The sequence below is a fragment of the Mobula birostris genome, chromosome 4, assembly GCF_030028105.1.
Source record: "Mobula birostris isolate sMobBir1 chromosome 4, sMobBir1.hap1, whole genome shotgun sequence".
In the NCBI taxonomy this organism is placed as follows: domain Eukaryota; kingdom Metazoa; phylum Chordata; class Chondrichthyes; order Myliobatiformes; family Myliobatidae; genus Mobula; species Mobula birostris.
The window spans coordinates 10,053,302-10,125,390 of record NC_092373.1 but is presented as its reverse complement, the minus strand read 5'-3'; the positions used below and the strand labels follow the sequence as shown (position 1 = coordinate 10,125,390).

The 72,089-nt window shown below is 42.7% G+C and overlaps 1 protein-coding gene and 1 pseudogene across 1 annotated transcript; both read left to right on the top strand.

The window, feature by feature from the left end:
• Window positions 1-18,069: 18,069 nt before the first annotated feature.
• On the top strand, window positions 18,070-29,378 carry LOC140196973 (extracellular calcium-sensing receptor-like; annotated as a pseudogene).
• Window positions 29,379-45,511: 16,133 nt separating this feature from the next.
• Window positions 45,512-52,101, top strand: LOC140195835 (extracellular calcium-sensing receptor-like). The gene is made up of 5 exons (XM_072254471.1): window positions 45,512-45,784; window positions 46,724-47,557; window positions 48,285-48,512; window positions 50,986-51,109; window positions 51,194-52,101. Exons 1-5 carry the CDS (start codon window positions 45,527-45,529, stop codon window positions 52,099-52,101), a joined length of 2,352 nt encoding a protein of 783 aa, XP_072110572.1. The 5' UTR covers window positions 45,512-45,526.
• The last annotated feature ends 19,988 nt before the right edge of the window (window positions 52,102-72,089 follow it).

The following is a 72,089-nucleotide window of genomic DNA, read 5'->3' as shown; positions in this document are numbered from 1 at the left end:
TGACCTCCAAACTCCAACGTCCTGAGCTGTAATAACTTCGCGCGTGACGCTACGCTATCCTAGCGTTAACTACAGGGCTTTTCGATTCGAAACTTTGCATAATACATTATATGAAATTTTAAACAATGCTACATTTGTCACAGTGTTTATTCTAATTTGTAAATTCAAAGCCCACATCACGATCACTGTATCGTTCTGGCAATTGCTATTATTTCCTTCTTTGTACGTTGTTGCCCTATATAGACTTCTTGGGACAACTAAAAGCTCACGAAAGTAATTTTATCTTTATAACTGTCCTTATCGATTTTTTTTACATCAAAAGGGAAATCTTTATTTTAGGATTTGCGATTGACTGATTATGCAACTATGCAATATCCATTCCTTATCACCCTTACAGATTTTGTTAGCTACATTCTTGAACGAGTAATTCCGGTCAGAGTGCTGTTCCGAAGATAATTCCATTACTTCGACCAAGCAATATTAAAGGACCCATTATTTCTATACCAGAAAGTCTTGCGCTCTGGAGAACTTCAGTTCGTAACGTTCACTCATGATGCTGCCCTTGATAATGAGGTAGTGGTTTTAACAGTTACAGAGAGAATAACTTGGGTGCATAACTGCCGGATATGCTGCAGTCAGTACACCCTGCAGGTATTGTTTGCTGACTTTGAATGATCGTACTCCATTGCTCTGAACCAACATAATTTACATTATATTCTCCACCATTCCTATCCGCCTTGCTCTCCTTAAATACAATGTGCCTTCAAACTTCTCTGTTATCATCTCTGCTTGTAATATACTGTTTTAATGTGGGAACGGCATAAAAGACATGTACATCACTGTACATCAGTCAGTATTACCGCTATAAATCAACTTATCAAGTTATTTACCAATTTACGAAAAGTGAACACTGCAACCGTAGAATTGGAATAAAATGTTTTTACTAACAGCAGTAGAGAAAATGTTGATATTTGTAATCAAGGATGTAGTAACATTATATCATGAAATGAATTGTGTCAACAGGGTTATAAATATGAACTAATATTTGACTCATTATATTTGACTAATTAAGCGTTCTCGTAGATTGTGACAAATACAATCGATGACGGTGATGTGGTAAGCTTAGATCTTCTGAAGGATTTCAGTATGGTTCCATAAGGAAGTTGTTCGACAAGACTACAACATACAGAATTGGGGATAATTCACCGTCACAGACTACATTCCAGAAAGAATGGGAATATAAGGATAAGTTGGTCTTTCATTGAAATTAGTATGTTGCAACATTTAGTTTGCAGCAGGGGTCAGAGTTTGGACTATAGCTGTTCTTGATCTATGTCAGTGATGTGGATAAGGGGAAGCAAATTCTATACTTCCAAATCTGATGGAGACACGAATGTTGGTTTGGTTGTTTGTATGTAGGAGCACGTTAATGGTGTTCAAGAGTAGTCAAGAAGCTGCCAGATGGAATCTAATGTAAAATAAGTGATTTTTCCATTTCATTGCAGAGGGAAGATTTGATTATAGGAATAATGATATATTACTGCAATTACAGAGAGTTTGAGTGAATATTGTGCTCTGTATTAGTCACTTTCCCAAAAAGTTATATTTCTTACAGAGAAAGTGTAGGAAGGATTCAACAGAATTATTCCAGAATGGCAGGTTAATGCAATCTCAGAGGAGACTGAATGGAGTAGGTCTATATTTTCTTGTGTTTAAGTGAAAGTGAGAAAATTTAATGGAAACTCAGAAAATAAGAGTGCAGACATATGAATATTTCACCTGACAGAGAACCATTCAGAACTAAGATGAGGAGAAATTTCTTCACGAATAGGATAAAGAATCTTTGGGATACTTTACGATTCAAAACAGAGTTGGCTGAAATTCTATATATTAATGAAATCAAGGAATACGGAGAGTGTAAGAAATTATCTAATAATAGGAATTACACATGATACCCATGAATGACAATTCTTAGGCCACATGTCGCATAGGTGCTGCATTTCTTTTTCCTATGTAGAAGCTTGTGCTATTAAACAAATATTTAATACCTACTTCTGGAGAATAAAATGCAAAAATAAATATAAAGAGCAAAGTAAGCAAACGCCAACAGACAGTGCGTAAATTAAAATTCTTGATATCACTAAAGATATATATTAGACAAAGATACGAGATGAAGTCTTGTTAAACACTTTGCCTCTTTGTATTTTCCTAGGGTTTTTAAACTGTCAACAATTACGTTGGTCGCAGTCTTGCACAATCCTGAAATAGTCTGAGGAAATTAGGAAGCAGTGAAAGCGAGAAAGGAACTAAGGAACAGCAGCTCAGTTTCTCAAATACTAGTTGTTGAGCTAATTTTGGAATATGTTTCATTTTAAATAATGACAACAGAGCTCTTATACATAATCAGGCATGAAAGAGGAATAACATTACAAATACATTTGGATATTTTCAGGAAGTAATCAAGAAATATTAATAAATGGGAGTCGACAGATATAAGGTATTGGGATTGGCTGTTTTACAAGTTAAGAACGAATATATTCAAAGAGCAGATCTTCGCATACGAATTAGATATTAAGTAAAATGCAGGGAAGTTATTAATGGGTTATTTTCCAGGGGGATTACTCGTATATAGGTGAGGGGGTTTCGCTGTTTGAAGTAACCGTGCATTTAATTTTATGGCTGATATAAAGTTATGTGGATAGCAAGTGGTTCCATAGCAAAGAAACTTAGAGGTGTTAAACCTGTCTAATGTACCATCCATACAAGTCATGTCTTTGCAACGTGCACCGAGGTAAAACGAGGAGAAGAATACATAAAGTGTTACAGTTACAAAGGAAGTTAACTGCGGGTAGACAGTAAAGTGTAAAGCTGTGACAGGGAATATTGTGAAGTCATGAATTCCACTTATTGCTCGAGGCAGCCATGCAACCGACTTACAACAGTGGAATAGCTGCCGCCCTGGAATCCGTTTGTATGTGTTTTCAGGCTTTTCTAAATTTTACCTGATGAGAGTGGCCAGGTGAGAATGCCCGACCTTTGCTGACTACAACCAATCATTGCATTCTGTGGGCAAGCCGGCCCCGGCTCCACAAAGCAAATTCCCCTTGGATCCCATGCTTCCTTACTTTCTCAATAAGCCTTGCATGTGATACCTTGGCCAATGCCTTGATGAAATCCAAATAAACTACCTCTACTGCTCTACCAACATCAATGTGTTTAGTCACATTCTCAAAAAATTCAATCAGACTTGTAAGACATAACCTGCCTTTCAGAATGCCCTGCTGACTATTCCTTATCATATTTATGTCTCTTTAAATGTTCATAAATCCTGCTTCTCAGTATAGGAGTTCTAGTCAATACACTTAAAGTTAAAGTCAACTGCTATCACAGCCTACTGTTTCTGGCAAGTGTCTACGATATATCTAAATTTTTGCTCTTCTAAATCCTGTGGATCATTGGGTGCTCGACAATATAACCCTGTTAATGTGTTCATCCCTAACTTAATCCCCAGTTCCATCCATATAACTTCAGTAGACGAGGTCTCCAGTCAGTCCCGTCTAAGCACTATCCAGCCATTTTTCGGGACTGGTAATGTTAGGCTTTCGTTAGTCCTTCCCTCTTTAATACTTCCCGATCTTTCACGCCTAAAACAACGGAATCCTGCAATATTAAACTGCCAAACCTGCAGATCCTGCAAGCAAATCTCACTATTGGCTACTATGTCATATTCCCATGTGCAGATCCATACTCTATAGACATCGCAAGTCCTACAAAACTCATTGCATTGAAATATACACAACTCAGAACATTAGACCCACCACACTCAAACTTCTGATTCCACACTTGGATTTTAGACTTAACCACATCGGTACCAACGACCAGTTTGCTATCTGCACCGGCCCATTGATTTCCATCACATTGCAACTCCAGCTTAAGCCTGCCCAATGCAACACCAGAAAACTTCCCCTCACGGATATTAGTCCGTTTCTATTTCTGGGGAAAACCGTACCTATTCTATGGGTCCTAGCTTCTCCGGAGCAGAGACCAATGATCCAAAAATATGAAGCAATCCTTCCTGCTAACTTCCATTGCTACGTGTTAAAAACTGCATAATCTCTCATTTCTGGTCTCATCAGCACTTGGAATCGTTAGCAATCCTGAGATCACAAATATGGAGGTCCCGGCATTTAACTTAGCACTTAACTCCCTGAATCAGTCTCCAGGACGTTGTCGCCATTGTGACCTATATTATTGGTATCGACGTGGATCACGACCACTGAATGTTCACCCTCCCACGTAAGAACGTTGGCACCAAAGAAACAACATACCTTTCAGAAATCTCATTCTGGTCCACAAGTGCACCGGTCTGTTCCCCTAAAAACTAGATCCCCTATAACTACAACTCGCTTCTTTACCCCACTCTTCCACCGACTGTGTGTCAAAGATCTGACAGTCGTGGTTTTCGTCAACTGTTTCTCCCGACACCCTCAATGCCTAAAGTGGTATACCTTTTGCTGAGTAGAACGGCCACAAGGGTGCTGTGCTATGGCTGGCTATTCATTTTTCCCATCTCGGTACTTACCCAGTTACGTGTGCCCTGCGCGCTAAGTATACCTACCTCCGTATATGACCTGGAGATCAACTCCTTATGCTCCCAAATGATCCGGATTTCAGGTATAAACAGTTGTACGGAATTAGAATGCAGTTTACGGTCTCTGCTTCTGATATGAGAGCTGTTTCGAGGGTGTTAGTTGAGCTGTAACCATTTACTGCTCCTTATTGAAGTACTTCGGGTGGACTATTCCTGATTTCCAACTCTAGAAATCATCTTCTTTGCTATGCGTCAAAACAATCCTGCTTCTCCAATTTTGCTAAGCAGCCATTTTAGCAACCGTTGTTAGTTGCTTCATATCCGTCAAAAAAAATATTGCCCAGAATTTACCTAGTCGAACGTTCCATGGACGTTTATTTTCCTTTTCCTTTTACCTAGTCAAGACTTTTTTTTGTTGTTTTGAAAACTATTCAGCATGCTTAATGGGTGCATTTACACATCCAATGGGTACCATCAGGATGTTTCCCGTCGTTTCAGATCCTGCAAGCAATTTGCTCAGAACCCTTTCTTCCTGGAACAAGAAAGATAAGCCGGAAAGGATAGCTGATATGTTGTTTTGACTGTGCAGAGTGCGCCGATCGTGACATCAGCGACACTACTGGTAAGTGTTGAGAAGAACAGCATGGTCTCTCAAATCCGCAATACCACGTTCCACGCAATTTCATATCAAATGATTATATTTCCAGAGTCCACGGAATGCATCAAGTGTCCTTCAGAATACTAGTCTAATCTGGCAAAAAGTCAATGTGTTCTGAAGATGGTTGACTTTATTTCCTTTACAGAAGTTCTGGGGTTTGTATTAGTGACGCTTGCTCTGGTGGGAGTGTGTTTTACACTGACTACCGCTGCCATTTTCTACTGGTATCGAGAAATACCCATAGTCAAAGCGAACAACTCGGAAATCAGTTACCTGCTCTTCTTCTCACTCCTGCTTTGCTTCATTTTCTCGCTCGCCTTCATTGGAGAACCATCCGGCTGGTCTTGCATGTTGCGTCGGACAGCATTCGGAGTTCTGTTCGTTCTTTGCATTTGCTGTATCTTGGGCAAAATCATCCTTGTCGTGGTTGCCTTTAAAGCAACTCTTCCCAACAGCAGCGTGATGAACTGGTTCGGATCCACGCAGAAACGACTGGATGTCTTTATCCTTTTTTGCAAGGTTTAGTTTTGTGTTTTCTGGCTCGGCTTGTCACCTCCCTACTCAATGAAAAACAAGATTTATTACAGAGACATCATTATTCTGCAATATAATGTTAGCTAATTGGCCGCTTTTAACTTAGTGTCGGCCTACATTGCTCTGTTGTCCATCGTGTGTTTAGTGCTTGCTTTTCTACCCCGAATACTCCCGAACAATTTTAACGACGCCCTCTACTTCACCTTGAGCATGGTGGTCTTCCGCGCAGTTTGGCAAACTTTTATTCCAGCTTACGTGTGGCTACAGTGGCTACAGAAGTGTTCGCTCTCTTGGCATTGAGCTTCGGTCTGCTTGTCTGCATTTTTGCACCAAAGTGTTACACTATTTTCATGAAACCGGAGAGTAATACAAAAAAACGTGATGGCGAAAGGTGCTTCACTTTAATTACCATCGTCAGTTTGTATCTTTGTCGCATCCATGTTTGTAATCCTCGTTCATTAGATGAATTAAATGAAGTTTTGAATTTTTTTGGTGAGATCAAAGTTCAAAGTTGTATGTGCTTAAACCAAATGTTTGGATTTTTGGGAGGTTTAACAGCGAATATGATCAAGAGGCACATTGATGTATGGTTTATTGTACAATTGTGGTTAATACATCATTAAATGTTACTGGTCGTAACTTCTCTGCGAGTACCGATCTCAAATTTGCTTAAAATGCTTCCCACCTGTCAGTCAACGCACATCAAAGTTGCTGGTGAACGCAGCAGGCCAGGCAGCATCTCTAGGAAGAGGTACAGTCGACGTTTGGGCCGAGACACTTCCTCACGATTTCGTCGTGACACTTCTCACGCTCTTAAACTTTTCGATGAGTTTAAGTTCCCTGGCCCCCACCGCTTTATTTTCACCATAATTTTTATTTTTTACCTCTTCCTAAAGATGCTGCCTGGCCTGCTGCGTTCACCAGCGACTTTGATGTGTGTTGCTTGAATTTCCAACATCTGCAGAATTCCTGTTGGTTGTCCACCTGTCAGTCAGTCCGATTAGAATTTGGGGGATTTCAAAGATTGCACCGTCTTTATATAATTTTATTGGACAATCGATTAATCCGAATAGCAGGGTCCCGTTAAAAATTGCTTCCGCCCTGTCCTTAAATTATTTCATCAACTTTTCCTCAAACTTCCACCCTGCCCTTAAAATGCTGGTCATTCTCGCAACGCTTTCTTTGCTGCATTGACGTCGTCCATATCGTTACCGCTTTATACACTCCTGCTGAGCTTGTGAATTTGCCTACAACTTCTGCCGGTTATGTTGACTATACCTCTTCCTAACCTGCCTCCTATAAAAATCCCCTTGTTTTATATATTCCAAATCGGTGCCTTCCACGGATGCATCAAGGTGCATGAATTCTGTGAGTAGCACAACTGCTGGCATCCGTATTGGTTGTTGCCTGGATTCCGTTGCCTTTTGGGAGCGAAGAGACTGAAAGAAACAGATCTTAAGTTGAACGTGCAAAAGAAGAAAAGCGGTGCAAATGAAAATACTACTGAGAACATGTCTTGAAAAAAGGACTTGCAAGTGGATCTATAGGTCGTGGAATCAGTTCAGAATAGTGATGCATGAAGTTGGCCACGCCAGTGCAGCAGTCAGCAGGGTAGTAGATGTACCTGAAGCCGGAGGTATTGGGCCTAATATTTCTATAGCTTCTATCCGGTGGTATCAGCGAAAATAGGACATGGTTTGGATGGAGAGTTTCTCTGATGACAGATGCTACTTTCTTGTGGCAGTACGCCATGTAAATGTACTCAGTGGTGGAGAGGGCTTTTGCTGTGATTGACTGTGGTGTATCCAGAGTATCATGATATCTTTTGCAATCCTATGCATTGATGTCTCCAGCTATAATTGTTTTTTTTGCAGTTGTTTTTAATTTAGAACTAATTCCACTTATTCATGATGGGATCATTTGTCTAGTGTCTAAATTACATATCAGGTGCCAATTATAAGAAGCATGAAATCTTTATACTCTCGGGGTTCCTTCTTAATTCATTGGAAAGGTTTTACATCCTGCTGGGAGTGCAGAGTTACCTGCATCTAATAAATGTAATTTCATATTTCTCTAATATTACCCAAGCTTTAGTCAGATGTACATAGAATAATACAAGTGTCCCTAAGGTACCACATTATCATGGGGAACATAATACATTACAGCAGTGGCTGCATTTTTAACCGTTCTGGGACTTCATTTAGAATTAGAGACAATATAAATATAGACTGTTCTGACCGTGACAGGTCGCTGTAACAGGACAATGTCTCAGTTTCTGCTTTTCGTGTTCCTCGCCGCTACGCCAGAAACGCATGGAATCCTCCAAGCGTCGATCAAAAGACACTTCACCGGACTTAGCCAAGGATGGTGATGTCATACTTGGCGGGATATTCACAATACATTTGGATCCGGTTCATGACTTCCATGCACTTACATTTAAACCGAAGAGTCCTGGGTGCAAAAGGTGAGCTTACCTCTTGTAGATCGACCTTTCGTCATCACACCATGTAAGAGAAATCGTTTTCACCCATCGACTCAATCTTTCAAACTGAGAGCTAATTATGAGCTGGTTATTTCGTGTACCGTTGATATTGTCCTTTATTGCTATTCGGAAGCGAGGTGGAATATTATTTTTTACCATGGTACCTCAACGGGAGATGGTTGAATTAAGGTATTCTTGTGTCTTACAAACAGACGCGTTGTTAATTAGTATTTCCACTGCCACTGTGAGATTAAAGCAAAATCATGGCACAGAAAATACAGCTTGGAAGGTAATAATATGCCTTACGTTTCTTCATCGTGCGGTTGTATTGAACAGCGCAATTGCGTCTGGCTTCCAGCTCAGAGATCCTAGTATAACACGGATGACGGTGCATCTTCACTGAGGAAGGTGCTTGATGAGGTATCGCTACGCCTCGTTTTGGAATTGAGTATTCATCTAAAAGAGTGCTCATTTAAACCGAACTATCATGGTCCGCTCTGCACCAGTTAATGGATTTCCACTGTGATGCTGCACACTGTAATGTTGCGAATTCTATGATAGATGTTAGGTAACCCATGAGGGCGATATAATCAATCGAGACGAAAGAGCGGGCTGATGGTGGAATCAGCAGTTAATGTAAATAGACAGCTGAAGGAACTCAGCGGGTCGGGCAGAATCCGTAGATAGAAATAGACAGGTAATGTTTCGACTCCACACGTTCACCAAGTCCGCAAACTGTCTTGACACGTTGAGTTTCTCTAGTAGTTCGTATATATTTCTCTTCCATCGCATTAGCACTGTCAGTCATCAAAGCATTAGACAGTAGTTTCAGAGCCTGGCTTCAATTTCACGACCACGATTGTACCAATTGTATTCAGGAATGCAAAATTTTAATGTAAAGGAAAGAATGATTTTAAATGCAATGCTGTGACGTTAAATCAAGTTGTCATAAGTCCATACAACCATACGACATGGAGGCAGAATTAGGCCTTTTGGCCCATCGAGTCTGTCCCGCCAAGCAATCATGACTGGTCCGGTTTTCCTCTTCTCGACACCATTCCCGGCCTTCACCCAATATTCTTTGATACCGTGTCCAATCAAGAAACTATCGATCCCTGCCTTAAATACATCCAGAGACCTAGTGAGAAATTCCATAAAATCACCTAAGTTTGCCTAAAAAAATTTCTTTCCACATGTTTGTTTGAAATGGAGACCACTCTATCCTGGGCTGAGACTACCCTACCATGGGAAACATTCTTTCCACATCTACTCCGTTTAGGCGTTTAAAAATTCCAGATGTTCCAGATCTCCCGTAATCCTTCTAACTTCCAGCGTATAATAACCCTTTCGTTCCCGAAATCATCCTTGTGAACCGACTATGGACTTCCTCCAATGCCACCATATCATTACTCAGATGAGAAGTCCAAAAGTATGCAAAATGCTCCAAGTGAGTCCTCACCGGTGCCTTATGAAGCCGCAGAATCACATCGTTTCTTTTTTGTACTTTAGACTTCTTGGAGGTCATGCTAACATTGTATTTGCCTTCCTCACCACAGACTCAATTTGCAAGTTAAACTTTAGGTTGTTCTGCACAAGGACTCCCAAGTCCCATTGCCTCTGAGTCTCATGGATTTTCTCTTATTTTGCACATTTATATCTACTACCAAAGTGCATGACGATGCATTTCCAACGTTGTATTTCATTTTCCACTTTCTTGCCCATTCTCCTAATTTATCTGTCCTTCTGCAGCCTACCTGTTTCCTTAACCCTGCCTGACCCTCCATCAAACTTCGTATCATCTGCAACTATAGAAACAAAGCCATCTATTTTTCACGCAAATCATAACATATACTGCATACAAAGAAGCAGCCCGACACCGACCCCTGCGGAATACCACAAGTCACTGGCAGACTGATAAACTGTCTTATGTTTGGCCCCTAGTCAAAGACTTTCCGAAACTCCAAATATACAACATCCACTGCATCCCCTTTATCTATCCTACTTGTAAGCTCCTCAAAGAATTCGAACAGCTTCAACAGGCAAGATTTTCCCTTAAGGAAATTACTCTGACGTTGTCCTATCTTGTCCTGTGTCCGCAATTACTCCATAACCTCATCCTTAACAATCGACACCAGCATTTTCCCAACCACTGAGGACGGGCTTGCTGGTTTACAATTTCCTTCTGCTGCCTTCCTCTTTCCTTGAAGAGTGAAGTAATATTTGCAACTTTTGTACTCCTCTGGCACTACGACAGAGTTGAATAATTTTTGAAAGGTATTTGCTAATGCCTCCACAATCTCTTTCAGAACACACAATTGCAGTTCATGTGGTCCAGGTGACTGATGTACCCTTAGGTCCTGCAGGTTTTTTAGCGCCTTCACCCTTGTAATGTTAACTGCACTCACTTCTCTTCCTTCACACATTACAAGAACTGGCACACATCTCGTGTTTTACACAGTGAAGAGTTATGCGAAATACCAAATTATTTCACTTGCCATATCCTTGTCTCCCGTTATTATCGCTCTATTTCTGCACCTACATTTTCTACCGGTCCTAGATCCACTCTTATTTCTGATTTTTTTTACACACTTGAAAAAGATTTTACTATCCATTTTGATACTGTTTGCTAGCTGGCTTTCATATTTCATTTTCCCCCTTCTAATGATTGTTTTCATTGATCTTTGCAGAACATTAATTTTTAAATCTTCCCAATCCCAATCCTCTGTCTTCCCGCTATTTTTGATTTGTTGTGTGCCCTCCCTTCTGTTTTTAAATCAGCTTTGACTTCCTTGCCTGCCACAGTTGTACTATATTACCATTTGAGTATTTCTTCGTTTTTGGAATACAACTTTCCTGCACTTGCCACATTTTCCCAGAATCTCGCGCCTTTGCTTTTCTACTGTCATCCCTGCCGGTAGCTCCTTGCAACTTACTTTGCCCAACTCCTCTCTCATACCACTGTAAATTCTTTTAATCCAATAATACTGCTACGTCAGACTTTGCTTTTCCCTATGATATTTCAAGTTGATTTCAGTCATACTGCGATTCCTGTCTCCTAAGTACTCTTTAACCTTAAACTCCCCAATTGTCTCCAGTTCGTTACCTAACAGCTAATGCCGTATAGCTGATCGCCGAGTGAGTTCAACGACACACTGCACTAAAAGCCATCTCTTAGGCATTCAGAAAGCTCACTCTCCTGAGATCCATTACCAACCTGATTTTCCCAATCGACCTCATATTAAAATCTCTCATGATCAGCATGACATTCTTCTTTAGAAGCACATTTTCTGCGTTTGTAATTCGTGTTGTAATCTGAGGTCTACATCCAAGCTTCTGTTGGGAGCCCTGTATGTAACTGCCATCACAGTCATCTTCGCCTTGCAGTTTCTTAATTCAGACCACAAGGATTCAACATTTTTCTACGAATTTGATGCCATTTTTTACCAGCACAGAACGATCACGTGCTTCTGCTGGAGTGACATTGAGTATGTGCCACAATCAGGTGAAACTCATAAGAATTTATCCCCGTTTGTTGATGTCAAAGTATCTGATATTCTCATCTCGTTACTCTGATACCTCTTGCAATTCTTTAAACATAAGAACGCACATACCTGTTCACACTTCGGCGTGAACATGCAGAGGGGAGGGTAGGTTCCGGTAAGTTTTGTTTTGTTTCTTTATACTAGAGAGAATGCCAGGCAGGATGTTGGAGTGCTCCTCTTGCAGGATGTGGGAAGTCCGGAGGTCTCCCTGACAACGACACCTGCAAGAAGTGCATCCAGCTGCAGCTCATAACAAACCGCGTTAGGGAACTGGAACAGGAGCTGGATGACCTCCGGATTATTCGGGAGAATGAGGTGTTTATAGATAGTAGCATCAGGGAGGTAGTTAGGCTAAAGAAGCAGCACACAGGTAATTGGGTTACCGTCAGGTAAGGGAAGGGGAAAGGGCAGGCAGAGCAGGGTTCTCCTGTGGCCATTCCCCTCAACAACAAGTATACTGATTTGGATACTGTTGCAGGGGAGGGGGGATGGCTTTCCTGGGACAAACTGCGGCAGCCAGATCTCTGACACTGAGTCTAGTTCTGCAGTGCAGAAGGGAGGGTGGAAGAAGAGGAGAGCTGTAGTGATGGGGGACTCGATAGTCAGAGGTACAGAAAGGAGATTCTGTGGTCGTGACAGAGACTGCCGGATAGTTTGTTATCACACGGGTGCCAGGGTCAGGGATGTCTCTGATCGCGTGCACTGCAATCTGAAGTGGGAGAGTGATCAGCCAGACCAATGACGTAGGAAGAAAGAGTGAGAAGGTCCTGAAGAGTGAGTATAGAAAGCGTGGTAGGAAGTTAAAAAGCAGGACCTCAAGGGTGATCATCTCAGGATTGCTACCTGTGCCACGTGCCAGTGAGAGTAAGAATCTGGCGGATGAACACGTGGCTGAGGAACTGGTGTAGTGGGCAGGGTTTCAGATTTCAGTATCATTGGGACCTCTTCTGGGGCAGATGGGACCTGTACAAAAGAGATGGGTTACACCTGAACTACAAGGGAGCAAACATCCTTGCAGGGATATTTGTTAGTGCTTTTGGGGAGGGTTTAAACTAGATTTTCAGGGGGATGCGAACCAGTGTACCAGAGAAGATAGTGGAGCGGGGGTGAAAATAATTGATGTTAAAAGTTCATACAAAGTCACAAATAGAAGGGTTGGGTGTTGTGGTAATAATATTCTGAGGTGCGTATATTTCAATGCAAGGAGTATTGTGGGGAAGGCTGACTAGCTGAGGGCGTGAATTGATACATGGAATTACGACATTATAGCCATTGGTGAAACTTGGCTGCAGGAGGGGCAGGACTGGCATCTTAATATTCCAGGGTTCCGATGTTTCAGACGTGATAGAGGCAGAGGAATGAAGGGTGGGGGGAGGGGTGGCATTGCTAGTCTAGGAAAATGTTACAGCAGTGCTCAGGCAGGACAGATTAGAGGGCTTGTCTACTGAATCCTTATGGATGGAGTTGAGAAACAGGAAAGGTACGACCACATTAATGTGGTTGTATTATAGACCACCCAATAATCAGGGAGAATTGGAGGAGCAAATCTGCAGAGAGATAGCAGACAACTGCAGGAGGCATAAAGTTGTGATAGTAGGGGATTTTAATTTTCCACTTATTGATTGGGATTCCCATACTGTTAAAGGTATAGACGGGTTAGAGTTTGTAAAATGTGTTCAGGAAGGTTTTCTAAATCAATATATAGAGGTATCAACTAGACAGAATGCAATATTAGATCTCCTATAAGGAAACGAGTTAGGACAGGTGATGGAAGTATGTGTAGGGGAACACTTTGGTTCCAGGGATCATAACACCATTAGTTTCAACTTGATCATGGATAAAAATAGATCTGATACTCGGGTTGAGGTTCTAAACTGGAAAAAGGCCAAATTTACAGAAATGAGAAAGGATCCTAAAAGCGTGGATTGGGACAGGTTGTTCTCTGGCAAGGATGTGATTGGTAAGTGGAGGCTTTCAAAGGAGAAATTTTGAGAGTGTAGAGTTTGTATGTTCCTGTCAGCGTTAAAGGCAAAGTGAATAACGATAAGGAACCTTGGTTTTCAAGGGATAGTGGAACTCTGATAAAGAAGAAGAGAGAGATGTATGACATGTTTAGGAAACAGGAGCAAATAAGGTGCTTGAGGAGTATAAAAAGTGCAAAAAAAACTTAAGAAAGAAATCAGGAGGGCTAAAAGAAGACATGAGGTTGCTTTGGCAGTCAAGGTGAAGGATAATCCACAGAGCTTCTACAGGTATATTAAGAGCAAAAGGATAGCAAGGGATAAAATTGGTCCTCTTGAAGATCAGAGTGGTCGGCTCTGTATGGAACTAAAAGAAATGGTGGAGATATTAAATGGGTTATTGCGTCTGTATTTACTAAGGAAACTGGCATAGAGTCAAAAGGCAAACAAGTAGTGAGGTCATGGAACCCATACAGATTGAGGAGGAGGAGGTGCTTGCTACATTGAGGCAAATCAGAGTAGATAAATCCCCAGGACCTGACAAGGTACTCCCTCGGACCTTAAAGGAGACTAGTGTTGAAATTGCAGGGGCCCTGGCAGATATATAGTGGATGTTGTCTCCATGGACTTCAGAAAGGCCTTTGACAAGGTCCTGCATGGGAGGTTAGTTAGGAATATTCAGTCGCTAGGTATACATGGAGAGATAGTAAAATGGATTAGATATTGGCTCAATGGAAGAAGCCAGAGAGTTATAGTGCAGAATTGCTTCTCTGACTGGAGGCCTGTGAATAGTGGTGTGCTACAGGGATCAGTGCTGGGTCCAGGATTATTTGGCATCTGGATGATTTGGATGATAATGTGGTAAATTGGATCAGCAAATTTGCTGATGATACAAAGATAGGAGGTGTAGTGGGTAGTGAGGAAGGTTTTCAAAGCTTGCAGAGGGATTTCGACCAGCTGGACAAATGGACTAAAAATGGCAGATGGAGTTTAATACAGACAAATGTGAGGTATTACACTTTGGAAGGACAAACCGAGGTAGAACATACAAGTTAAATTGTAGGGCACTGAGGAGTGCAGTAGAACAGAGGAATCTGGGAATACAGATGCAAAATTCCTTAAAAGTGGCGTCACAGGTAGATAGGGTCGTAAAGAGAGCTTTTGGTACATTGGCCTTTATAAATCAAAGTATTGAGTATAAGAGCTGGACTGTTATGCTGAGGTTGCATAAGGCATTGGTGAGGCCGAAGTTGGAATATTGTGTGCAGTTTTGGTCACCAAATTACAGGAAGGATATTAACAAGGTTGAAAGAGTGCAGAGAAGGTTTACAAGGATATTGCCGGGACTTGAGAAACTGAGTTACAGAGAAAGGTTGAATAGGTTAGGAATTTATTCCCTGGAGCGTAGAAGAATGAGGGGAGATTTGATAGAGGTATATAAAATTATGATGGGTATAGATAGAATGAATGGAAGCAGGCTTTTTTCCACTGAGGCAAGGGGAGAAAAAAAAGCTGAGGACATGGGTTAAGGGTGAAGGGGAGAAAGTTTAAAGGGAACTTTAGGGTGGGCTTCTTCACAGAGAGTGGTGGGAGTGTGGAATGAGCTGCCAGATGAAGTGGTAAATGCGGGCTCACTTTTAACATTTAAGAAAAACTTGGACAGGTACATGGATGAGAGGTGTATGGAGGGATATGGTCCAGGTGCTAGTCAGTGGGGCTAGGCAGAAAAATAGTTCGGCACAGCCAAGAATGTCCAAAGGGCCTGTGTCTGTGCTGTAATGTTCTGTGGTTCTATGGTTCTATACCATTTCATTAAAACAGTGTGTTGAGGTAATATCATGGAAAACAATACCAAAATGTTGCTTATATCGTGACAGTTTAAAGAGAAAATGCAGTGCAAATTGTCAATAAAGTGCCATACCGGGGTCAATCCTATTGCATTTCGGGAGCATTCGGTACTACTATTACAACGGGATAGAAAAAATTCTTGTGCATAATTGTATGTGCCTTCTTGATATTATCTTCTACGTGATGGAAGCAAAAAGTTCTGGGTGTGTGGGGATTTTGGTTATGTTGGTTCTTTACTGAGGAAGTGCAGATATGGGGGGGGGGGGGGGAACTTTTCTCACTAATGTGCCCTCAATTCTCTGAAATTTACTGTGATATCGAACAATGCAGTTGCCATTCCAAGCTGCAGTGCTTCTGAATAGATAAAAAAAAATGTTCTTTAAATGGGAACTGCCAAATAGTGCCTCTTTCTAATTATAGTTTATAATATTGTTCAACGTTCTACTTTAGTTGGCAAACAACCAGTCACAATATCATAAAACAGAGGAGCTCGCAGCTGGTCCCTTCAACCTACCTTGACTATGCCGACCGTCCTACCTGTCTACGTTAATCATATACGCCGCATTACCACCGTATGCACTATCCAAGCAACTTCGTAAAAGCTTTCAAACTTTGTAATTGTGCGTGCATAATGTAACAGCAACTTTGTTAACCAAAGAAAATTTCAGCAGCAATGAATATTCAGAGTCATTGAAATGGGCTATTCTCGGATGTTATTAAGGTTAACAGTTAGCTGCTTTCAAGGTCTGACACTATTTCAGGACTAGAAAAGCGTTGATCTGATTTTATGTTGTTATTAACACTCTAGTGCGGCCATATCTGTAGTATTTCGCTTATTTCGGGTCGTCCGGTTATTGGAAAGATACGGAGGCTTTGGATATTGTACAGAAAAGATTTACCAGGATAATATCTAGATTAGAGGGCTTGTGATATAAGAATAGGTTGCACAAACTTGGCTTGTTTTCAGTAGAGAAGCGGATTCTGAGTGGAGACCTGAGAGACCTTTATAAAATTATGAGACACATGGGCAGAATAGACAACCAGTATAATTGTCCAAGGATTTAAATGTCTAATACTCGAGGTCATCGGTGAGAAGAGCTAAGTTGAAAGGAGATGACCGGATATTTTTTAAGCCGAGATTGGTGGGTCTCTGGAAAGCACTACTAGGGGTGATGGAGGCAAACAAGGGTAAAACCTACATAGTTTTATAGCCATATGACTGTACAGATGATGGCAGTTGTGGGTATAGGGACATTGTATAGGCAGAAAGAATTAATTTAATTCCGCATGTAAGCACCTGCATAATTATGACATTTCCAAGGAACACACACCAGATGCTGGAGGAACTCAGCAGGCCAGGCAGCAACAATGGAAAAGAGTAAGCAGTCGACGTTTCAGGCCGAGACCCTTCATCAGGACCTGCCTGGACTACTGGGTTTCTCCAGCATTTTCTGTGAAAACTGAATTCTGAAGGAACTCAGCTGGTGAACAGCCTCGACGGAGGAGAATAAAGGTTCAATATTTCGGGCGGAAACCAGTATCAATGCTTCGGCGCAACATTGTTGGCCGATAGTCTTCTTCCTCGACTGAACTGTTCAATGGTCTGTCTGCATTTTCATTAAAGTAAAATCACGTTGATATAATTTCACAAATATCGACGGAATTTATGGAATATGGTAATGTAAATTGATATTATGAATTATCATGTGTCCACTCCACCCACACTTTAAGTCACTATATGTTGAATCTATATGAATTCCAGTCAACGCCTCCGGAATTTAAAACTTCTGGAGGAAGCATCCGATCATTCTCTGTCAAAAAAACTGACAGAACGACCATAGAAATCGCATTGCCTGAGCGGAATCAGTCCTCGTGACGTAGAATTCGGACAGCCTGCAGAAGCTGAATATCTTGAGCAGCACAAACTGAATTCTGAAGGAACTGAGCGGAAACCATTCGTCATGACTGGAGAGGCTGCTCGGCTTCGGCCAGGCTCCGCTTCTTCGACTATGTGAAATACTCCACGCGTCCTTTCCAGTCCTGATGAAAGGAATATGCAGAAAGCGTGACTACCCATTTCCCTCTGTAGATACTTCCCGACCTGTTAAGTTCCTCCAGCATTATTTGTGTGTTGCTTTGATCCAGCTATCCGAGCGCTGTGCATTACTAAGATTATGCCTCCTCTCGTGCAGTCTCATGTGACATGCATTGACTTCTGTGTGTTGTGAAATGGGGCGTGTTTGGTATCATGAGTTCGTGAAATAAACAAGAACCAGTGTGTTTCCCGAGCCGAGGTCAGTACTGTGAACATCTTTTATCGATAACAAGAGAACATTCACATTCTAAGTCATTGACGTGATATCTGATTGAATTCGGAATCTAAGCACTTTTATCATCTCATCTTACATTTATTCCACAGTTTTGATTTTGAAAGCTTCCGACTGGTGCAGACAATGATTTTTGCCATTGAAAAAATAAACCAGAATGAGAATCTCTTCCCGGGGATCACACTCGGATACCAAATACACGATGACTGCTCGTCCTCCGCGATCGCCTCGAAAGCAGCGCTCGCTTTGATCAACCGAGAAGAGGAATCAATTGAATTCCCTCAATGTAGAGGTTCCTCCAACGTGGCTGCCATTGTTGGTTGCGATATATCTACAAATTCCATCGTAACCGCAAGGACAATGGGGTCCTTCGGGATTCCACTGGTAATGGGTCGAATATTTTACTTCACTTTTACTCTGGCGGTACCGTATCCTTATTAGCAGGGGCAAAAGCATATGAACCTCACGCGCCTTAATTTGGGATAGTAACGCAATAAAATAGTAATCAGATATTTTGAGATTTTATAGTGGTTGATATCGTTCATACATAAAATTCTAAAGGCCTGATATCCAGTAGAGGTACTCTAAGGTGTTATAGACCAGGGACAGAGTGTGGATAAGCTCAGACGAACTACTAAATGCTCCCAATAGCGTGTATCTTAAATAGTCCTTAATAACCAAGTGCAGCTACTTGCCTTCACGCATGACTAAACTAATAGGCCCGGCGGAACCGTTTCTACTAACAGGACAGACGGGATAGGCCTGTTTTCTGTAGCGTTAAAACCAGTCGTTTCCAGTAGATAGGGTTCTTTAGGCGTGATCTACAGCTCATCTAGAAAAAGGAAAACTGTCACCTCAGACTTACCCCGTCTTGCGGAATTCCCCATTCATGGGGAAAGCTTCAGGATAATTCCCCAAGGAAAATTCCAGAGGTTCGTTTCCTAAGGCAGTCCGACGTTGAGCTCAATGCGGACGAGCAACTTCTGTAAAGTTGCTGCTGTCAAACACAGTCGGTCTTCCCTGTTCCTTTGGATTCATCAGCTGCGTAGAGAGGGGGAACCTGCTACACGCGTAACTGTTAACTCCCGTATCATGTGGAGAGCTGGGACGCAATATTCAGATATGAGCCATTCCCAGTAATTAACAGTAAAAAACTGATTTAGCTCTTGTTAAAAATCGCGTAATAAAACATAGAACAAACGGCTCAAGATCAGACCCTTCAGCTCATTTGTGTTCTGCCAAACTGGTCCCTTTTGTATTTGCACTGCACTCATTACTCCGTTCTATACACATTCGTGTGCCTCAGGGTCTCTTAAACAGGTCCCTCCTATTTGCTGACACAATAAACCTTGCCCGCGTAATACAGGCACCTCCACCTTCTGGGTAACAGTTTTGCTTGGCAGATTTATATTGATCATAACAGTTATCACTTTAAATATATGCGCCCTGTTTTAGAAATTTTAAACATGGAAGAACGATACTGGTAATACACCCAGTGTGTGCCTCTTATAAACCTCTGCCAGATCTCTCCTCTACTCAGCTGCTCCGGGGAAAAGAACACAAAGATATCACAAATGTCCTTATAATATACACCCTATAATCCAGGCAGAAAACCAGTAAATTTCTTCTGCAACTTCTTCAAAGACTCCACATCGTTCCTACAATGCGGCGACCAGAAACGAATGCAAATATTGTGATTTGTCTTATCAGAGTCTTATTACGAGAAAAATAAGTAAATAGTTTACGGTGCAATGTAAATTATTTCAGTAATTCCGGTTTTATATTTTTCACATTCTTCGTGTTATATATAAAATGTCATAGTTTTTGCTGAGGATTTTTAAAAAATCACCATGAACCGCAGAAAGTACATCAGTCAACTTCATTTAAAAGCACATCAAGGTATTTATTAATTTATCTCCTTCTCTACAGGTTAGTCACTACTCCACCTGCTCCTGTCTCAGCGATAAAAGAGAATAACCTACCTTTTTTAGAACTATCCCCGGAGACCAGTACCAGTCTAAACTCCTCGCTGAACTGGTGAGAACCTTTGGCTGGACTTGGATTGGAACTATTAGAAGTAACACTGATTACGGTAATTTCGGAATGCAAGGATTTGTGGATCATGTGGAAAATGTTGGCGTCTGCATTGCCTACTCTGAGTCATTTTACAGGACCGACCCGGCAGAGAAAATCAGTAGAGTTGTCCAGGTGATTAAAGAGGCATCTACTAAAGTGGTAGTGGCCTTTGTACAGCCTGGTGATATGCGAATTTTATTGAATGAGATTTGGCAGCAAAATGTAACCGGCATACAATGGATTGGAAGTGAATCCTGGGTAACAAGAAATTTTCTCCCACCTGAACAAAGAGCAATTTATCTCACCGGGACAATTGGTCCAGCCACGCAAAGGACAGAGATAGATGACCTCAGAGATTATCTTCAGAATGTCCATCCTTCCAACTTTCCTGACAATATTTTGGTGATGGAGTTTTGGGAAAATTTATTCACCTGCTCCTTTAGCATAGACAAAAGGGCAATTCCAGATAACTCTCGAGATCAAGTTCGGCAATACACTGGAACGGAACAGATGGAAGGGATAGAAAATAGCTATCTTCCAGCGATAATGGACGGGAGTTCGTACCACGTGTATAAAGCGGTCTACGCAATCGCTCATGCACTGCACGACATGTTCACCTGTGTCGAAGGAGAAGGACCCTTTGTGAATAACTCATGCGCTCATGTTACAAATTTCGAGCCTTGGCAGGTAGGCCTATAGGTTATTACCAAGAGCACCAAATCGACATCACCGACAGGCATGATTGCAGTTTGCAACTTATATTTTTCAATTTCCATAAACTGGTAATCAACCACTGACTCCTATACATTAGCAAGTAATTCTATTTGTGGCGATCAAACAGAAGTTCTTAGAAAATGGTTTAGAGCAGAGGAGATTATTAAGGCCATTTGGCCCTTCAAGTTGTCTGCGTCATTTCTGATTGCTGATCGATTTTCCCTTCAACACCGTTTTCCTGTCTTATTCTCACAACCTTTCACGCCGTGACTAATCAAGAACCTAGCAACTTCCACGTGAAATGCAGCAGATAACCTGGCTCCACCGCCTCCTATAGCAATGAATTCCACAGCTTCACATCCTTTCGGTTAAAGAAATTCTTTCTCAACCCTGTACCAAATGGACGTCACTGTATACTGAGGCTGTAGCCCTTGGTATTAGCATCCGCCACCAAATGAAACATCCTCTTCACATCTACTCTATTACACATTTCAACATTCAATAGGTTTCAGTAATATTAAGAACATAAGACCATAAGACAAAGAAGCAAAAGTTGGCTGGTCGACCCATCGAGTCTGCTCCGTCATTTTATCATGAGCTGATCCATTCTTCCATCTAGTCCCACTCCCCCGCTTTCTCACCATAACCTTTGATGCCCTGGCTACTCAGATACCTATCAATCTCTGCCTTAAATACACCCAATGACTTGGCCTCCACTGCCGCCCGTGGCAACAAATTCCATAGATTCACCACCCTCTGGTTAATATTCCTCATTTATTCTATTTAATTCCAGCGAAGTCAAGCCTAGAACCTTCAACCGTTGCAAATATATTAACCCTTTCAATGCCGGAATCATTCTCGTTGATCTCTTCTGAAAACTCTGCAGAGAGCACATCCTTTCTTAATCTCCTCACAATACTCCAGGTGTCACCTAACCGGTGCCCTATACCTCCTCAGCATTACATCCTTGCTTTAATATCCTAGTCCTCTGGAAAGGAAGCGAAAGATTTCATTCATCTACCTCACCGTCGATTCAAACTGCAAGTTAACCTTTCGGGCGTCCTTTAAAGGGACTCGCAAATTTCTTTGCACCGAAGATTTTTTGAATTTTCTCCCCGTTTAGAAAATAATCTATGGTTTTATTCCTTCCACCAAAGTGCATCATCACACACTTAACGACACTGTAGTCCGTCTGCCACCTATTTGTCCACTCTCATAATCTATCGAAGTCCTTCTGCAACCACTCTTCTTCCTCAATGCTACGCACTGCTCCACCTACCTTCGTATCAACAGCAAACTTGGCCACAATGCCATCTATTTCATAGACCAAATCATTAACATACAACGCAAAAAGAATGGGCTACAACACGACCCAGGTGGATCATCACCTGTCACCGGCAGAGAGTCTGAAAAGGTTCACTTTATTCCTACTCATTGCTTCGTGCCAGTCAGTCAGTGCCTGATCTATCTTATTCCTTAAACACCCTCTGCCCTCCCAAAAATATCTACGTTATGCTTCTGACCCGCCTCCAATATTAATGCTGAAAATCAAACTGCTGCAGGGAGTTACCGCGTCAGGTACCAATTCTGGAGGTGAGTTGAAAGTCGATCCAAGTCCAGCCACAACTGAAGCCTGGTCCTCTGAGTTTCACTAGCAGTACTTTTTTGGCATTAGCTATTTTATGCCAGATTCGATCTTCAGCAGTCTCAAATGTGCGGTTCTTCTTTATGTGGTACTTGCAAGGCAACACAATTCAATCATTTACGTTTACGGTAAATTGATTGTCAGTATTTATGTGGATCAAATCCATTCACCGGTTCAATCATAGTCTCTATTGCTTCCTTCCTACCTAGTTGCTGCACTACCTCTGCACCGTGAATTTCACAGCGAAAGAGGGAGAAACAGTATATTTTGATGAAAATGGTGACCCGGTGCCAAGATACGAATTTGTGAACTTACAAACGAATTTCAAGGGAAGCGTCGACATTGTAAATGTCGGATATTATGATGACTCGGCTCCGGCAGGGCACGAACTAACACTGAATGTCGAGAAAATCATGTGGAGCACGGCTGGAAATGTGGTATGCCTTCTCTTACCATGCCTTTACGCTGGCGAAATGAAAAAGATCCGCATGCCTGTGATATGGGTGATATTGTAGAAGTAGATATTGCCGATTATGTTCTAGCTTAATGCAAAGTAAGGTGCAGTTTCGACAGTTCAGCCTGTTTTTTACGAGCTTAGAAGAATGAGGGATCGCCTTATTCAAAGGTTACAGGTCGAAATGTTGAGATCGGCTGAGCGGCTGGAGAATATGGAATAATGGGGAAAAAATCACGAGGTACGGCTTTCATCATTTCATTTTGAGATACGTAGACATATGCTTCCAAGATGTTCATGTATCTCTGGGGTTCTCAGCCAGATGTGTGGTGAGGGTCAGAACATGAGCAACGTTTAAGGCGGAGACAGTTAGATATTTGAATGCAACGGAGGGAGAAGCTGAACTTCAGTTTGGCTTTATAAGTCATAAAGGTATGGTGTCACAGAACACGACAGCACAGAAACAGGCTCTTTGGCCCACCTGGTGTGTGCTGAACTGTTACACGCCTAGTCCCATAGACCTGCACACGGAAATAGACCTACAAACCCGTCCTATCCATGCACTTATCCGAACTTCTTTTAACTGCTGCAATCAAGCCTGCATCCAATACTTCCACTGGCAGCTGGATCTGCACTCTCACGAATTTCAGATTGAAGAAGTTCCCATCAATGCTTCCCTTGACCTTTTCAACTTTTACCCTTAATATATAACCTCTGGTTCTAGTGTCACCACTCAGTGTAAAAAAATCCTGCTTTCCCCTGTCTCTCCCTTTATAACCTTGTACGTCTCTATCAAAACTACCCTCATTCTTCTACGTTCTATGAAATACATTCCTAACCTGTTCAAGCTTTCCCAATAACTCAGGTACTCAAGTCCTGACGTCCAAATTTTCTCTGATCTCTTTCAAACTTATTCATATTCTCGCTGTAGTTAGACTACCAGTACTGCACACCATACTCCAAATTAGAACTCAGCAAAGTTTTATACAACTTCAGCATAACATTCAACTTCCTGTATTCAATACATTGATTAATGAACGCCAATATGCCAAACGCTTTCTGAACAAGCCTATCCATCCGTGACGCCACATTCAATGAATTATAGATCTCCAGTTTTATGAACTATTTTCAGATTCCATTGTTCCCAGGTACTGCTCAGTGCCTTGTCGCTCACCGTGTAAGTCCTACCCTGGATTGTCCTCCCAATGTGCAGCACCTCACACTTGTCTGCATTAAGTTCCATCTGCCATTATTCAACTTATTATTTCAGCTGTTACATAGCCCACTCTAAGCTTTGACAGTCACCATCACTGTCCACGACAGACCCAGTCCTGCTGTCATAGCTAACCTGCTGATCTAGTTTACCACTTTATCATTCAGATGGTTGATATAAGTGACAAGCTGCAACGCATCCACCTCCGATCCCTGCAGTACACTAGTCACAGACTTGCAATCAGTGCAACTCAATGGCTTCTCCAGTGAAGACAATTTAGTTCCTCATCTAGAATGCCAACCGACAGTAACTTCTTGACCAACTACTCTTCCGGGATCTTGCTAAAGCGCCTACCCGGCAGAAAATATCCATAGCCTTCATCTACTTTCCCGGTAACTTCTTCGAAAATACTCAGTGTTGTTGGTTAGATTAGAACCCCACGTATAAAGCCATGTTAACTATCCCTATCAGTACAAATAGTTATATATCCGGTCTCTTCAAATACTTCAAAATACATTAATGTCAATATTTTACCCATTATTAATGTCATTAATGGAAGAGAGAAATTACCTTTAAACTCAAGAGAGAACATAGGCCATCAACTTTTTGCTGTTGATGTTTCTGTAGCAGGCAATTTCTTTTTTTATCAGGTCGAGTTGCTAGCTTTACGTTCAACCCAGCACGGATGGAAAACGTGCCAGGGGAGCCGGCTGGGTGAGAACTCGGGAGCATTCGTTCTGAAGTCCGGCGCCGATGCCGCTACGCCACCAGCCGGCTAATTTCAGTAGTACCTTCCTTTCTTTTACTCAGATAATTTACTCCAGACCGGAGCTTCAGCCGTCTCAAATATACGGCTCTTCTTTATGTGGTACTTATTATGCAGCACATCTCAATCGCTTTAGTGTTTGGCAAATGTTAACGCCTGCTTTTTGACGTGCTCCGAACTGTCGTCCTTGTTACAGAATACTATGACACGAAATGCAGTGTAGGCCTTTTCCACGTTGACGAAATATATAATAGATGCATAGTTTGCAGAGGGATAGTTTGCTTTGAATTTTGGTAACATTAAAAGAAGCAAGCCGGGACAGTGGATACATTTCGCGTGCCGATGTGCTGAGGAGACATTGAATTTTGCATAATGATACACTTGGTATGATCCAATAAAAGAGCGGCCATCATGTGAGTGGGTGACTGTCAGAGTGGGGAACTGGCCGTGGCTTCGTTGAAGCTTGCGTGAAGAACGCATTGGAATTCTTTGAGGTTATAAGGGGACGTAGTGGATATTGTAGATTTGGACTTTCAGAAGGCTTTTGATTTCGTAATACAGGGAAGTTACTGACAATAGTTAAAATATTGGCTGATTGGTAGGATGACTTGCGTGGGAATAAAAGGATCATTTTCTGATTGGCTAACAGTGACTAATGGTGTTCAACAGGGGGCGGTGTGGGGACCTTTCATGATGTAGATCAATTATTTAGTTAATGAAATAGATGACTTTGTTGCCAAGTTTGCAGATGATACGAGGATTAGTTTTCAGCAAGCAGATGGGCTGCAGAGGACTTTGACAAATTAAGAGAATAGGCAAGACAGTGGAAAATGAAATACAATATTGGCAAATGCCTCGTCATGCATTTTGTTAGTAGAAATAAATGCATAGACCATTTTCTAAACAGGGCACACATCCAAAGGTTTGAGATCTAAAGCGACTTGGGATTCACTGGGAAGAATGTCCTAAAAGCAAACTTACAAGTTGAGTCGGTGGTGAGAAAGGGAAATGCAATGTTAGCATTCATTTCAAGAGGTATAAAATACAAGAGCAGGGTGTGATGTTGAGGCTTTATAAGGCACTGGTGCAGCTTTGCCTTGAGTATTCTGAAGTGTTGAGTTTCTCAACTAAGAAAATATGTGCTGGTATTGGAGAGGGTTCAGGGGAGGTTCACAGGGATGATTCCAAGTGTGAAGGGGTTTATCATACGAGGAACCTTTGATGGCTCTGGGCCTGTACACGCTGGAATTTAGAAGGATGGGGATGGCGGATCTCATTGAAACCTTTCGAATGTTTCAAGGCCTATACAAAGTAGATTTGGAAAGAGTTTTCCTGTCATTCGGGAGTCTATGACAAGAGGGCACAGCCTCAGGATAGAAGCGCGGCCATTTAAAACAGGGATGCAGAGAAATTTCTTTAGCCAGTGAGTGGAGAATTTGTGGATTCGTTAGCACAGACAGCTGCGCAGGCCAGGTCGCTTGGTGTATTTAAGGCAGAGATAAAAGGTTAAAGGCGTGGTGTGGGGCTGACGAGGGTAAAAACGTTTCAGCCAAGATTGAATAGTGGAGCAGACTCGATGAGCCAATGATCTCATTCTTCTCCTATGTCTTATGGTCTTAATTTTATGTTATTATGCTCTTATGGAGATTTTAGATGAATATTTTGCATCTGTATTTAGTCGGAAGATTGACACAGAGTCATAGAATTGAGGCAGAGTGGCAGCGAAGTCATGGACACTATTTAGACCACAGGTCATGGAGGTATTTGCTGAGGAAGTTGAGCGTGGATAAACCCCAGGATTTGGCAAAGTGTTTTCTGTTCGAGGGTAATGCAGAAATTACAGGGGCCCTCACAGAGATATACAAAACATGTTTGCCTCGAGTGATATGCCGGATGATTAGAGGATAGATAATGCTGTCGGTTATTTTAAAGGGGGCCGGGGGGAGTTATTGGATGGTATTCTAACGGACCGGATATATAAGTATTTGGTTAGACAGGGACAGATGAGGGTCAATCAACATGGTTTTGTGGGTGGAATGCCTTGTCTCATCAATCTTACAGGCTTTCCAGGAATTTACCAGGAGAGTTAATGAAGGCAAGGCAGTCCATGTTGTATTCATGGACTTCAGCAATGCCTTTGAGAATGTCCCGTATGGAAGTTTCGTCAAGAATTTTCAGTCGCTTGGCATTCGAGATGTCGTAGGAATTTGATAAGACATTGGATTAGATACTGAAGCCAGAGAGTGATTGTGCATGGTTGCCTCTCTGACTGGAGACCTGTAAATAATGGTAGGTCTCAAAGAACGTTACTGGATCCATTGAGTTTGTCATCTGTACCATTGATCTGGATAATGATGTGATAAATTAGATCAATAAATTACCGGATGACACCAAGATCAGGGATGTAGTGTACAACAAGGAAGACTAACAACCGGATATGGAGCAGCTTGAAAAATGGCTGGAAATGCAGATGGAATTTAATGCAGACAAGTGTGCAGTTTTGCACTCTGGGAGGAGCAACCGAGATAGGTCTAACACCATGAACAATAAAGCACTGAAGAGTACGGTGCAACAATGGAATCTGGAATGTGTTGGGAATGTGTTCAGATGCAATCATTTACCACTCCTTACACGCTTATTTCAGAAGAACAGCGATTTTGTGATCCGGATTTTATCTGCTCTGAATGAGGCAAAACATCTTCACTTCCCAAGTCTCGAAGTGGCCATTTCATCATCTATCTTGTGTGGCTTCATATTGCTTATATATAATATTGCCCATAACTAACTTCTTTCAAGGTTCATTGGTTATTTAGTTTCTTCTTGTCGGGTTTCGGTAGGACTCAAGTGCAGACCAATGAGTACTTTTTCACCAGGGTTTTATTAGGGAGCACAAAGGCAACAGTCTTTCAAAAACAGAAGGCAGGCACGAATCTGAAATGGCAGTCAGAGGTCTTACCAGGAAAGGCAGTCAGGCGAGGGCAGACAATCCAGAGCGCACAGGCAAAAATCAGGTCCAAGAACGGGCAAAATCCAAAACACAGAATCAGGCAAAATTGGTTGGGAGAAGTCGCAATGACAGGCTAGAACGACACAGGTCAGAACTGGGACGAACTGGCAGAGAATGCTAGTCAAGACAGCGTTTAAATGGACAGGGTAATGAGTGAAAATTAGAAACAGGTGGGTGCAAATGAGGAGACAAACAGGTAATTGGTGGAAGTCCAAAAAGGAAGGGGGCTGGGCCGGAACCCACATGGCCAGGTGAAAGAAAACAGAGGTTAAAAACTGTCGTGATCCAGAGCTACCAGCAGGGGCCCTTCGACCCAGTGTTCAGGCCGAATCCTTAACACTTCTTCCTTCTTAAGCTTAATTCTAAAGCTTTCTATCAGCTGTTCAGCATGCTTAGCTGCACTATTTACACATCCAATTAATACCATCCGGACGTTTTCCTCTTCTGCAGATCCCACGAGCTGTTTGCTCAGAACCCTGTCTACCTGGAACAAGAAAAGTCACCCGGGGAGGGCAGCCGGTATGTTGTTTTAATTGTGTCGTGTGCGCCAATGGTGAGATCAGCAACGTCACTGGTAAGTGCTGATATATGCAGCAATTTCACACATTTCCACGGTTCCGAACTCCCACATATTTTCATATTAAATGTTGATTTTCCCAGATTCCACGGATTGCATCAAGTGTCCATCGGAATACTGGTCCAATCACGCAAAAACCCAATGTGTTCTCAAGAAGATTGAGTTTCTATCTTTTGGAGAAGTCCTGGGGATTGTATTGGTGACCCTTGCTCTCGTTGGAGTGTGTTTTACATTGGCCACGGCTGCAATTTTCTACCGGTATCGACATACTCCTATGGTCAAAGCGAACAACTCCGAGCTCAGCTTCCTGCTCCTCTTCGCTCTCCTGCTTTGCTTCATTTCCTCGCTCGCTTTCATTGGAGAACCATCCGACTGGTCTTGCATGTTGCGACGCACAGCGTTCGGAGTTGTATTCGTTCTCTGCATTTCCTGCATCTTAGGCAAAACAATCCTTGTAGTGGTTGCCTTTAAAGCAACTCTTCCTAACAGCAGCGTGATGAACTGTTTCGGACCCCTTCAGCAACGCTTGGGTGTATTCGTCCTTACCTTTTTGCAAGTTATAGTTTGCGTTGTCTGGCTAAGTGTGTCACCTCCTTACCCCCTGAAAAACATGAGTTATTACAGATACATCATTATTCTGGAATGTAACGTGGGCTCATTGACTGCCTTTTACTTGGTGTCGACCTATATTGCTCTGTTATCCATTGTGTGTATAGTGCTTGCTTTCCTCGCCAGAAAACTCCCGGACAGTTTTAATGATGCCAAGTACATCACCTTCAGCATGTTGATTTTTTGCGCTGTTTGGATAACTTTTATTCCAGCTTGTGTGAGCTCTCCGGGAAAATACACCGTCGCTGTGGAAATGTTCGCTATCTGGGCATCAAGTTTCGGTCTGCATTTTTGCACCTAAATGTTACATTATCTTACTGAAACCGCAGAGTAATACAAAGAAAAATATAATGACGAAAGAGACTTCATTGTAGCTACCAAAGTCCCTTCGTATTATTACATCAACTGCGTGTGTAATCCTCGTCCATTAAACGTAGTTTTGAATCTTTTTTACGTGTCAACCGGTGCATTTTGTGAGAATTGTTTAAAATGTATTTACATCTGATGTGAATAGTTTAGATTGGATTTTGAGAATGTTTAACAGCGATTATGACCAAAGAGGAACGTGAGGTCTGATTTCTATTTACGGTTACTTCATCATTAAATGTCACTTATCCTCCGCCAGTACTAATCCAAACTTGAAACATTCCACTGTCACTCTGCCAGATTGCAAATTGGGTAAGTTTAAACACTGCAACGTTTCAAATTAATTTTATTATTCTAGTCAATTTAGAGGTTTGTAATCGGAAGTTTCTTAATATGGTGCTGTTGATTTGAAGAATCGTAGTAAGATAATCATCAAATCCTCCTGAAGTATTTGATATGCTACAGTGTTGGCATTAGCCTGATAACTGACAGGGATCTAAGACTCTGGTGGTCGTAAAACCAAGGCTGGTTTTGTGACAGCGCACACTCTTTTAATAATTTCTAAAACGATATAGATTCACAATTCTTTCTGTGGAGAGTAGATGTGATGCGCATATTTAGTAGCCAATGCGAAGAAAACACGGAAAACTACCAATATGCTGGTTTGACATCAATAGTTGGGAAAAGAATCGTAAAGCGAAGGTGAGCAGACAGGTAGAGCAGAAAACCCCTGTAGCCATTCCCCTGAATAGTAAGTTTACCGTACTGGATACTGTTGGCGGGGACGACCGACCAGGGGTGAGCCACGGTGGCAGGGCCTCCGGCACTGAGCCTGATCCGGTGTTGCAGAAGCGTGGGGCGGAGAGGAGGAGGGCTGTCGTCATTGGAGACTCTATAGTCAGGGGAGCAGACAGGAGATTTTGTGGACGTGGGAAGGACACCCACATGGCTTGTTGCCTCCCGGGTGCCAGGGTCTGGGATGTCTCGGACCGGGTGCACGATATTCTGGTACGAGAGGGAAAGCAACCAGAAGTCGTGATACATGTTGGGACCAACGACATAGGCAGGAAGAGGGATGAGGTCCTGAAGTGTGAGTTTCGGGAACTACGCAGAAGGCTGAAGAACAGGACCTCAAGGGTAGCGTTCTCAGGATTGTTGCCAGTGCTACGTGACAGTGACGGTAAGAATTTGAGGAGATGGCAGCTGAATGCGTGGCTCAGGAGTTGGTGCAAGGAGCAGGGTTTTAGATTTTTGGATCGTTGGGATCACTTCTAGGGAAGATGGGACCTGTACAGATTGGATGGGTTGCACCTGAACTCGAGGGGGAGCAAGCCTTGCACGTAGGTTTGCTAGCATGGTTCGGGAGGGTTTAAACTAATTTGCAAGGGGGATGGGACCCGAAGCGATAGAGCAGTGAAAGAAGTGCATGGAATAAAGCCAGATCTAACATATAAAGAGGCTTTCAGGCAAGAGAAGCAGAATAATTGGTGTAAAGGTAGTAAGGTAGAAGGGCTGAAGTGTGTGTACAACAATGCAAGTAGCATCAGGAACAAAGGTGATGAACTGAAAGCTTGGATACACACATGGAATTATGATGTAGTGGCCATTACAGAGACTTGGCTGGCACCAGGGCAGGAATGCATTCTCAATATTACTGGAATTCAGTGCTTTAAAAGGGATGGGGGGGGGTGGGAGGGGAGGAGGGGTGGCATTACTGGTCAGGGATACTATTACAGCTACAGAAAGGGTGGGTAATGTAGCAGGATCCTCCTTTGAGTCAGTATGGGTGGAAGTCAGGAACTGGAAAGGAGCAGTTACTCTATTTGCTGGTATTCTATAGGCCCCTGGTAGCAGCAGAGATACAGAGGAGAGATTGGGAGGCAGATTTTGGAAAGGTGTAAAAGTAACAGGGTTGTTATCATGGGTGACTTTAACTTCCCTAATATTGATTAGCACCTGATTAGTTTTAGGGGCTTAGATGGGGCAGAGTTTGATAAGTGTGTCCAGGACGGATTCCTGTCACAGTATGTGGAAAGGCCGACTAGGGGGAATGCCATACTAGATCTCGTACTAGGTAAAGAACTGGGTCAGGTCACAGATCTCTCAATGGGTGAGCATCTGGGGGACAGTGACCACCGCTCCCTGGCCTTTAGCATTATCATGGAAAAGGATACAATCAGAAAGAACAGGAAAACTGTTCATTGGGGAAGGGCAAATTATGAGGCTATAAGGCTAGAACTTGCGGGAGTGAATTGGGATGATGTTTTGGCAGGGAAATATACTATGGACATGTGGTCGATGTTTAGAGATCTCTAGCAGGATGTTAAGGATAAATTTGTCCCGGTGAGGAAGATAAAGAATGGAAGGGTGAAGGAACCATGGGTGACAAGTGAGGTACAAAATCTAGTAAAGTGGAAGAACGCAGCATACATGAGGTTTAGGAAGCAAGGATCAGATGGGTCTATTGAGGTATATAGGGAGGCAAGAAAGAACCTTAAGAAGGGGGCATGAGAAGGCCTTGGCGAGTAGGGTAAAGGCATTCTTCAATTATGTGAAGAAAAAAAGGATGACAGGAGTGAAGGTAGGACTGATTAGAGATAAAGGTGGGAAGATGTGCCTGGAGGCTGGGAAAGTGAGCGAGGTCCTCAGTGAATACTCCTCTTCGGTATTCACCAATGAGAGGGAACTTGATGATGGTGAGGACAATATGAGTGAGGTTGATGTTCTGGAGCATGTTGATATTAAGGGAGAGGAGGTGTTGGAATTGTTCAGATACATTAGGACGGATAAATCCCTTGGGCCTGACGGAATATTCCCCAGACTGCTCCACGAGGTGTAAGGAAGAGATTGCTGAACCACTGTCTAGGATATTTATGTCCTCGTTGTCCATGGGCATGGTACCAGAGGATTGGAGGGAGGCGAATGTTGTCCCTTTGTTCAAAAAGGTAGTAGGGATAGTCCGGGTAATTATAGACCAGTGAGCCTTACGTCTGTGGTGGGAAAGCTGTTGGAAAAGATTCTTAGAGATAGGATCTATGGGTATTTAGAGAATCATGGTCTGATCAGGGACAGTCAGCATGGCTTTGTGAAGGGCAGATCGTGTCTAACCAGCCTGATAGAGTTCTTTCAGGAGGTGACTAGGCATATAGATGAGGGTTGCGCAGTGGATGTGATCTATATGGATTTTAGTAAGGCATTTGACAAGGTTCCACACGATAGGCTTATTCAGAAAGTCAGAAAGCATGGGATCCAGGGAAGATTGGCCAGTGGATTCAGAACTGGCTTGTCTGAAGAAGGCAGAGAGTCGTGGTGGAGGGAGTACTTTCAGATTGGAGAATTGTGACTAGTGGTGTCCCACAAGGATCCGTTCTAGGACCTCTACTTTTTGTGATTTTTATTAACGACCTGTATGTGGGGGTAGAAGGGTGGGCTGGCAAGTTTGCAGACGACACAAAGTTTCGTGGTGTTGTAGATAGTGTGGAGGATTGTCGAAGATTGCAGAGAGACATTGATAGGATGCAGAAGTGGGCTGAGAAGTGACAGATGGAGTTCAACCCGGAGAAGTGTGAGGTGGCACACTTTGGAAGGACAAACTCCAAGGCAGAGTACAAAGTAAATGGTAGGATACTTGGTAGTGTGGAGGAGCAGAAGGATCTTGGGGTACATGTCCACAGATCCCTGAAAGTTGCCTCACAGGTAGATAGAGTAGATAAGAAAGCTTATGGTGTGTTAGCTTTCGTAAGTCGAGGGATAGAGTTTAAGAGTCGCGATGTAATGATGCAGCTCTATAAAACTCTGTTTAGGCCACACTTGGAGTACTGTGTCCAGTTCTGGTCGCCTCACTATAGGAAGGACGTGGAAGCATTTGAAAGGGTACAGAGGAGATTTACTAGGATGCTGCCTGGTTTAAAGCGTATGCATTATGATCAGAGATTAAACGAGCTAGGGCTTTACTCTTTGGAGAGAAGGAGGATGAGAGGAGACATGATAGAGGTGTACAAGATAATAAGAGGAATACATAGAGTGGATAGCCAGCGCCTCTTCCCCGGGGCACCACTGCTCAATACAAGAGGACATGGCTTTAAGGTAAGGGGTGGGAAGTTCAAGGGGAATACTAGAGGAAGGTTTTTTACTCAGAGAGGGGTTGGTGCATGGAATGCACTGCCTGAGTCAGTGGTGGAGGCTTGAAGTTTAAGAGACTACTAGACAGGTATATGGAGGAATGTAAGATAGGGGGTTATATAGGAGGCAGGGTTTGAGGGTCGGCACCACATGTGGGCCGAAGGGCCTGTAATGTGCTGTACTATTCTATGTTGTGAAGTATCAGAAAGTCTGTGATATCAAATTACGACTGAAATAATAGAACATAGAACATAGATCATGTCTCCTCTCATCCTCCTTCTCCCCAAAGTGTAAAGCCCTTGCTCCCTTAATCTCCGATCATAATGCATACTCTCTAAGCCAGTCAGCAATCCTGGTAAATCTCCTCTGTACTCTTTCCAATGCTTCCACATTCCTCCTATAGTGAAGAGACCAGAACTGGACACAGTACTCCAAGTGTGGCCCAACCAGAGTTTTAGAGAGCTGCATCATTGCCTCGCGACTCTTAAAGTCCATCCCTCCAATTATTAAGGCTAACACCCCATAGGCTTTCTGAACTACCCTATCTACCCGTGAAGCAGCTTTGAGGGATCGGTGGATATGAACCCCTCGATCCCTCTGCTCCTCCACACCATCAAGTATCCTACCATATACTTTCTATTCTGCCTTGGAGTTTGTCCTTCCAAAGTGTACCACCTGACACTTCTCCGGGTTGAACTCCGACTGCCACTTCTCAGCCCACTTCTGCATCCTACCAATATCTCTCCGCAATCTTCGACAAACCTCTACACTATCCACAACACCACCAAGCTGTGTGTCGTCTGTAAATTTGCCAACCCACTCTTCTACCCCCACATTCAGGTCGTTAATAAAAATCACTAAATGTAGAGGTCCCAGAACCGATCCTTGTGCGACACCAATAGTCACAACCCTCCATTCCGAATGTACTACCTCCACCACGACCCTTTGCAAGCCAATTCTGATTCCACCTAGCCAAACTTCACTGGATCCTATGCCTTCCGACCTTCTGAATAAGCCTACCGTGTGGAACCTTGACAAATGCCTTACTAAAGTCCACGTAGATCACATCCACTACACTACCCTCATCTATATGCCTGGTCACCTCCTCAAGGAAATCTAAGAGGCTTGTTCGACACGGCATGCCCTTCACAAAGCCATGCTGACTGTCCCTAATCAGACAATGATTCTCTAAATGCCCATAGATCCTATTTCTAAGAATCTTTTCCAACAGCTTTCCCACCACAGACGTAAGGCTCACTGGTCTATAGTTACACGGACTATCTCTACTAACTTTTTTGAAAAAGGGGACAACATTCGCCTCCCTCCAATCCTCCGGTACATTCGGTAGGTTCCAATGTGATCCCCTGCATTCTTCTGAATTCTAGTGAGTGCAGACCCAGAACTACCAAACAGTCCTCATACGTTAGTGCCTTCATTCCCGGAATCATCCACGTAAAACTCATCTGGATTCTGTGCAATGACAATACATCCTTTCTGAGATTTATATAAGTCCTAATGCAATCACATTCCTTCTTCAGCACTACCTACCCCTCCACCTATCTTCGTATCTTCTGTCAACTTTGCCACAAAGCCGTCAAATTCCATTATCTAAATCTTTGACAATGTGGAAAGTAGCGGTCCCAAAATGACACCTCAGGTACGTCACTAGTCACCGGCAACCAACCAGAAAAGGCCTCCTGCCTGTCAGCCGGTCCTCCATCCATGTCAGTATATTGCCTGTAATGCATGGAATTTGATCTTGTTCTCCGGCTTCATGTGTAGCACCTTATCAAATGCATTGTGATGATATCGACTTCCTCACCTTTGTCCACATTGCTTGTAACTTCCTCGAAGAACTCTAACAGGTTTCTCAGGTAAGATTTTTCCACAAGACAAACCTGGATGACATTAACCTATTCTATCATTAGTCTCGAATAGGATTCCCGTATGAGCAAGTCCCACTTTTCTGTTTTTCCTGCTATTTTTCCCCTTTCCCAATATCTGTCAAAGTTCCTTCCTGACATAAAATTGAGGAATCTGTGTAATAAACATAGAGGAACTTTAAAGGCATCTCCGGGAGGGGATGCTGGGGTTAGGAACTATTGGCGTTCGTTTTAAACACCTGCAACAATTACAAACCGCAAGTTAAGCAAAGGCCAACAGACAGTAGGTAAATTTAAGCTTTTGATATTTTTGATATTAGGAGAAGGTATAGGAGTAAAGCTTGCAAAATCCCTTAGATCTTTTGATGTTTTCCGAGAGTATTAAAAAGAACAGAAATTTAATTGTTTCCAGTTTTCCAAAGGTCACAGACTCAGTAAAAATGTCTGATGGAATTAAGGGGTTTGTCTGACAGAATTCACAGCAAGAACGGGAAAGATGGGGAACAACAGATCTGTTTATTTATTGGTCCTTTGGACTATCAGAGTCGTCATCTATGCGTGAAGCCGAAAGTGATGGGGCAGATCTCAAATGGAATTCTTGCCGGATAACGGTGCGGACCCTATACAGATTACAGAGGAGGAGGTGTTTGCTGTCTTGAGGCAAATTAAGGCGGATAAATCCCCAGTGCTGGCACGGTGCTCCACCGGACACTGAGGGAAGATAGTGTAGAAATTGCAGGGGCATAGCAAAGATATTTAAAGCAATATTAGCCCCCAGTGAGCTGCTGGAGAATGGCTGGATAGCTAATGTCGTTCATTTGTTCAAGAAAGTCTATAAAAATAAGCTAGGGAATTTCTACTCTGGTGAGCCTGACATCAGCAGTGGCAAAGCTCTTCTGAGCCCTTCGTCGGGATCGGATATATAGGTGATTGGATAGGTAGAGACTGAAGGGATATTCAACGTGGCTTTTTGCTGGTAGGTCTAATTAATCTCATAGTGCTTTTCGAGGAATTTACTCGGAACGCTGATGAACAGAATGTTACTGAACCTACAAGGGAATGTGGTATCTTAGTTCTGGTCCTTTGCAATGAGACAGGTAAAATTAGTAGGTGAAACTCGAACTAGTGTCGGGGATAGGTTCATTAACGGAGATGAGGAGGAGCTGTTTTTTTTTTCAGAGACTGGTGAATCTGTGGAATTCTCTGCCCATTGAGGTAGTGGAGGCTACCTCAGTAAATATATTTAAAGTTAAGTTGGAGAGATTTTGCATAGTTGCCGAATTAAGGGTTATGGGGGAAAGGCAGGTAGGTACAGATGAGGCCATGGCCAGATCAGCCATGATCTTATTGAATGGGGAAGTAGGTTCGATGGGCAAGATGGCCTACTCCTGCTCTTATTTCTTGTGATGAAGACAATGCACTGGCTGCTGCCTACATAACCTGCGTAGCCTTTGACAAGGCCTTTGACTAGACCCTGCGTGGGAGGTTCGTTATGAAGGTCCATTTCCCTGGCATTCAAGGTTGAGCTCGTAAATTAGATTAAAGGTTAGATTCGTAGGAGAAGCTGGTGGGAATGGTAGTAAATGGTTGCCTCTCTGACTGGGGGCCTGTTTCCGGCGATGCATCGCAGGGAGCGTTGTTATTTGTCATCTATCTCAATGGTCTGGCTGATAATATGGTAAACTGGATCAGCAAATTTGCGGATCACACCAAGGTCGGGGCTGGAGCGGAGACCAAGCAAGAACTTGCAGCGGGATTTGAAGCAGCTGGAAAAATGCGCTGAAAATGGCTAACAGCACTTAATGCAGACAAGTGTGAGGTGGTACCATTTCGGAATACCAGCCAAGATAGGTCTTAAACAGTAAACGGTAGGTAATGGAAGGTTGTGGTGGAACAAAGGGATTCCAGAATACAGAAAGTGACACCACAGGTAGGTAGGGTCGTAAAGAAAGCTTTGCGCAACTAACCGTTCATAAATCAGGGTATTTGATACAGGAGTCGGAATGTTATATTGAAATTATATAAGATTGATGGGACTAAGCAGTTTAATTGTTTGACAAGAGTTCAATGGGGCGAAGGGCCTAGTTCTGTGCTGTACCTAGGTCATAGAACGGAAGACGAACTGACGGTAGTCGTCCGAATGCAGGTCGTTGGAACTAGGCAGATTAGTAGTATGTTCGGACCGAAAAAGTCGGAAGAAGCTGTTTTGGTACTCTAGGGATTTTTGCCTTTACGAATAGACTACGGGGCGTAGCTTCGGGGGGCACCAATGTTGAGAATAATAATGTCCGAGTTTTTGCTGCATTTTGAACAGCATTCGTGCTCGGTCTAGTCGCTCCACATGTCATTATTGTCTGATATTTGCAATTCTTCCCAAATGCTCGTCTTGTATGGATTCAGGATACCTGGATTCTGCAAGTGATGTAAGACACTGCAGATGCCGGAATCCGGATTTGTTTTCCTGAATTCTGTTACCTTTGGCGGGGGGCGGGGGGGTGGGGGTTGGACGCGGAGACGCACTCTAACAAACTTTACCGCCAGTCTCTCCATTGATGGAATCTGTGTCTTTAATTGCTTTTTTATATATGTATAGAATGCCTTGGAATTCAACTTTCTCCTACTTGCCAAGGATTTTTCATGCCCCCCTCCTGGCTTTCTATTTCCTTTCTTCAGTTCTTTTCCGGCACCTTTATAATCTTCATATGCTCTGCTTGATCCTAACTTCTGAAGCTTTACATACTTAGCAGGATATAGTATTAATGGTAAGACTCTGATCAGTGTGGAAGATCAGAGGGATCTTGGGGTCGGAGTCCATAGGATGCTCAGAGCCGCTGCGCAGGTTGACTCTGTGGTTAAGAAGGCATAAGGTGTATTGGCCTTCATCAATCGTGGAATCGAATTTAGGAGCCGGGAGGTAATGTCGCAGCTATATAGGACCCTGGTCAGACCCCACTTGGAGTACTGTGCTCATTTCTGGTCACCTCACTACAGGGAGGATGTGGAAACCATAGAAAAGGTGCAGAGGAGGTTTACAAGGATATTGCCTAGATTGGGGAGCATGCGTTATGAGAATAGGTTGAGTGAACTCGGCCTTTTATCCTTGGAGCGATAGAGGATGAGAGGTGACCTGATAGAGGTGTATAAGATGATGAGAGGCATTGATCGTGTGGATAGTCAGAGGCTTTTTCCCAGGGCTGAAATGGCTGCCACAAGAGGGCACAGGTTTAAAGTGCTTGGAAGTAGGTACAGAGGAGATGTCGGGGGTAAGTTTTTTACACAGAGAGTAGTGAGCGCATGGAATGGGCTGCCGGGTACGGTGGTGGACGCGGATACGATAGGGTCTTTTAAGAGATTTTTGGATAGGTAAGTGGTGCTTAGAAAAATAGAAGGCTAACCCTAGTAACTTCTAAGGTAGGGACATGTTCGGCACAACTTTGTGGGCCGAAGCGCCTGCGTTGTGCTGTATGTTTTCTGTGTTTCTATGATTCTACTTTTTCCTGTTTTTCACTAAGTTCATCACCACTCTGGACATCCAGGATTCACATATCTTTCCATCCCTGTTTTTCTTCTATAGTTGTCTCGTACAGAGCATTCTGACAGGCTGCCTCACTGTCTGGTATAGATGGGCTACTTCATGGGACCGAAAGAAGCTGCAGAAGGTTTTAAATCTAGTCAGCTCCATCTTGGGCACTAGCCTGCAAAGTACCCCGGACATCTATAGGGAGTAGTGTCTCAGAAAGGCAGTGTCCAGTATTAAGGACTTCCAGCACCCAGGGCATGCCCTTTTCTGACTGTTACCATCAAGCAGGAGATACAGAAGCCTGAAGACACACACTCAGCGTTTCAAGAACAGCTTCTTCCCCTCTGCCATCCGATTCCTAAATGGATACTGAAGCTTTGGACACCACGTCACTTCTTTTAAAATACAGTATTTCTGATTTTGCACATTTTTAAAAATCTATTCAATAAACGTAATTGATTTACTATCATGGTCCGGATCGGGTTCCCTTTAAATTTACTTGGTTTGTGTTAAGATCCAGACCGTTGACTCCCTGTTTCCCTTTGGTTCGCTGTTTTCCCATGACCCTCGGGCTTGGTGATTGGAGGCAATTTACCTCGGCTGAACTGGCAATTTATAAGTCTCTGGCTTTCAGCCGTTCGGCGCGAGAGCGTTAACAAAGTCACTGCAGCTACTGCGAGCCAATGTCATCTGGCCGGAGCAGGCATTGTCTCCTCCCGAAGCAAGTGCCAGCAAGCCACCGCCCCTCGTCAGTACGGGTCAGCAAAGTTAACCCACTGTGGTGAGTGAAGAGCTCGCCGCGGCTCGGAGCGTACTTGAGCCCAGTTATAGTTCTGTCCATTGTTGTGTGGTCCCCGTATCCATGTCGTGCGTCTAAAAAGGGTCCCGGCCCTGTACCCTGGAAGTGTCCTGACCCCGTGTCAAGAAGAGTCCCGACTCCATCCTGTGTCTAAGGAGGATTCCCGGCTCTATGTTTTATGTCCTGTGTCTGTGACTGTCCCGTGAATAAGAAGAGTTCTTGGCCCCGGCGGCTCCCAATACCAAGTCCTGGCCCCGGCGGCTCCCAGTACCAAGTCCTGGCCCCGGCGGCTCCCAGTACCAAGACCTGGCCCCGGCGGCTCCCAGTACCAAGACCTGGCCCCGGCGGCTCCCAGTACCAAGACCTGGCCCCGGCGGCACCCAGTACCAAGTCCTGGCCCCGGCGGCTCCCAGTACCAAGTCCTGGCCCCGGCGGCTCCCAGTACCAAGTCCTGGCCCCGGCGGCTCCCAGTGCCAAGTCCTGGCCCTGACCCTTAGCCCCTGCGTAGTCCAAGGCCTGAGTCCTTGTCCATTACGCTAGTCCTGCTTCTGCTTTGCTCTCCATGTAACGAGCAATAAACTTAATTTAAGTTAACCTCACAAGAGGTGTTTGTGTCTTGCATTTGGGTCCGCCATCAGCGCCCACCATTGTGACATTTACATGTTTATTTATTATTATGTTTTATTTTATTTATTATTTTTTCTCTCTCTGCTAGATTATGTATTGCAATGAACTGTTGCTGCTAAGTTAACAAATTTCACGTCACATGCCGGTGATAATAAACCTGGTTCTGATTCTGATTCCTTCGAGCAGGAACATGCCTTTCCTGAAAACTGCGCAAATGATCTTTAAGTAACCTCCTCATATATGATGTGGACTTGCCAGTAAAAGAAAACCTAGTGCATGAATATGTAAACTAGATCAGCAGATATACGGATGACACCAACATAAGGGGTGTGGTGACGAGCGAATAAGACTATCAAAGCTTGCAACGGTATTTTTATCAGCTGAAAAATAGCGCTAAAATGGCAGGTAGAATTTAATGACGACTAGTGTGAGGTGTTGCACGGGGGAGTGCGCTGGAAGAAAGTGGACTGGGAATACGGAAAATGTAGACACAGGTATACAGGGTCATAAAGAAAGTTTTCGGCGCATTTGGCTTCATAAAACAATGTATTGAATGCATATTCGGTATGTTATGTTGAGACACACTCACGTCCCCCTCTACATCAACGGAGCTGTAGTGGAGCGTGTATCAAGCTTCAAATTCCTTGGTATCCACATTTCCGAGGATCTCACCTGGTCCCTGAACTCCTCCATCCTAGTCAAAAAGGCGCAACAGTGCCTTTATTTCCTGCGGAGCATCAAGAAAGCTCACCTCTGTCCCAGGATACTGACGGACTTTTACCGCTGTACCATTAAGAGCATACTCACCAACTGCATCTCAGTGTGGTATGTCAATTGTCCTGTATCGGACCGCAAAGCACTCCAGCGTGTGGTGAAAACTGCCCAGTGGATTATCGGCACCCAATTGCCCACCATTGAGAACATCTACCATAAACGCTGCCTGGGCAGGGCGAAAAGCATTATTAAGGATGCATCTCACCCTAACCATGGACTTTTTACTCTCCTCCCATCTGGTAGACGCTACACGAACCTCCGCTCCCGCACCAGCAGGCACAGGAAGAGCTTCTTCCCTGAGGCTGTGACCCTGCTGAACCTCACATCACAGCCTAAGCAGTATTGCACCCATATTGTACTGTCTCAGTACTTTTATATTTGTGTGCTGTAGCACTTACTTTTTCTTCGTAGTTATTTTGTAAATAACACTATTCTTTGCATTTCTGGTCAGATGTTAACTGCGTTTCATTCACTTTGTATCTGTACTCGGCACAATGACAATAAAGCTGAATCTAATCTAATCTAATCTAATCTAAACAATGAGACCAGGCGGATAACTGGTTCTCCACCAGTTATCCACCTAGATGGTCCGATGGGCTGATTCCTTGCTGTCGTGTTCTATGACTCTATGAATATGACACTATGTACATGGATGAGAGGGGTATGGAGTGTAATGGTCTGAATGCAGGTAATTGGAACTAGACGAAGTAATGGTTTATCTGGATTACATGGGTCAAAGAGCGTCTTTTGTTGCTGTTGTTTTCTGACAACGAGTAGAATAAGGGGCGGAGGACGCAGTTTTTTGGGGGGAGCGTCAATTTTGAGAGTAATTGTGGTGGAGGTTTTGCAGCATCTAGAAAAGAATTCGCGCTCAGTAGCAGCCTCCCACACTAATTCCTCCACATGTCATTACTGTATTGTTTTTTTTTTTAATTCGTGTCTTGTGTGATTCAGGATGCAATACAGAATTCAGATTTCAGATGCTGGAATCTGGATTGATTCTTGCCTGCATTCTGTCGGCTTCTTGAGGGCAGAGATGCACTGTAACAGATTTTGTGTTCAACTTCAGTCTCCCTGTTGATGAAATACTGTAAGTAAACTAATATTCTGTAGTTACTATTAAATATATAATTAATTTCAGTCTTCCATGATAGGACCAGGGGGCTAACGACTGAATTACATTTCAAGTGTCAACTATTAGCTATACGAAACCTTCATGCTCTTGAGGTTTCTTCTTGTTTCTTAGTAAAATGTTTACTCTCTCCTGGGAGTACAGAGTTGCCTGCTTATTCGCTGTGAAATTCCTCACCTGTTAGCCAGATGTACCTACATCAATACCTGAGCCCCTCGTGTACCATGTCATCATCAGAGACTTAATACATTACAATAGTTGTCGCAGCTGTAAAGCGCTTTGAGACGTCTTCAGATGTTTGATTGAGACAATATAAATTCGTTTTCTTCCCTCTAATCGTGACAGGTCTCTGCGACTGAGCAATGCCTCCGTATCTGCTTCTGTTGTTGCTCACTGCTTCACCAGAAACGCATGGAATCCTCTGCAGGCGTCGAGCAAAAGTCAATTTGCCCGACTTGTTCAAGAATGGAGATATCATTATCGGCGGAATATTCCCAATGCACTTGGATCTGATTCACGACTTCCATTCATTTACCTTTTCCCCAAAAAACACTGTGTGCAAAAAGTGAGTTTACTTCCTCTGGCCTGGCAATTCTTCATCACTCCGTCTTGTAGAAATTGCTCTTACCCAGAGATTAGATCTTTTAATTCGAAAGCTAACTATCATTTGGAAAATTTACGTACCGTTACCGTTGTCTAGTAGAGTTACTGATGCAGCATGTTAAAATCGTAATTTTAACTTTGTTAATCAACGTAAAGTAGTCAAATTAATGGTCACCAAAAGCTTCTTGTGTCTACATATGCATATCTGTTTGTTATTCAACTCTTTGTTTCATTCCACGCGATTCAGAAAGAAATATAAAGAATGTGATTTTAAAGGAAAAAGAATAGTATTTTTCTCCCTTTCAGTGATCAGAGAAAAACACGTTCAGAATTGTTTTTCCAGCTAGCGGTAAGTTCCTTGATTATGTTGGCTACTTTATCGAGGCAGCGAGAAACGTATACCCGGCGGGGATATTACCTTCCATGGCACGTTGATAAATTATGTACCACAGCGCAGGATTTGGAATTCTGTACAGATGAAAGGGGACATCCGGCCGTATGTCTAAGGCACGTTATTTAGCATGGTTGGTTCGGCACCAGTTCATGATTATCCACTGTGATGCTACACGCTGTACTGTTCGTTATTTCATGAGAGATCTTGGGTATGCTTTGAATGACATATAATCAGTGAAGAGGTAAAAGACAGTGACTGATAGAATATGGAATTTTAATATTAAAAATTACTAACTGCTGGGGGAACTCGGCAGGTCAGGCAAAATAAGTGGTTAAAAATGAACAGTCGACACTTAAGGCCTTTCATTGGAATTGTATCCTACCGGACCCATTAAGTTCCTCCAATAGCTCTAATTCATTTTCTTAAAATAATTAACTGTGTCAGTCATCGTGGCATAGGGGAGGATTTCACGAATTCTTCGTTGAAATCTAAAGTGGTATTTAACAACTCATGCAGCATCTATACAGGGTAATAGACGGTAAAGGGTTTGGGTCTAAATCCCTCAATCCGGATTGAAAAGTAAGTGAGCCGTAATAAGATGATGGCGAGAGGATGGGGGTGGTAGGAGGATGGAGCACAAGCCGACAGGTGATAAGTGAGACCAGATAAGAAGGAAGATGGGTGTGTGGGGAAATGAGATGAAGTAAAGTCGGGAAAAATGCCCAAGGGGTGAGCTCCTTGATTATGTTGGTTACTTTATCGAGGCAGCGAGAAATGTGCACATGGCGGGGTTGGTAGCTTCCACGGTATCCTCAACACGCCGCAGTATTGTTGTCCAGGGTAGAGAAGTTGCCATACCTCGTCACACTATATCCCGATGGAATACTTTTTATGATGCATTGATAAACTTCTTAAATGGCAAAGGCGAATTGACAGGTCGTGCCAGTTTCTCAATGGAGATGACATTGGTATTTTGCCTTCCTATTTAATTGCCAAACGGACAACCAGTATCATTTTCCCTGAATTGAAATGTACAGTACTATGTCGCATATGTTAAGGTAAGAGAGGGAGTAATTTCAAAGTGGAGATACGAGTGTTATTGTGTACAGAGGGTGGTGTGTGCTGAATGCGCGGCCAGGGATTATAGTGGGGGCATATAATGTACAATATAAACGCTTGGGGCTCTTAGTTAGGCACAGGGATGTGCAGAGAATGGAGGGCTGTGGACATTGTATAGGTGGAAGGGGTTACTTTAGTGAGGCATGGAATTAGCACAACTGTTCTGTGAACTAAGCTGAACTATTCTACGTTCTATGTGTATTGAAATTACTGGAAAATACCAAGTATATTTATATTATGATGAGCTTTGATGAAGGGTCTCAGATTGAAATGCCGACTATTTATTCTTTTCCATAGATGCTGACTGACCTGGTGAGTTCCTCTAGCATATTGTGTGTGTTACTCAGGATTTCCAACATTGGTAGAATTTCTTGAGTTTCTATAAAGATTTATTGGTGCTTGTCCACGAAGAATTTAAATTACCATAATTTGTGTCCGTATCATCTGTAGTCAGCGTTGCCGGAATGTAACACCTCTTACGGATGTTTCCTATCATTCGCTGTCAATAAACTGATTATGACAGGGCTACCACATAAATTCCCATCACCTAACCGCACTCCGTCCTCGTTACAAAAATACAAGAGGTTCTGCAGATGTTGGAAATCTTGAGCAACACCCACAAATTACTGAAGGAACTCGGCGGCTGAGGTGGCATCTAGGGAGGCTCTTCGTCAAAACTGGAAAGGCTGCTGCTCTCCGAATCTGCGACTTGTGAAATACTGTCCCCTTCCTTTCCAGTCCTGACAAAGGGCCTCGGTGCAAAGAGTCAAGTGTTCACTTCCCTTCGTAGAAACAGCTCAGCATGCTGAGTTAAGTCAGCATTTTGTGTCTGTTGCTTTATCTTCGTTATCCACGTACTTGTGAAGTCGGCCGCGTCCTAGTAAGAATATGATTCCATTCGAACCCTCTCCTGGAAGGTCCGTAGAATCTTGTTTACTGTAAAATGAATTTGCTTTTTTTTTTAACCGGTGAAATTACAATCAGTGTGTCGCCGGGGCCGAGGTCCGTTCTCTGAACACGCTTTATCGACAAGAAAATTTTTTCATTTTAAATCTTCAAGATTCAATTTTCAAGATTGTTTAATGTCATTTCCGGAAAGCATTAGTCATCTGAAGACTTTTATCACCTCATCTTATATTTATCCCACAGTTTTTGGTTTGCAAGCTTCCAACGGGTGCAAACTATGATTTTTGCCATTGAAGAGATAAACAAGAATGAGAATCTCCTCCCAGGGATCACACTCGGGTATCAGATCCACGATGACTGTTCGAACCCCACGATCGCCTCGAAGGCAGCGCTCGCTTTGATCAACGGAGAAGATGAATCAATTGAATTCCCTCAATGTCGAGGTTCCTCCAACGTCGCTGCCATTGTTGGCTGCGAAATTTCTACAAATTCCATCGTAACCGCCAGGACAATCGGTTCCTTCGGGATTCCGCTGGTAATGTCTCAAATATTTGTCTGCATTTTTTTGCATTGAAACAACGATCTCCTTACATATATAGCTTGCGTTTTTACTGCATGGAAATATTCCAGAAAGTGATACACCATTCACAGTAATAAACAGTAGAAATGTTAGCTTATGCTCTGTTATTTCTCCCTGTAGTAAAACATAGAACACAGAACATTGAGCAGTCAAAACCCAGAACATTCCATTCGGCCGATGGATTCTGCCGGAATAATTAAAGTATTATTTAAATAACTAACTAAACTAGTCCCTTTTGTCCACACAATGTCAATGCCCGTCCGTTCTCTGCCCATTCAAGTACTCAACTAAGAGACTCTCAAAGGCCTCTATCGTATTTACTTTCCTCGCCACATCAGACAGCATATTCCAGGCAACGAACAACCTGTAGAAAAAAATGCCTGGCACGTTTCCATTGACCTTTCCCATCTCTCACTTTAAATGTCTGCACTGTAGCGTGAGACATTTAAACACGAGGAGGAAAAAAATCACCGCAGAGTGCTCTGTATATAACTCTCATAGTCCTATACATTTCTGTTATGATTGCCCTCATGCTCCAGCGCTCCAGGAAAATTAACCCAAGTTTCTCAAAAACTCCTACAGCATATGCCATCTAACCGAGGCAGCAACATGGTAATCGTGGCCAGCACCTCCTCCAAAGCCATTGCATCGTTCCTATAACTGAACGAACAAAGATGACAGCGGTAATCCCGATGTGGCTAACTGGAGGTTTATTACAAGAGTAATACATAAGTAGTGACATGCCAGTAACATCTGTATGTTTTTCATGTTGCACATTCATGTACCATTGTGTACAATCGTGAGAAGATTCACAAAGAAACGATCGATATGTATCAGTCATTTATAGTCTAAAGCCGGACACAGATATTCATCTATTGGCCTCCTTCTCAACAGGTTAGTTACTACTCCACCTGTTCCTGTCTCGGCGATAAGACAGAATACCCCACGTTTTTTAGAACTATCCCCAGTGACGAGTACCAGTCCAAACTCATTGCTGAACTGGTGAGAACCTTTGGCTGGACTTGGATTGGAACTATTAGAAGTAACACCGACTACGGTAATTCCGGAATGCAAGGATTTGTGGAACATGTGGAAAAGTTTGGGGTTTGCATTGCCTACTCCGAGTCATTTTACAGGACAGACCCGCCGGAAAAAATCAGCAGAATTGTCCAGGTGATTAAACAGGCGTCTACTAAAGTGGTAGTGGCCTTTGTTAACGTTGGTGATATGCGAATTTTATTGAATGAAATTTTGCGTCAAAATGTCACCGGTATACAGTGGATTGGAAGTGAGGCGTGGGTGACAGCAGATCTTCTCCTCCCAGAAGAAAGAGTAATTTATCTCGCAGGTACAATCGGTCCAACCACCCGCAGGACAGAGATAGATGATCTCAGAGATTATCTTCGTAAAGTCCATCCTTCTAAGTTTCCTGGAAATATTTTGGTGACGGAGTTTTGGGAAAATTTATTCACCTGCTCTTTTGCCACAGACAATGGGACAAGCCCGGGGAATTCCACGGGTCAAGTTCGGCAATGTACAGGGAAGGAGCAGATAGAAGGGATAGAAAATGCCTACATTCCCGAAATAATGGACGGGAGCTCATACCACGTGTATACTGCGGTCTACTCCATCGCTCACGCTCTCCACAATCTGTTAACCTGTGTCGAAGGCGACGGACCCTTTGCGAAGAACACCTGCGCGCATATAGCAAATTTCGAGCCGTGGCAGGTAGGCATGCAATTCCTTTGTTGAAGCAAGCACCTCATTGAGAAAGCCATTTGGTATGAATACATTTTGAAACATATATTGTGTTCTATTTTCATTTGCGGGTATTCAACCACTGTCCTCTATATTTTAATCATATAACCTTTGTGATGGTCAAATATGTATTCACCTAAAATGATTTCCAAACGTATCGAACGTATCTAATCTGTTAATCAGTGGGGAGCAGTTCAATTAATGCACTGAGATGCAATTTCCTCCAACCATAATATAATTCACACTTAGATACTTTTTTTTTTCTGTATAGCAGCTTCCTGTGAATTTTATTATTCTTTATTGGGAAATGCCAAGGGCCATCTCACAGACGGTGCATTAAACCGGGCTGTACTCTTGCGATTTTGCAGTGATGTACAGGCCTAGAGCAAGAGCATAAATTTCTATGTAGATCTACAACGGACAGCTTCTTATTCAGTGTTCATGTTTGTGGATCCAAGACAATTATGTTATTCCTTAAACATCCTCCACCCTCCTCGGCAGTCTCAAGTATACAGTACATCTCTTCTGTACGTGGTACTTACTGCGCAACACATTTCAATCATGTGCGTTTACGGCAAATTTGAATGTCTTAATTTAAGTGGACGGAATCCACGCCTCGATTAAAGAATAGCCGTCCTTGCTTTTTTACCTACCCTCTCCTCACTACCACACCACCATCCCCCCCCCCACCCTCCAGTTACTGCACTACCTCCGCACGGTGAATTTCACTGCGAAGACTGGAGAAGCCGTATATTTCGATGAAAATGGAGACCCAGTGCCAAGATATGAATTTGTGAACTTACAAAGGAATTTCAAGGGAAGTGTCGACATCGTATATGTCGGATCTTATGATGGCTCGGCTCCGCCAGGGAGCAAACTGATGATGAATGTCGGCGATATCATGTGGAGCACTACCGGAAATACGGTAGGGCCTTCTTTTACCTTCCATTTTCGCTGCTGAAATGGAAAGTAGTTGCATTTCCGGGATATGGGCGATATAGTAGAAACAGATATTGTTGATAATACCCTAGCGTAATGTAATATAAAGTGCAGTCTCGATAGTTTGGTCTGTTTTCTTAAGAGTTTAGAAAAACGAGACATTCTGATGAAGAGTACTGATGAAGGGTCTCGACCCAAAAAGTCGACTGCATACTCTTTTCCATGGATGCTGCCTGGAGAGCTAAGTTCCTCCAGCTTCTTGTATGCTGCTCTGGATTCTCAAAGTTTCACTTTTGAAGGCCTTCCATTTAACGAGTACACCTTTGCCAGAAAACAATCTCACCGAACGCACACTTGCCAGATGTTTTTCATGCCATTGTAATTAATCTTTCTACGATTTAGAATATCGACCCGAGCACCAGACCTAATCTTCTTCATAATTATTTTAAACCAAGGGCATTATATTCACTAGATGCAGTTTACCCCCATACAAACATCTGTCTCTTATTCCCTCATAGAAGATGTGGAATCCCACTCGCTCCAGTTAAGATGAAGGAAGCTTTCCTGAACATTCTTGACAAACCTTCTTCCATCCATCCCTTTTATGGTATCGGGGTCCCAGTGAATATGTGAAAAGTTAAAATCATTCTACTATCACAACCTTATAATTCTTGCAGCAGTCTGCTATCTCTCTACAAATTTACTCTTCTAAATCCCGCACGCTGTTGAGTGGTCGATAATATAACCTCATGAATATGCTCATCCCTTTCTTATTCCCTAGTTTCACCCATATGGTCTCAATAGACGATGTCTCGAGTCGGTCATTTCTGAGCACTGTCCTGGCATCTTCCTTGACTAGTAATGCCATCCCTCCTCTTTTCTTTACTCCCGCTATATCACGTCTAAAACAAAGGAATCCTGGGACGTTCGGTTGCCATACCTGCGCCTCCTAAAAACAAGTCTTACTTATGGCTACAATGTCATACCTCCACGTGCAGATCCATGCCCTAAGCTCAACCATCTTTCCTTGCATTGGAATATATACAACACAAAACGTTAGTCCCACCAAGATTAACCCTCTTATTCCACACTTGGCATATAGGCTTAACAACATCGTTTCCTCCAACCACTCCGCTATCTGCTCTGATACCAATCACCAAACCAAACCCGTACTGCACTAGCAAACCTTCCCGCAAGGAAATTAGTCACCTTCCGTTTCAGTGCAAACCATTCCTTTTTGTACTGGTCACATCCTCCCAGAAGAGAGCCCAAAAAAAATATGAAGCCATCCCTCCAGCGCCAACTCCTTAGCTATGTGTTAAACTGTTTATCCTTCCTACTTATATTTATATTTTTCTGACATATTTATTGACATGCAACATGGAGTAGCCTCCGCCTTGCAATCTCCTAATTTAATCCCAGTCTAATCACGGGACAATTTTGAATAACCAATGAACCTACCAACTGGTTCGACTTTGGAGCATCCACAGCCAAACCATCGCGTTTCTGGTCTCTCCAGAGCGCAGCACAGGGAGCAATCTTGAGATCACAACCAAAGAGGCCCTTTCCCGTAACTTAGCAGAAAGCTCCCTCAACAGAGTTTGCAGGACCTCGTCACCCTTCCTACCCATATAATGGGTGCCACCGTGGACTTCTCACCTTCACACATAAGAACGCTCTTGACTCGTTCCGAGATTACCTTGACTTTGGCAGCTGGGAAGCAACATACCATCTGGAAATCTTCTTTTGGTCCACAAAACCACCTGTCTGTTCCCCTAACCAATGGGTAGATCCCTTATCTCTACAACTCGCCACTTCACCCCAAGCCCAACCCCCTCCCTTCGAAGACTCAGTGCCAGAGATCTGAACGCCGTGGTTTCTCTCTGCTTGGTCATCCCCATCCCCTGAATACCTAATGCGGTAATCGGTTGTTGGCTGTCCCCATTCCACATCTTGCCCGTCACTCAGTTACCTGTGACCTACAACTTGGTTGTAACTATCTCCCCATATAACCTGGCAATCAACGCCTCTTTTTCTGGAATGATCCGGAACTCCGGTATAAACTGTTGCATAGAATTAGAACGTAGTTCACTGTCTCCGTTTCTAATATGGACGCCTTCTATGGGAGTTTATTGATCTGTGACCATTTAACACTCCTTATTCACTGACTTCAGGCGAAACTTTGCTGATTTCAAACTTTATAATCCATCCTCTTTGATATGAGTCAAAACACCCGTTTCTCCAGTTCGGCTGTGTAGCCATTTTAGCAACCTCCGCTTGTGCCTTCACATCGCTCGAGCATAATATTGCCCAGATTTAAATTAGTTCAACGTTCATTGGACGTTTTAATTTTCTTTTATTTAACAAGCTTCATTTTATTTTTGTCTGCTGTTTTGCATGTTTCATGCGTGCATTTACACATCCAACGGATACTATCAGGATGTTTTCTCTTGTTTCAGATCCCGCGAGCAATTTGCTCAGAGCCCTGTCTTCCGGGAGCAAGAAAAGTCAGCCGGAAAGGGCAGCCGATATGTTGTTTTGACTGTGCAGAGTGCGCCGATGGTGAGTTCAGCAACGCCACTGGTAAGTGATGAGACGAACGCAATGTCTTTCAACTCCGCAGTTCTGTGCTCACACACATTTTCATGTCAAATTATTATTTTCCAGATTCCGCGGATTGTATCAAGTGTCCATCGGAATACTGGTCCAATGAGGCAAAAACTCAATGTGTCCTGAAGAAGGTGGAGTTCCTTTCCTTTGGAGAAGTTCTAGGGGTTGTATTAGTGACGCTTTCTCTAGTAGGAGTGATTTTTACTTTGGCCACCGCCGCCATTTTCTACCGACACCGAGAAACGCCCATAGTCAAAGCGAACAACTCCGAACTCAGCTTCCTGCTTCTCTTCGCCCTCCTGCTTTGCTTCATTTGCTCGCTTGCCTTCATTGGAGAACCATCCGGCTGGTCTTGCATGTTGCGTCGGACAGCATTCGGAGTTGTGTTCGTTCTCAGCATTTCCTGCATCTTGAGCAAAACCATCCTTGTCGTGGTTGCCTTTAAAGCAACTCTCCCCAACAGCAGCGTGATGAACTGGTTCGGACCCGGGCAGCAACGCTTGGGCGTCTGCATCCTTACTTTTCTGCAAGGTTTAGTTTGTGTTGTCTGGCTAAGCGTGTCACCCCCTTATCCCCTGAAAAATATGAAACATTACAGAGACATCATTATTCTGGAATGTGATGTTGGCTCATTGATCGGCTTTTACGTAGTCTCTGTCTATGTTGCGCTGTTGTCTATGGTGTGTTTAGTGCTTGCATTCCTTGCCCGGAAACTTCCGGACAGCTTCAACGATGCTAAGTACATCACTTTCAGCATGCTGATCTTTTGCGCTGTTTGGATAACTTTTATTCCTGCTTATGTGAGCTCTCCAGGAAAGTACACAGTGGCTGTAGAAGTGTTCGCTATCTGGGCATCGAGCTTCGGTCTGCTCGTCTGTATTTTTGGACCGAAATGTTACATTATCTTGCTGAAGCCGGATAGTAATACAAAGAAACATATGATGGCGAAAGGGACTTCTCTGTAGCTACCAGCGGCCCTTCGTATCAGTTTTGCTTTAGTGTGTATAATCCGCAGTTATTATTATATTTATTTATTCAGAAATGTAGCAGGTTAATAGGTCCTTCTAGTCAACCTAGAAGGAACGAGCTCAATTGCACCCATTTGACCATTAACCTACTAACCCGCAAGTCTTTGGAATGAGGGAGAAAATCAGAGTACGGGAAGAACGTACAAAGTCTTTACAGATAATGGTGGAATTGAACCCGCTCACTGCTTCTGTCAGAGCATTACGCTAACCACTACACTACCGTGCCGCCTACAAAACGTAGTGATTATATATAGCTTTGATTCTTTATATATCCATATATATCGGCAGGTTAATATTCTGAGAATTTAAACTATTTAAAATCTTCTGTAAATTGTTTATATTGGAGTGTGCGAAATTTTAACACAGAAGTGGACAAAGAACTAAATTTGACATCAGATTTACATATCTGATTACTTCATGATTAACTTTTACGGGTTGAAACTTTCCCACTGCCGGTAGTGATTTCAAATTTACACAATTGTTCTGTCAGCTACAATGGAACTTTTGGAAAACTAAACATTGCGTCGTCCTAATTCAACAATGACTGAGTAATGGAGGGAATTCTTAACAGGTCTCTGTTTTAGAAAGTTTAAGTTGTTTATTTAGACAGACATATGGAGGAATTTAAGGTGGGGGGTTTATATGGGAGACAGGGTTTAAGGATCGGCGCAATATGGTGGGCCGAAGGGCCTGTACTGTACTGTACTATTCTATGTTCTATGTTTACTCAATGTGTTGGTTGTCCGTCATTTGTGACGAAGATGTCTGTCGGCATAGCTCATACAGCTACTCCAAGAAATACCTGTGCGGAGGAAAGTTTATAATGAACGAGCCGTTGCACTGGGGCAGTTCCACTCACGCGGCCTCAAAAATCTTTGTCCTATGGTCCTAAAAATTGTCCCATCTGGAGACTTCCTCGGTTGCAGTGTATAGCCTTGATGCCTTCTGTGCCTGGCCATCCCCTTCGCTCGCCGCGAAGCGTTGCTGCACTGTTTTCTTGGTCGTTGGATCCTGCAGTACATCTCATCCGCCCAGTCCGCTGGAACGGGCTTCGCATGCTGGAGTAGACTGTCTCTCCGGTGTTGGAGATTCCCGGCTATCCACCGGGTTTAGCCCGCCTGCCGAAGCGCTGTACCAGGGTGTGGCCACTGTCGCATGCACTTACTTGGAAACACAAGTGAGAGCAGGGTGCCAGGTAGGCATCAAACGTGGACAAGCTGCCCCTGGGCACCCCATACACCTGTTTATGCAATATATTCGATCTTAAATACATTGGAATGTTTATATGACGGTCTATTTTAAAAGACCGTCAAATACCCAATATACGAAAAAAGAAAACAATAAGTAGTAAGCGAAAAAGCTTAGGAAGAAATGCAATTGCATCACAATCAGGACCTAGTACTGTAATTGCGATACTGCTGTGGTGGACATCAGTATGAAAACTGACATCCCAAGGACCTGCTGGTCTAAACCCCAGAGATTTGCATGGGATGGCTTTGGAGTCAGTGATTCCTTTGGCTACAATCATATAGATTCGTGTAGGTAGCAAATGTGACTACAATATTTAATAAACGATGGAAAGAAAACACGAAAAACGATAGGTCTCTTTGTTTGTCGCAAAGCGTTGGGCAAATGCCGGAAATCTATAAGATATAGGGGAAATAATAATGCGGCTGGACTGCGCTGTTGTGGAGTTATGGAGAGTAATCATGAACATCTAATCAGCTATTCTTCTAGGTTGTTCTAGAGCACCAGAAAATACGCCGAGAACATTGTGATTAGTTTAGTGGCATTTTATAGTCTAGTTATTAATCCATACATTGTGGTATGACTCTATAGTACTGTTAATAGCAATTGGGCGACAATGCTTACTGTGTTAAATGGCTTAATTAAAGCGTGTAACCTATCATGATTTATGACGTGGGTTTATTCCAATCGGAATTAGAACGAGAATCAGGTTTAATATCATTGGATCATATCGTGAAATTTAGTGTTTTGCGTCAGCAGTACACTTCAATACATATTAATAAAATGCTGAAACTTACAGTAAGAAATGTATAATAACAAAATAAATTAAATTGTGCACAAAGGGAGCAAAACATAGTGAGATAGTGTTCAATGCGTAATCTGAGGGTGGAGGGGACCAAACTGTTCCTGAAACTTTGAGTGTCTGGCTTCATGGTCCTGTACTTCCTCCTTAATGGCAGCAATGAGACGAGGGCTTGTCCCGAGGTGATGTGGGTTCTTAATAATGAATGCTAACTTCTTGAGGCATGGCCTTTTGAAGGTATCACCGATGCTAGGGAGGGTAGTGCCATAATGGAGCTGACTGTTTACAATTTTCTGCAACCTGTAGCTTGTTTCGATTCACTGCAGTAGCCCTTCCATACTAGACGATGATGCAACCAGTTGAACGGTGATGCAATAACGTAATGGGGACTTGTTAGAGTATACGTAAATAAGGACAAGATTTTCCACTTACGGAGAGAGCTTCATCTTAGGACTGAATGTGTGAGTGATAACTAGGACCATAAGCATTTGTCGATGCAGGAATTCAAAAAAGTGAGAAAAAATGGCGTAGTTTTGCGTAAGAATTGCTTATCTGGATCAATTATGCAGATTTCTCTATTGACTCTACCAGAAATAAAGTCACGGGCTATTAGTAACCCTTTCATTCGCTGTTACCAGAGATCACCACTCGTGCTACGGATTTTAGATTTGTTCAGTGGCAATTCTTCCTTGTAAATAATCCCTTAAAACACATTTCTCAGGCACAGTGATTCTGATAAAATAAAAGTAACGAAGAATTATTGTACAAGATATTGATATACAACTTAACAGTAAAAAAAAAAGAATCACTGGTAATATACTGCATTGGTTTTTAAATTAAGAGGTGGGAATTAATGGGTCGTCCGTGAGTTGACATGCTATGGTTTACTGATGGTTTACCACGGGAATCAGTAATTACACATGTTTAAGGCTCAATCTCCATCGATGATTCAGCTGAAGGAATGAAACATTTCCCTGTTGATTTTGTCATATACCATGAAAATAGGCCCTCTGGCCCAATTGGCTCATGCCACACGAAATCCCGTTTTAGCTTGTCCCCCGTTACTTGTGTTCGGCTCAAATCCCTCTAATTCTTTCCTATCCATGTACCTGTCCAAGTACCTTGATGACATAAAACCGAGGAATGTGCGTGATAAATATGTAGGATCTTTAAGGAGATACAGGTGGGCTGAGTAAACTGGATGCATGCAGGTGGAGTACAGCGTGACGAAATGTAAGGCTATCTGCTCTGGTAGGAGTAAAGGAGACTCATGTCTCTTTTTTTACTTAGACGGATTTGGAAATATGGATATTCAGAAGGACGTGTGTGTCATTGTACCATGGTCATTGAAAGGTTACACGCAGCCTGAAGCAACAATCTGTGGAAATGAACTGTTGATGCTTTTGGGTCGAAACACTACATCAGGGCGGTTTCAACCACACGAGTAGTTTGAAAGGCTTTCAACATATGGCGGAACGTAGAACATAGAATATCGAACGCAGAACATTGTAACACAGTACAGGGCCTTCAGCTCACAATGTTGTTCCGGCCTTTTAACATACTCCAAAATAAATCGAACTCTTTCCTCCCATGTAGCATTCCATTGCTCTAACCTCCAGTTGACTATACACGTATCTCTTATATGCATAGTATTATATCTGCCTCTATCACCACCTCTGGTAGTGCTTTAGAGCCACCCACTTCTATCTGTGTAAAACATAATTACCTTTGCCACCGATCCTATATTTTCTTCCAATTATCTTCAAATTATGCTCCCTTGTATTAGTCATTTCCACCATGTGAAAAGTGTCTGGATATCCATTCAAAATCTTATCATCCTATACACCTCCCATCATCCTTCACTTCAAAGTGGATATCGCTAACTCGGTCATCCTATCTTCATAACACATGCTCATTAATTCAGGCAGCATCCTTATCAATCTCCTCTGCACCCTCTCTAGAACTTCCACGTCCTTCCTATAATGAGTCGAACTGAACACAATATTCCAAGTTCTGGTGCAGCAAGAGATTTACAGTGCTGCAAAATTACCTTGTTGGAGACAAAGAATGATAGTTCGCAAATCAGTGAATTCCAATGAATCGTGGACCATGGAAGCAGAGAGACTTATTGCCTTTGTTCTTACGCGTGCTTGGAGATGGAGGCTGCCATTTTGTGAAGACAATCTGTCTCTATTTTGTGAGTTTGAAGTGCTTGGTTTGATCAATGTTTTAAAGAAGACGCGATGATGCTCCAGGTAATCTGCTCGACTAGAAATCCTTTCCAAATAAGAAGTTACTTTGTGAGATGTTTTTTTTTTTTTGGTTGAATATAATATGCAGGCTTGAGAATGTTGGGGCTGTTGCTTGCCTGGAGTGATTCGAGCTGGTTGCTTATTGAGAACAAATAACCATGAATTATCGGCTGTCATTTGCTGGCTTGGAGGTATTAAAGGTCAAACACATGGTCTGTGACCAATGGAACGCAATGCGATATTTGAATTGATAAGGAACGTATATAAAAATGGGTGCTTCCTGTGTGCTGGCAGCGGAAACATCAAGAACAACTGTCGCAGATACAAGCGTGAGCGACCCTACGTGGAGCATGTGCCGAGGAAATCGGGATTACAAGGGACGCCTGGCCAGTGGAGACCCCTTTGGCCGTGTAATATGTTTGCTATTCTTTGACTATTCAAGAAGGTGAGGGAAACTTGGTGGGTGTGCACACAATGGATTTAGTGTATGAATTCACGTTCTTGTTAGTTTAAACAATAAACGTCCTTATCAGTAAATACAGAATCTCTCTGTGCCTTACTGATGGTTATTACAAAGGGTGATTCTTATAACAGAATTGGCGTCCATGTGAGCTCGAGGTTAAATTCCTGTTGGGTCAGCAACAGACTCGATCCGGACTACGTGGGTGAGAAACAGAAGGACCTGAAGGATGGGTAGCTACTTAGTACTGACTCAGGATGAAGAATTCGCAGAATTCTGCAAATCTGAAAGACTTGGATTGTTTTGACTGAACGTAAGGAATAGGAACAGAAGTAGGCCATCTGGCCCGTCAGGCCTGCTTCGCCATTCAATAAGATCATGGCTGATCTGGCCATGGACTCATCTCTACCCACCTGCCTTTTCCCCATTACCCTTAATTCCCATACTATGCACAAATCTTTCCAAGCTTGTCTTAAATTTATTTACTGAGGTAGCTTCCACTGATTCATTGGGCAGAGGATTCCACAAATCCACCACTATCTGGAGAAAGCAGTTCCTCCTCATCTCCCTACTCCCCCGAACCTTGAGGCTATGTTCATGAGTTTTAGTATCACTTACCAGTGGAAACAGCTTTCCTGTCTCTATTTTGTCTATCCCTTTCATAATTTAATATGTTTCTATATGATCCCCTCTAATTCTTCTGAATTCCAGCGACTACTGTGCTAGGCGACTCAATCTCTCCTCATAGTCTAAATGCGTCATCTCTGAAATCAACCTGATGAACCTCCTCTGTACCGCCTCCAAAGCCAGTATATCCTTCCGTAAGTATGGAGACCAGAACTGCACACAGTACTCCAGGTGCAGCCTCACCAGTACCCTATGCAGCTGCAGCACAAGCTCCCTGCTCTTAAATTCATCTTTCTAGCAATGAAGGCCAAAATTCCATTTACCTTCTCGATAGCCTGCTGCATCTACAAACCAAACTTCTGTGATTCATGCAAAATCACTCCCGAGTCCCTCTGCACAACAGCCTGCTGCAATTTTTTTTACCACTTAAATAATAATCTGCTCTTCCATTTTCCTTCCACAGTGGATCAATTCGCATTTTCCAACATTGTGCTCCATCTGCCAGATCCGTGCCCACTCACTTAACCTATCCATATCTCTCTGCAGACTCTTTGTATCTTCTGCACAATTTGCTCTTCCACTCAATTTAGTATTGGGGGGGATTCCTCCAGAGGTACGTATTGAGGAAATGGCCACAATATGGGAATATGTTGGACAACCTAGCGGTGAATGTGGTGAAGCTGCTTTTTTTTTAATTGACAAAGGGAAATTGTTAGATAAGGAATTTAAGCAGCTACCGATGGCAGTAGCATTCACCTGCCTCATTAAGGAGTCAACTGGAGATTAGTTAGAAGACGAAATTAGGCCCCAAAAGCATATTTACATGGACAAGGAAGTATGAATGAATTTCAGCTAAAATGATAGAAATTTGTATTTTAAAAAAAACAAACTAAACGGGTAGAGAAGCCGATTTAGCTAAAAGCCAGGTAAAGAAACAGTGTAGTGACACAGAAATCAGTTTCTAAAAAAAAAGAAATACTAGACCATAAGACCATAAGACATAGGAGCAGAATTAGGCCATTCAGCCCATCTGCTCCATCATGGCTGATCCCGGATCTTCTCGGCATATCATTTGATGCCCTCACCGATCAGGAAACTATCAACTTCCACCTTAAATATAAACATGGACTTGGCCTCCACCGCAATCTGTGGCAGAGAATTCCACAGATTCATTACTCACAGGCTAAAAAGGCATCCTTCTTACCTCTGTTCTAAAGGGTTCCACTCAGTTTTGAAGCTATGCCCTCTAGTTCTGGATACCTCTGCCATAGGAAGCATCATCTCCACATCCATCCTATCTAATCCTTTCAACATTCGGTAGGTTTGAATGAGATCCCCATGCATACTTCTAAATTCCAGTGAGTACAGGCCTAAAGCTGCCAAACGCTCCTCATATGTTAACCCCTTCATTCCCAGAATGATCATTGTGAACCTCCTCAGAACTCTCTCCAATGACAACACATCCTTTCTGAAATATGGTGCCGAAAACTGCCACAATACTCTAAGTGTGGCGTAACTAGTGTCTTATAAAGGCTTAGCATTATCTCATTTTTTTTTCTATTTTATTCCTCTGAAATAAATGCCAATATTGCATTTGGCTTCTTTACCCAGACTAACCTGTAAGTCTTTTGCGAAGACTACTAAGCCCCTCTGCACCTCTGATTTTGAACCTTCTCTTCAGTTAGATAACAGTCCGCATTCTTTTACATTTCCCAATACTGTATTCCATCTGCCACTTTTTTTGCCCATTCTTCCACTATATCTAAATCCTGCTGCAATCGCATTGCTTCCACGGCACCGCCTACCACTCCACCTATCTTCGTATCATCCGCAAACTTTGCCACAAAGCCATTAATTTCATTAATAAATCATTGACCAACAATGTGAAAAGTAGCGGACCCAATACTAACTCCTGAGGAACACCACTAGTCACCAGCAGCCAACCAGAAAAGGTCCATTTTATTCCCACTCGCTGCCCCCTGCCCATCAGCCAAGATCCATGCCAAGATCTTTCCTTTAACGCCATAGGATTTTATCTCGTTAAGCAGCCTCTTGTGTGGTACCTTATCAAACGCCAACTAAAAATCCAAGTGAATGTCTCCCCATTTTCTACCCTGCTTGTTACTTCCTCGAAGAAATCTAAGAGATTTGTACCGTAAGATTTCCCTTAGAAGGATTCCTTCTTTGTGGAAGTCGGCATCTTGGACCTCCAGAAAGTGGTCCACAGGGGGTGATTGATAAGTTCGTGGCATAAGGTAGAAGGAGATGAGTTATTAACTTCAAACTTTCTGCATTTTCACTTAAAGAGTTGAGCTGCACGTGCACGTAACAAGAGCTGTATAACTCATCTCCTTATCAATCACCCCTGCTGTGGACCAATTCTACAAAGAAGGGATCCGTATGCTTCACGACCGCTGGACCAAATGTGTACATGTAGGAGGGGACTATGTTGGAAAAATAAATTTGCTAGGTTTTCTAAAATTGACTCCTACCTTAGGCCACGAACATATCAATCACCCCTCGTATACTCCAACATTTTCCCAACCACTGAGGTTAGGCTACCTGGCCTATAATTTCCTTTCTTTTGCCTTCCTCCCTTCTTCAAGAGTGGAGTGACATTTGCAATCTTCCAGTCCTTCGGGACCATGCCAGAATCAAGTGATTCTTGAAAGATCTTGACCAATGCATCCGATATTTCTTCAGCACCTCTCTCAGGAATCCAGCATGTAGACCATCTGGTCCAAGTAACTTATCCACCTTAAGACCTTTGTGTTTGCAGAACACTTTTTCCTTTGTAATGTTACGTAATCATCAACAATGAATATAGAATTGAGTCAAGTTTTATAAACAAACAAACATTTATTAAACTCTGCTCAACAATAGCAGAAAAATATTTAAATGACTAACTTAACCGGAAGTTAACTGCTCTTCCGCAGCTCTAGAACAGTTCTTAAAGTGGTAAATTCGAACACAGTTCTTAAAATGGTAAATTCGAAAGTTCAAGTGATTTACACAGTCAATAAGGAGAGACTTCTCTGGAAACAGATTTCTTCGAAGACTTGATGTTACTGCTGATTCTCCAAAACAGCAGTCCCCAACCACCGGGCCACGGACTGGTACCGGGCCGCAAAGCATATGCTACCGGGCCGTGAGGAAACAATACGAGTCAGCTGCACTTTTCCTCATTCCCTGTCACGCACTGTTGAACTTGAACATAGAGTTGCCAACTGTCCCGTATTTGCCGGGACATCCTGTATATTGGGCTAAATTGGTTTGTCCCATACGGGACCGCCCTTGTCCTGTATTTCCCCCGCTAAGGTAGAGCGTTCCTACGAAATCTTTCATACTGAAATGGCATAAAGTGAAGAAGCAATTACCATTAATTTATATGGGAAAAATTTTTGAGAGTTCCCAGACCCAAAAAATAACCTACCAAATCATACCAAATAACACATAAAACCAAAAATAACACTAACATATAGTAATAGCAGGAATTATATGATAAATACACAGCCTATATAAAGTAGAAATAATGTATGTACAGTATAGTCGGGAAGATTAAGGCAAAAGCGATTGGTGGAGAAGGGAAAAAAAATCGGCACATACGCGCATGCGCACACAGGTGCGCGCAAGGCTTCGTTGTCATAGTAGTCTTTCCTGGGGTAAACGCAAGAGTCCCGGGATTTGACTGCTACTTTTGTCCCTTATTTGGGAGTGGGAAAGTTGGCAACCCTAACTGTAAAAGACATGTTGAGGTGGGTTTAACACCCGCCTCCGCACCCCCCCCCCCGGTCGGCCGGTCCACAAGAATATTGTCAATATTAAACAGGTCCGCAGTGCAAGAAAGGTTGGGGACCCCTGCTCCAAAGGATTCCCAACGAAGGAAATAAAACGGCTTAAAGGAACTGACCTTTTTTTCTGGCAGTGAACACTGCACAAACTTCCCTGCTCTTGTAGGAGTTATCTGAGATGCATGTCACTATTTCTGAATGAAGACTCAGTAAGGTTGATCCTTCATATAGCTTGGTACAGCAACTGCTCTGCCCGTGACCGCAAGGAACTGACAATAGTCATGCTACCTAAGTAAAGCAACCAGCATAATCAAAGATGCCACCCATCCCGGACACTCAAAAATTAGAGGGGGAAAGGGACTTTGGAGTGAAGGGTTCCTGAAAGGTTAACTTGCAGGTTGAGTCCGTAGTAAGGAAATTAAAGATAATGTAAGCATACATTCTGAGAACACCAGAACATAAGAGCAAGTATGTAATTTTGAAGCAACACTCAGCAGGTCGGGCAGCATCCATGGAAATCTACAGATTATTTTGTGTTTATAATGTTGAAGTTTTATGAGGAATTGATCAGATCATAGTTGAAGTATTGTGAGCAGTTTGGGGCCACTTATCGAAGCAAAAGTGTGCTGGCATTGGAGAGAGTCCAGAGAAAATTCACGCGAAAGGTTCTGGGAATTAAATGGTTAACGTATGAATAACAACTGACAGATCTTAGCCCGGAGTTTAGAAGAATTGGGGGGGGGGGGGGCGGTGGCCGGGGTTCTCATTGAAACCTACCGAATATTGAACGGCCTGAATAGAGTTGATGTGGACAGGATGTTTCCTATAGTGGTTGAGTCAAGGACCAGAGGGCACGGCCTCAGAACGGAGAGGCATCTATTTAGAACAGAGATAAGAAGGACTTTATTTAGCCAAAAGGTGGCGAGTCCGTGGAATTCTTGCTACAGATAATTGTGGAGGCCAAGGCATTGGTTATAAGATGGCGGTGCGCTCGAGTCCAACCAAAGATGCAATTGTTCATCGTTTACTCTTTTATTTACAATCACAAGGCACTGCTAGATGTAAAGAACATCAAGTAATCAGGTCTACCCCGTTGGTAAGTTGCCCGAAAGCAGTGGAGCTGGAGGGGCTGAACTTAGTGCGGACCCTGTTGCTGCCTGATACAGAAAGGTGCGCGAAGTCGATGTGCAATCTAATAACAAGCAATTGCCTTGGACGATTTTTTTTCTTGTTTCACAAAACCCTGTTGGACATTGACAATGTAGATTACTGCAAGTCCGAACAATAGTTTATTAGCAAGACAAGAGAGCTCCGTGCACTTTGACGTAGCACGAACAAGGCTCATGCCACGTGCTTCCATTTTGAATCCACATAGCAGAGAGAGTTTTTGGAGGTGGTGCGTAGCGGCCTCTAGGCTGGGTTAGGGGCTGGCCCTTCCTGTTGGTGGCATGCTCCCGTGTTGAGAAGATGGATTGCGTTTGTCTTCAGACTGCTGCGAGCTTGTCCTTGCAGACAACATCCATACACCATATATCTACAGGAAATGGCACTGAGACAGCTACACTGACACATGTGTTCTGGTCTTGTTCTATATTGGAACAGTTCTGACTGGAAGTCAGTTTTTTCAACAATTTCTAAAGCACTTAAAATTAATTTGCACCCTAATAAATTAACTGTGCTTTTTGGAATAATTCCTCAAAATATCCATGTTATCTCTGTGCCTGACCAACATGTTATTGCATTTGTTACATTGATAGCTAGGAGGGCCATTTTGTTGAAGTGGAAGGATACATCAGTTCCCACTTTGTCACAATGGTTTTCTCAAGTGATGCTATGTCTTAGTTTGGAGAAAATTAGAAGTCGAACCTTTGAATCTTTATTTGATTTTGAGAAAAGATCCGGCTCATTTGCTCGTTATTATCATTTGAGCTAATTGATAGATTTTTTCCACGATCTAATTGTAAATTTTTTGGTATATTTTGTTTCCTTGCTGGCATTTTGATGTTTATTCTTTGAAGCTTTTTGTATGATGCATGGTTCCAGGTTGTACACTGAATGTTTTTTTTTCCCTCTCACTTTTTCTGCTTAGTAGGTTTTTTTTGTTATCACAATCTTTTATTTCAATCTTTAAGATAGTGTCTTTTTGAGACATTGTAAGTGTTGTTACTTCAATGTACTCGTGTTACTTGTATAATATAACAATAAAAAGATTTGAAAAGAAAAGGAAATGGCACTCAGAGACTTGGGCTATATAATACTTTTGTGTGATTGTATGTTTACTGCTGTTTAATATGCTATGTTGGGACTGTGTGTTGCACCTTGCCCGGAGGAACACTGTTTCGTCTGGCTGTATTCATACATGGTTGAATGACAATTAAACTTGAACATGAACTTGATATTTAAAGTGGGAGTGGAAAGGTTTTTGATTAGTCAGGGCATTGTAGGCTATAGAGAGAAGGCAGAAAAATGGAGTTGAGAGGGATAGTAAATCAGCCATGTTGAAAATCTTCACCCTTTCTCTTCAGGCAGAAGATGCTAAAGGCTGCAAGCATGGTACCACCTGGCTCACAAACAGTTTCAACCCACCGTTACAAGACCAGTTTATGGTTCCCTAGTTTGATAAGATGAACTCCAGACCTCGCAATTTACCTGAGCATTGGCGCTCCCCAGGGCTGTGTGCTCAGCCTGCTGCTGTTCACACTGCTGATGCACACCTGTGTCACAGGATCCCGCTCAAATAGTGTCATGAAGTTTGGGGATGACACAACAGTGGTTGGCCTTATCAAGAACGATGATGTCGTGGCTGATGGATTAGTGTGCGAAGAACAACCTAAGCCTGAACATGGAGAAGACAAAGGAAATCATTGTGGACTTCAGGAAGGTACAGACAAACCATTCCTCTCTGCGAATACATGGCTCCTCTGTAGAGAGAGTTAAGTGTATCAAGTTCCCAGGAATCCAGACCACAGATGACTTCACCTGGTCCCTTACAATTATCTCCCTGAACAAAAAGGCACAGGAACACCTCCACTTCTTAAGAAGACTGAGGCAAGCAAGGATCCCACCCCCAACTTAACTGTTTTACAAGAGCACTGTGGAGAGCATCCTGACAAGTTGTATCTCCATCTCCTATGGGAGCAGTTCAGCATTGGAATAGAAGTCATAGCATCATAGAATTCGTAGCAAGAGGATTCGAGTACAGGAGCAGGGAGGTACTACTGCAGTTGTACAAGGCCTTGGTGAGACCACACCAGGAGTATTGTGTGCAGTTTTGGTCCCCTAATCTGAGGAAAGACATTCTTGCCATAGAGGGAGTACAAAGAAGGTTCACCAGATTGATTCCTGGGATGACAGGACTTCCATATGATGAAAGACTGGATCGACTAGGCTTGTACTCGCTGGAATTTAGAAGATTGAGGGGGGATCTTATTGAAACGTATAAAATCCTAAAGGGATTGGACAGGCTAGATGCAGGAAGATTGTTCCCGATGTTGGGGAAGTCCAGAACGAGGGGTCACAGTTTGAGGATAAAGGGGAAGCCTTTTAGGACCAAGTTTGGAAAAACTTCTTCACACAGAGAGTGGTGAATCTGTGGAATTCTCTGCCACAGGAAACAGTTGAGGCCAGTTCATTGGCTATATTTAAGAGGGAGTTAGATATGGTCCTTGTGGATAAAGGGATCAGGGGTTATGGAGAGAAGGCAGGTACAGGGTTCTGAGTTGGATGATCAGCCAAGATCATACTGAATGGCGGTGAGTGCTCGAAGGGCCAAATGGCCTACTCCTGCACCTATTTTCTATGTTTCTATGTTTCTAAGTTCCTACAAAGGTCTGTGAGAACAGCTGAGAGGATCATAGGGGTATCCTACCATCCATCGGAAACATTTATCAGAAGAGCTGCATATGTAGGGCCCTTGATATTATTAAGTAGAAAGTCCTCTTTGACTTTCTACCATCAGGCAAGGAGACTATGATGCATGAAAACAAGAATGGTGAGGATGAGAAATAGTTTCTTCCACCAGGCCATTAGACTTCTGAACTGGTTAATTTGTTCTGTACCTCACAATATTTAATACTAATGCACTTCAGATTATCATTTACAGTTTGTGTGATTTATCTGTAAATTTTGTCCTTACCTTCATAAGTTATTGTGTGTTCTGTGTGTTGTATGTACTACTGTTCTTTACACCCTGGTTTGAAGAAACTTCTCATTTATATATGCATTATATGGTTATAGACATTATATACTTGTATATTGTTGAATGACAATAAACTTGACTTGACTTGACTTGACCTCGTTATGATTTTGCATCTACTCTACCTGCATTGCAGCTTCTCTGTAACTGTAATTCTTTATTTTGCAGTCTGATATTGTTTTACCTTGTAGTACCATTGTAAGGAATTGATCTGTATTCACAGTATGAAAGACAAACTAGTATACATGATAATAATAAACCAATTTACTAGTCATGATCGGCATAACGCAGCAGTTTGAATGGCCTGCTCGTTGCTGTGCTATGTTCTAAAACCTCCTGAAGGCCTTCATACGTACGTGGATAACATTGTTCTATGAATGTGGCACATAGAGTTGCTGCATACAGGGGTCGTTCCTGACCTCTGGTGTTGTCTCATGGAAATTTGCATGATCTCCCTGTGATCATTTATCTCACCAATGTCTCTGGATCCCTTCAGCCACTTCTGAATTTTCTGTCCACTTCTTTGAAATCCACAACGAACTACCATGAAGCTAACTCACTGGAAGGCCAAACCCACCATTGTTGGTCTGTGTCTCAAAGTTTGTTCTTCTTTCATCGTCCTCGTTACATAAAGAAAAAACAATCAAATGCTTCATGCATATGGTGACTGAGCTAAGTTTTGGGTTAGTAAGTTTGCAGATGCCATAAAGGCTGATGATGTTGTGTATCGCACAGAAGGTTGTCATAGATTGAGACACAGTGGCAGATGGAGTTCAAACCAGAAAAGTGTGAAATGGTTCTCTTTGGAAGGTCAAACTTGAAGGCAGGATACTGGATTAATAGCAAGATTCATAGCAGTCATTGAGTCATTGGTCACCATGGCACAGAAACGGGCCCTTTGATCCATCTAGTCTATGCTGAACTATTAATCTGCCTAGATCCATTAGCCTGTACCCAGACCATTGTCTTCCCTTTCATCTGTGCACCTAGTCACTGGCAGCTCTTTCTACGCTCAGTTGTGGAGGAATAGGCAGAACTTCACGTCCACGTGCATTGACCTCTCAAAATTGTCATGCAAGTTGATAGGGTTGTTACAAAGCAATGTAGTGTGTTGGCCCTGATTACTGAGAGGATTGATTAAAGAGGCATAAAGTACTGTTGCAACTCCATAAAATTGTGGTGCGCAACGCTTTGAATATTGTGTTCAGTTCTGTTCGCCTCATTAGAAAAAGGACGTGGAAGCTTTAAAGAGGATGCAAAGAGGTTTACCAGGATGCTGACTGGCTTGGAGATCATGTCATAAAAGGATAGTTTGAGTGAGCCAAGGCATTTCTCTTTGGAGGAAAGGGATATGAGAGATGACTTGATAGAGATAAACAAGATGATGAGAGGCATAGCTCAAGTGGACAGCCAGAGACTTTTCACAGAGGGTGGTATGGGCATGGAACACACTGCCCACTTACTAGTAGAGGCAGACATATTATGTACATTTAACAGACTCTTAGGCACATAGATGTAAGAAAGATGGAGAGCCATGTGAGAGGGAGGGGTTGGATTAAACTTGAAGTAGATTAAGAAGTTTGGCACAATGTCATAGGCTGAAGGGCATGTACCATGCTGTAATGTTCTATATTCAAGGTACAACCATCACCAACTCTGCCTTGTTCATCTGCTGCTAAAGCAATCATCCATGGCTTTGATATCTCTAGACACACCCCATCTAACACCTGGCTCCACCCCTTGTTCTATTGGTCATTAACTAAGTCCACTGTTGGCATCCCAAACCACATTTATCAGACTCCACTGATTCAGCTGTGGTTGTTGAACTAAACCATATCCTGGTTAAGTATCAGTTTTAATTTTTCTTATTTTCAAAGCCCTCTGCAGCTTCTTGTGATGCCATGTGACCTCCCCATTTAACCGATGCCAAGTTGTTTAAACCATTTAATATGCACTTTTTGTTCTGCCAGTAGTAGCCCAATCTAGCTCTGCATCTCATGTATTTTGGAGTCATTATTATTGTTTGGTACAATTCTTTCAAACACATTTTAGTAAGTCTGAACAAATTGTTGTTTAGTGCCAATGGATGTTGTCACTGTATTTGTTGCCACTATCATGATAAGATAAACCAATATATCAACCAAAAGTTAAAACCAAGTTGTGTGAGAAGATGTTTACGAGACATAATCAAAGTGTTCACATTTTAAGGAAAGAGAGACGGGTTGAGAAATGGAGAGATTTAGCTATGCATCAGCTAGTTGAGTGGTGTCATAGCAACAATTCTGCACTCAATGTCAGTAGTACCAAAGAATTGATTCCGGAGATCAGGAAGGCTAAGGCGAGGGAACACAGGTCAATCCTCATAGAGGGATCAGAACTGGAAAGAGTGAACAACTTCAAGTATCTGGGTGTCAAGATCTCTGAAAATATAACCTTGTCCCAGCACATCAATGTAGCCATAAAGAAGACAAGACAGTGGCTATATTTCATTAGTATGTTGAAGAGATTTGGTTTGTCAACTGAAACACTTGAAAACTTCTATAGTTGTACCATGGAGGTCATTCTGACAGGCTTCATCACACTCTGGTATGGGAGGGGGGCAGGGGGGACTGTTGCACAGGACTGAATGAAGCCTCAGAAAGTTGTAAAACTAGTCAGGTCCATCTTGGGTACTAATTTCTGTAGTACCCTAGACATCTTCAAGGAGTGGTGCCTCAGAAAGGTGATGTCCATTAATAAGGACACCCACCACCCAGGGCAGGCCCTCTTCTTACATAGAAACATAGAAAATAGGTGCAGGAGTAGGCCATTCGGCCCTTCGAGCCTGCACCGCCATTTATTATGATCATGGCTGATCATCCAACTCAGAACCCCGCCCCAGCCTTCCCTCCATACCCCCTGACCCCCGTAGCCACAAGGGCCATATCTAACTCCCTCTTAAATATAGCCAATGAACTGGCCTCAACTGTTTCCTGTGGCAGAGAATTCCACAGATTCACCACTCTCTGTGTGAAGAAGTTTTTCCTAATCTCAGTCGTAAAAGGCTTCCCCTCTATCCTCAAACTGTGGCCCCTCGTTCTGGACTTCCCCAACATCGGGAACAATCTTCCTGCATCTAGCCTGTCCAATTCCTTTAGGATCTTATACGTTTCAATCAGATCCCCTCTCAATCTTCTAAATTCCAACGAGTACAAGCCCAGTTCATCCATTCTTTCTTCATATGAAAGTCCTGCCATCCCAGGAATCAATCTGGTGAACCTTCTCTGTACTCCCTCTATGGCAAGGATGTCTTTCCTCAGATTAGGGGACCAAAACTGCACACAATACTCCAGGTGTGGTCTCACCAAGGCCTTGTACAACTGCAGTAGTACCTCCCTGCTCCTGTACTCAAATCCTCTCGCTATAAATGCCAGCATAGCATTTGCCTTTTTCACCGCCTGCTGTACCTGCATGCCCACTTTCAATGACTGGTGTATAATGACACCCAGGTCTCGTTGCACCTCCCCTTTTCCTAATCGGCCACCATTCAGATAATAATCTGTTTTCCTATTTTTGCCACCAAAGTGGATAACTTCACATTTATCCACATTAAATTGCATCTGCCATGAATTTTCCCACTCACCCAACCTATCCAAGTCACCCTGCATCCTCTTAGCATCCTCCTCACAGCTAACACTGCCACCCAGCTTCGTGTCATCCGCAAACTTGGAGATGTTGCATTTAATTCCCTCATCCAAGTCATTAATATATATTGTAAACAACTGGGGTCCCAGCACTGAGCACCGCCTGCCATTCTGAAAAGGTCCCATTTATTCCCACTCTTTGCTTCCTATCTGCTAACCAATTCTCCACCCACACCAATACCTTACCCCCAATACCGTGTGCTTTAAGTTTGCACACTAATCTCCTGTGTGGGACCTTGTCAAAAGCCTTTTGAAAATCCAAATATACCACATCCACTGGTTCTCCCCTATCCACTCTACTAGTTACATCCTCAAAAAATTCTATGAGATTCATCAGACATGATTTTCCTTTCACAAATCCATGCTGACTTTGTCCAATCATTTCACCGCTTTCCAAATGTGCTGTTATCACATCCTTGATAACTGACTCCAGCAGTTTCCCCACCACCGACGTTAGGCTAACCGGTCTATAATTCCCCGGTTTCTCTCTCCCTCCTTTTTTAAAAAGTGGAGTTACATTAGCCGCCCTCCAATCCTCAGGAACTAGTCCAGAATCTAACAAGTTTTGAAAAATTATCACTAATCCATCCACTATTTCTTGGGCTACTTCCTTAAGCACTCTAGGATGCAGACCATCTGGCCCTGGGGATTTATCTGCCTTCAATCCCTTCAATCCCTTCAATTTACCTAACACCACTTCCCTACTAACATGTATTTCGCTCAGTTCCTCCATCTCACTGGACCCTCTGTCCCCTACTATTTCTGGAAGATTATTTATGTCCTCCTTAGTGAAGACAGAATCAAAGTAATTACCATCAGGAAGGAAGTACAGAACCTTGAGGGCACACACTCAGCAATTCAGAAACAGTTTCTTTCCCTCTGCCATATGATTCTGAAATGGGCATTGAACCCATGAATGCTACCTCACTTTTTTTCAATAAAAATCATTTCTGTTTTTGCACTATTTCAAATCTATTCCATATGCATTTGTATACTCACTGTAATTGATTTACTTTTCTTTCCTTCTGTACGATCATGTATTGCAATTGTACTGCTGCAGCTAAGTTAAAAAAATTCGTGACACATGCTGGTGATAATAAACCTGATTCTGTGGAATAATACGTCATGAAAACAAGCCCTTCGGCCCAGCCTATTAATAATGTCATCATTGCCAACCTGAAATAGTCTTCTTTGTCTGTGTCTGGTTCATATCCCTCTAAACCCTCCTCTCCATTAGTATCCAAATTTCTTAAATGTTGTTATTGTACCTGTGTCAACCACTTCTTCTGCCACCTCGTTCCATATGATAAACATCCTCTAGTGAAGTTAGTAGTAATAATAATAACTTAATTACTGTACAGAGCACTTTTCATACAGACAACTTAATTCAAAATGCTTTACAATGGGATAATGTGTAAACATAAAAATAAAATAAAAAATAATAAACATAAAAAGACAAAAAAAGTTAGTTAAACGCAAGGTTATAAAAATGAATTTTGAGCCAGCATTTAAAAACGTCAACTGAGTCTGCATCACTTATAGTTTTAGTTATTGAATTCCAAAGTTTAGGAGCACAGTTCAAAGAAGCTGACCTGCTAATTATCTTGTGAGGGAGATTGCTTCAATTTAAGAGACTGCCAGAAGAAGAGCCAAGAGTTCAATCAAGATTATAAAACCAAAGCAAGTTTGTTAGGTACTGCAGTCCCAGAACATAAAGAGCTTCAAGTTAAGAGAATTTGAAAATCAGTTCTAAAAGATAAAGGAAGCCAATGCAGAGTAGCTAGGATGGCTGGCTTCAAATGAACATGAGAAGCATAAGTCACCAGTAGTGTTCCTTTTTTAAATAACTCATCATCACCTTAAAACTATACCATCTAGTTCCCTTTCTCAGGAAAGAAAAGCTGTGTGCATTCACCCCATCTATGACTGTTTGGTTGTCTATCCTATCCAATGGTGACAGCAGACCGGCAGTGAAAAAGGCAGTGCATTGGTGCAGTTCCTCTCTCTCAACCTCAGAAGTCCAGATCCAGTGGTATGAGTTGATGTCACTACTGGGGTCTTCCTTTGTTGCAGCAGATGACCATGACTTCTACTGTGCCTTGTCATGCACTTCGCTCTCCATGATATGTATCAGAACTCCTTCCTGTCCATTGGATCCAACTTGACCTCATCCACCAAAACTGCTGAAGCTGACTTTGCATGCTAGGACAGACATATTCGTAACTCAAAACAGTGTGAGGCCTGCCAGCTACCCTCACCTGGTTTAGCCACCTGTTGAAGCAGTTACCAGGGTGTGGCCACTTTCATATTGCAAACACAGGAAGCATCCAATCTGGATACATCATAGTTTGGTATTGAAACTGTTCTGCCATGACCACAAGAATCTGCAAAGAGTTATGGACACAGTTCAGCATGTCATGTAAACAGCTTCCTCACCGTGGACTCAGAAACTGCACTTGGTCTACTTTGTTCAGGATGCCACTTGGATTATTTATGATTTATGATAATAGGTTGAGCTAGGGCTTTTATCCTTGGAGTTACTTGAAGCCACAGGTGAGAGATGAGCATCAGTTCAGACCCCATAGTCAGTGATCTGCCCCAGAATGGAAATGACAAGCCCCTACACTGGAAACCACATACACCCTACCTTTACACTTCATGGCGTTACACGCTTCTAGAATCCTACAATACAAGCAATAGAGTTCTAGTCTGCCAAATCGCTCCCAAAAACTCAAGCCTTTGGAGAAGAAAAGTACAAACAAAATAAGAAATAATGCATACATTCTGATAATCCACAGTCTTGCCTTGATTTGTCCTGTGAGAAATAACGCGGCTTTAATGCTGTTCCATTTTTTTTTCTTTGAGCC

Bases quoted from the DNA above. Each gene is read 5' to 3' on its own strand.
- LOC140195835 (XM_072254471.1), top strand. From the start codon at position 45,527: ATGATTTTTGCCATTGAAGAGATAAACAAGAATGAGAATCTCCTCCCA. The intron at 47,558-48,284 runs GTAGGCATGCAA...CCCACCCTCCAG, and splicing joins CAAATTTCGAGCCGTGGCAG to TTACTGCACTACCTCCGCAC. The intron at 51,110-51,193 runs GTAAGTGATGAG...ATTATTTTCCAG, and splicing joins TGAGTTCAGCAACGCCACTG to ATTCCGCGGATTGTATCAAG.